The 72,089-nt window shown below is 39.9% G+C and overlaps 1 long non-coding RNA gene across 1 annotated transcript; it reads left to right on the top strand.

Annotated features, from left to right (window-relative positions):
* The first annotated feature begins 32,473 nt into the window (after nt 1-32,473).
* Nucleotides 32,474-38,242, top strand: LOC122457684. Its single transcript, XR_006277355.1, has 3 exons — nt 32,474-32,520; nt 32,886-33,038; nt 37,624-38,242. It is a non-coding gene; the product is annotated as an uncharacterized LOC122457684 (long non-coding RNA).
* The last annotated feature ends 33,847 nt before the right edge of the window (nt 38,243-72,089 follow it).

Below are 72,089 nucleotides of genomic sequence, written 5' to 3'. Positions count from 1 at the left end.
CTTAGCTACTTAAAAAATAACCAATCTAACTGATAGTACAACGTACCAAAATTGATCCATGTCAAGTTAAATATAAGTGGACTTGTTCATTCAATACATAAAAGTAAATCTAGAGTTGGTCATACAGTCACTGTTACTGTAGTGAGTACTCAAGGACATTTCAGAAATCTCTTCTGACATTGTCCAGCTATGCATGCTGTGATTTCACTAGTTCTTCTACTAGTATGTATCAGAAGGGTAGCCGTGTTAATGTGGATCTGAAAAAGTGGCAAAGAATACATGTGTTAATCTATAAGGTGCCACAGGACTCTTTGCTGCTTCTACTATTATGTGTATCCTGAAACACCTGATTAATGTACTACTAGCAACTACTCTACCTATATTTGACCTCCAATATATCGGTCTCTATAAACTGTAAGTTCATTGGACAGAATAGACTCTTGGCAGCCAGTAGAAGATTCTGTCCTATCCTAGGCAAGATTGCTCAGGAAGCCTGGAATACAAAGCACTTAACAGCTCTCTTCTGCTACTGTTTCAAAAAAGAATAGAGTGCATCATAGCAGCTGCTGCCAAAGGTAACAAAGATCTTGAGAGAAAATTGATTTCCTTGTAATTTTGTTTTAAATGGGGATATAAATAACATGCATTAACCTCAAAAATAAATCCTAACAAATATGCCATATTTTCTCAAAAAAATAGTTTGATTTCAGAAAATGAAAAAAAAAAAAACCCTGCCTCCTGTGTGGAGCCATCTATTTCTGTTCAATCACACAAATCCTGTGCCTAGTCTGAGTAATTGGGATGAACAATGGAGATTTCCATGAGGCACTAGGGAAGAATTCTCTCCCCAAGCTACAGAGAACATAGGAACATAGAATGTTCATTTAGATGATCCTCTGCACTTAAGGAACAAATTCTCCTTTATCATGGTTCCATCAACATGCCAACCAACAGGAGAAGTCAAAAAAACTTTTGCTAACTAACTCCAGAGACCTTCACAACTCATAAAAGACATAAAAGTCATACTAGTACATAAAAGTCATATTGGTATACAGCAGTTGTATAATTATCTCTAGTCTTCTTAGTTCGATACAATCTTAAAATCCATGCAGCAAGTGATGGACCTTTCATAACTATAATGGTGCATGCTTTGCTAGATAAAATGATGGTGCTGCAAGCTGCCCGTGTGGAACAGTTTGCAAGATTGAACCATTGTTTATTATGCTTATTATGATGAGATATACCATGGCCCTTTTATATGTATATTTTGATCATTAAAAGTGTTATTACACTATGTCACTAACAATACATCTAGATCTTACACATTTTAAATAATGGGTGATAATAGAGCTATGGTAGTCTATTGATAGGTTCTTGTAATTGAAAAAAAAGTGAAATAAAGTAGTCCGGTAAGGCAAACAGCTAAAATCAAAATGGCTCAGTGTTGGCCCATCTCTGCTCCCCAATTAATTTAATAAAACTTCTATTAACTTCAATGGGACTGTGGTTAGATCAATGTTGAGTGCTTTTGACAATCCCACCCTCAATGTATAACCCTAAACTCTAACTGTTAAAATGTATCCCCTGAGTATTCTCCCTTGTATCTGTTAGATAAATACTACATCATCAACATACATATGATAAACAGTCACGTTCAATAGCTACTTAACTTTATTATCGGAATATACAACTCACTAGTTTCAAAATGTATGTTTCAACTCTGTTTCTTATTTAGAAAGGAAAGAGCAAAGTGATTCTAAATTGGAAATAAACAATACAAATACACTTTTCAGCACAAGTCAGAGGTCAGAAAAATATTGGCTCCTGTTAAGAACCTACTATGTTGTTTTTTAGTGTTGTGAATAGTAAAGTTCTTTTTAGTGTATCAATTTCATACTTGTAACTCACTGTTCTGAGAGCTAAATCACTAATTCTTCTTAAACTATTCAGATCAGATATGTAAACAAAATCTAACAGAGGTAATATTGAGATTAGTGAATGCAGTTTACTGTGTTGTACCATCAATTATTTATATTGGAAGATCTTGGCAGGTATATTTATGGACTGTAAACACAGTCATGTTCAATCATATGATTATTTTATGATGACAAATATGTATGATGTGCAAAAGGCTTAAGGCTTCTTTTGATATCTCAAAATATAACTATTTGACAAATGGATCCTGTAGTGAAACCTGTAGTTCAAATTATCTAACATTTACTATTCTAAACCTTTGGTTTCAGAGTAGCAGCCGTGTTAGTCTGTATTCGCAAAAAGAAAAAGAGTACTTGTGGCACCTTAGAGACTAATTCTAAATCTTGTTTTCAGTTGCTTATAACTTTGCCAAACTTCACCTGTTTGTGCTGACATATTCTATGTTTAGTCTCTGCCTCGACCTAAATTTGCTTAAGTTTCACCCAAAACGTTCCATTTGCTTCTGAGCGTAAGGATGTGGCAAAATGGATACTTTAGCTAACATTAAAATATATGAAATAAGTTTGCATGGACAACCTTAAAATGCTGTCACTTCTTAACTCCTGAGTACTTGATTTTGCAACCTTGATGCTTTTTAAATGTAAAGGGGGTTTTTTTGTAGATAATAATGAATAGAATTTTAAAAGTTTTTCTGATCTCCATCCATGTTAGACACATTGTAATTCTCCACTTTGGCTAGCACATCTTGATTAAAAAGGGACAACAGCCACTGTATATGAGTAAAACACATATTCATATCCAAGTAATTGTAACAGTGTGTGTCAGTACTGTATTGTAAACTACCAAGTAGTATTCCCAACCTTCCTTGGAATCAGAGAATCTAGAGATGGGAAAGTTCTGTTTTGTCATCTGGTTTATCCCCCTCCTACTGTGTTCATTTACTGATGTTTTGTACTTGTAATGATTGGGTTTTCTATGGAGACTGAAACTGAGACATCTGTATATGAAAAAAAAAAGCTTCTACTGCTTGAGCTAAAGGATGAGGCCCATTAGCTCAATGGCAGTAACTGGGTCATACCTCTCACTTTGTGGTCTACTCACTAAAAGAGAACAAAGAGCCCTGATGGGTTGTCATAGGTTACATCCAGTCTAACTTTATATTAACTAAGCAATGGGGGTTAGGTATCTTCTCTATGGAAACTATTCCACATGCTAATAGATTTGACATTCAGAAAATCTTTCCATATGTTGATCCTAAATTGTTCATTCTCTGTTTGTGTTTCATCACTCCTAGTTACATTCACTTTACTTTATAATTTATCTAATTGATGGTTGCAACTTTAAAATATTTGTAGAGTGTTGTCATACCAACTCTCCTTTAGTAATTATTTAGCCAAGTTACATGAATTTAACTATTATAAGTGAGATCTTCTAGCCCCCCGATGATTCTGTTGACCTTCCCCACAATTTTACCAATAATTTCCAGAGAATAAGTTGCCTAGACCTAAATGAAATAGTGCAGGCATGATTGCTTCAGAGCAACAAAACCAGGGACCGTTATCTTCCTGCTCCAGGATGTGCTACCTCTATGTCTCCAGACCAATGCTGCATTGGGCTTATTTCTTGTCATGTCATATTGCAAATTCATGTCTCATTCACTTTCATCATTCCCGAGTTTTAAGATTTGGTATATTCATTGGTATATTTGGTATATTCTATAAAATTCAGTGATGCAGGTGATGAATTAATATGAATTCTAGTGACCAACAGATTTTGACATTTACTTCCATTCTCTGTAAATACAGAACAGAAGCCTAACAGTGTCCTTGACACTGACATAATCAGAATATCTCTACTAACCCTCGTCCTGTAACTTATTTGTCTTTTTCTGATGTAATACTATATGCAATTGATAGCACCCTATATTCTTTTGGTGGCATATGACTAAGTGATAATTACCATTACCAATTACCATCCTCTTTGCCAGAGGATGTTGTGAAGGCCAAGACTATAACAGGTTTAAAAGAAGAACTACATAAGTTCGTGAAGGATAGGTCCATCAATGGCTATTAGCCAGGATGGGGAGGGATGCAAGACCATGCTTTGAAGTGTCCCTAGCCTCTGTTTGCCAGAAGTTGGGAATGGGTGACAGGGGATGGATGATTTGATGATTACCTGTTCTTTTCATTCCCTCTGGGGCACCTGGCATTGGCCATTGTCGAAAGACAGGACAGTGGTCTTTCCAGGACCATTGGTCTTTCCAGGACCATTGGTCTGATCCAGTATGGCCATTCTTATGTTCAATAATGACAACTGCTAGCCTAGCTTCATTGCTAAGATCCTAGCATGTGGTTTGATGAGAATTTTTAGCCCTGAATGCATCACTGAACTAAAGGGATATTGAGGACTGAAAGCAAGTGGCAATATAACAGCAAAATGCTGTAATTTAATCTTTCAAATTTATAAGCAAGGTTGGAATAAAACTTCCCCACTTTTCTTTTAATGCAAGAGTTTGACAACAAATGTCCTACCACTGAAACTGATTATTTTTAAATCAGGTCATTACAAAATGGAATTAGAAAAGGAAACAATATACTATACTCATATGAGTGCCAGAAATATGAATAAGGAAGATCAAGGTAAAGAATCTATCACACTGTTCAGAAGGGTTTAATAGATTTTTCATTCTCTCTTTTAAAATGTGGACTAAATAAAACTTAACTTGCAATGGGAACTGATCATATTACAGCAACTTGGGCATCATGGTGACAAGCACAATAAAGCTGGAAGAACAATATACTAGTTCTGTGTAAATCTGAATAATAAAATGTTCTTGCATTTATGCAGTGCATTTCATTAAGTTAAATCAACAATATTTCACAAACTTTACTAACTACAGTGCATATAGAAAGAGAGAGCAGTCACTTCATTAAATATCAAAATGCAGCCACCTCTAGGAATGTGGCAACTGTTTTGCCACCAGCACAGTTCTTCTCCATTTATTTTACCCTTTTATTATGGCCCCTTTACACTATATACAGGCAATGTATAGGCATTAATGACTACTAAAATAGGGTAGTCAGTGTAAGAAAAAGAAAATCTATTCAGGTACTTCTATGGCACTTATCACCATAGTACTGAGCATGAAATGCACATTACACAGTGACAATCAATGAAAATGTCCAAGTTTTTGTCTGAGACTCTACAGATTTTATTTTCTTCAGTAAGGAACAGATTTCAGTTATTTTCCTGGACGGTCTCTCATAATTCTTGACTCCCTCACTCCAGGCAATGTAACTTTGCAAGAGTCAGTTGTATTTAAAATGAGACTTGTTGGTGAATATGTTCTGGCGTGAAGCATATGCTATAACCTAACTAACATTGAGGGCTGAAGGGACAGCCTCAGTGAGCTATGAAACATTCTTCAGGTCGATCCAATGTTTCAGTTTATGGACAGCTTTTCTGACCTACCAAATGAAAGGAGCTCAACCTCCATTTTTGACTCTGTGCAGATCCACTGGGGCTGCCTTTGCCATGTTATTTATAAAGTAGCTAGGTTCAAGGAGAAGCCTGGGACTGGGACTTTGCTTGTACAGAAACAAGCAGAATATCCCCTGTAACTGCAGCCCGGGAACCCCTGTTTGTGGGAGTTGAATGTTTTTAAATAAGTTTTCATCTTGTTACTAGCCTCTTATAAAGTATATCTAGCTAACACGTTCAGCACCATATTTACTACACATTCAGAAGCCGTCTCCAGGAGTGAAAAAAAGGGGAGCTCATTTAACTGACAGACAGCTGCAGCGGCACAGGAGCTAGCAAACAGAGCTGTAAACAAGGGAGTTTGAGTGGGAGTTTGCAAGGGGAGTTTGGATTGTGGTGCTTGTTTGGGGTTTGCTTTTGCTGGGGGGGTGGTCTTTTTGGTGTGGCTTGTGTTTCCCAGATTAACAGGATTTAGGTGGGAAGGAGATGACAGATACAGAGGAAGCTGTGGGAGTGACTCCTGTAGTGGAAGACACATTGAGGATGACTGGATGTGGAAGCTGTGGTATGTACATGTTCCTGGAGGGGGGAACCGGTAAGAGTTTTTTCTGCATGAAATGTCGTCTGATAGAGCTGATGGAGGAAAAGATCTGTTGCGAATTATACCTGATCGGTCACGCATGGTTCAAGTTTTTAGGCTGAGGCACCAAAAACTAGGTCCAGATCTGCAGAGTTTCCAGTCTGTGTTTAATGTATTACGCTCGAGCGTGGTGCCCCCCCGCTAGTCAGGAGGGGACACCGTATACAGTTTATGCAAAGCTTATATACCATCTGACATCGTGTGCTGCCCTCGTGCATCGGCACCCTTAACCAATGAATTCCATCCTCACCCCATCCTCAGGCACTTTCTGGTGAGTGCTTTCTCGTGTTCTGAGAATGTCAACAACTTTATCATTAAAACGGAACATGCAGTTACACAATGTGCCTCGCATACCACAAAGACAGGAAGGACAACAGTTTCAAGGACTGAAACGATTCCCCAAATGTGCTGCGGTCTGTGCTGAACAGTTTCAAGGCCCGAAACGATTTCCCAAATGTGCTGCGGTCTGTGCTGCACAGACAGTGGCTGGCGCCAAAAGGTGCCAGCTCTGCACATATTAGCTTTTCCCTCAAGAGATCCGAGGTTTGGAGATGCAGGTGGAAAGTCTGGTTGAGTTTAGGAAGGGGTTTGAGCAGATGATGGAGCAAAGATATGAGGTATCTGAAGGGAAAAGCTCAGACTCACAGATGGAAGCAGGGCTGGGGAATTTTGAAGAGAGACTGGGTGAGGAAATGGTCAGTGAAAACAGGTGACTCAAAGAACCAGGCAGAGGAAAAGACGGGCTAGTGAAGGAGAAATAGAGCTTAGGAACAGGTTTGCAGAGTTGGAAAATGAAGAAGGGGCTCAGCAGGTAATTGTTGAAGGTGGAAGGGTAAGGAAGAAGAGAAGAGAGGCTAGTCCTATAGGAAAAGGGGAAGAGTCAAGGGAGACTACACCAAATATGAGCCCCAGGAGGATACAGGATGGGTTGAAGAAGATTATAAGGGAAAATAGGAATGGAAAGAACTTGAAGCCAGAGGGAACAGGGGAGAGACTGGAGAATAGCACCGTCACCAGGAAAAGGCAGGTCTATGTGATCGGGGACTCTTTATTGAGAAGAATAGACAGGCCTGTAACTAGAGCTGATCCTGAGAATAGAAGGGTGTGCTGTCTTCCGGGTGCTAAGATACGGGATGTAGACCTGAGGTTGAAAAGGATCCTAAAGGGAGCGGGAAGGAATCCCCTAATTATCCTTCATGTGGGAACAAATGATACGGCTAGATTCTCGCTGGAAAGTATTAAGGGAGACTATGCTAGGCTGGGGAAGACGCTTAAGGAAATTGAGGCTCAGGTGATCTTTAGCGGGATCCTTCCTGTTCCTAGAGAAGGGCAACAAAGGTGTGACAAGATTATGACTGTCAACAGATGGCTTAGGCAGTGGTGCTATAAGGAGGGCTTTGGGATGTATGGCCACTGGGAGGCATTCATGGTCAGAGGATAGTTCTCTCGGGATGGACTTCATCTGAGTAGGGAAGGAAATAGACTTCTAGGATGGAAGCTGGCACAACTGATTAAGAGAGCTTTAAACTAGGAATTTGAGGGAGATGGTTGGGAGATGTCCAGGTAATCTCCATGCCGGATTTTAGCATTGAGAGGGAAGAAAACGAAGTAAGAAAGGATACAGCTGTGGGTAGGAGAATGTATATAAGGAGGAAGTGCAGTGTGGATACCAGTCTAATAGGTTATACTGGCTGTAGAATGACCATGCCTAATAGGGTACAGAATGTGAGCGAGGCCAAACAGCAAACATTAAGATGTTTGTGCACCAATTCAAGCAGCCTAGGTAACAAAATGGAGGAACTAGAGCTACTGGTGCAGGAAGTGAAACCAGATATTATAGGGATAACAGAAACATGGTGGAATAGTAGTCATGACTGGACTACAGGTATTGAAGGGTATGTGCTCTTTAGGAAAGACAGAAACAAAGGTAAAGGGGGTGGAGTAGCATTGTATATCAATGATGAGGTAGAATGTAAAGAAATAAGAAGCGATGCAATGGATAAGACAGAGTCCGTCTGGGCAAAAACTACATTGGGGAAGAAAACTAGTAAAGCCTCTCCTACGATAGTGCTTGGGGTGTGCTATAGACCTCCGGGATCTAATTTGGATATGGATAGAGCCCTTTTTAATGTCTTTAATAAAGTAAATACTAATGGAAACTGCGTGATCATGGGAGACTTTAATTTCCCAGATATAGACTGGAGGACCAGTGCTAGTAATAATAATAGGGCTCAGATTTTCCTAGATGCAATAGCTGATGGATTCCTTCATCAAGTAGTTGCTGAACCGACTAGAGGGGTTGCCATTTTAGATTTAATTTTGGTGAGTAGCGAGGACCTCATAGAAGAAATGGTTGTAGGGGACAATCTTGGCTCAAGTGATCATGAGCTAATTCAGTTCAAACTAAATGGAAGGATTAACAAAAATAAATCTGCAACTAGGGTTTTTGATTTCAAAAGGGCTGACTTTCAAAAATTAAGGAAATTAGTTAGGGAAGTGGATTGGACTGAAGAACTTATGGATCTAAAGGTAGAAGAGGCCTGGGATTACTTTAAATCAAAGCTGCAGAAGCTATCAGAAGCCTATATCCCAAGAAAGGGGAAAAAATTCATAGGAAGGAGTTGTAGACCAAGCTGGATGAGCAAGCATCTTAGAGAGGTGATTAAGAAGAAGCAGAAAGCATACAGGGAGTGGAAGATGGGAGGGATCAGCAAGGAAAGCTACCTAATTGAGGTCAGAACATGTAGGGATAAAGTGAGAGAGGCTAAAAGTCGAGTAGAGTTGGACCTTGCAAAGGGAATTAAAACCAATAGTAAAAGGTTCTATAGCCATATAAATAAGAAGAAAACTAAGAAAGAAGTGGGGCCGCTTAACACTGAGGATGGAGTGGAGGTTAAAGATAATCTAGGCATGGCCCAATATCTAAACAAATACTTTGCCACAGTCTTTAATAAGGCTAAAGAGGATCTTGGGGATAATGGTAGCATGACAAATGGGAAGGAGGATATAGAGGTAGATATTACCATATCTGAGGTAGAAGCAAAACTGAAACAGCTTAATGGGACTAAATCGGGGGGCCCAGATAATCTTCATCCAAGAATATTAAAGGAATTGGCACCTGAAATTGCAAGCCCATTAGCAAGAATTTTTAATGAATCTGTAAACTCAGGAGTAGTACCGAATGATTGGAGAATTGCTAATATAGTTCCTATTTTTAAGAAAGGAAAAAAAAGTGATCCGGGTAACTACAGGCCAGTTAGTTTGACATCTGTAGTATGCAAGGTCCTGGAAAAAATTTTGAAGGAGAAATTAGTTAAGGACATTGAAGTCAATGGTAAATGGGACAAAATACAACATGGTTTTACAAAAGGTAGATCGTGCCAAACCAACCTAATCTCCTTTTTTGAAAAAGTAAGAGATTTTTTAGATAAAGGAAATGCAGTGGATCTAATTTACCTCGATTTCAGTAGGGAATTTGATACCGTGCCACATGGGGAATTATTAGTTAAATTGGAGAAGATGGGGATCAATATGAACATCAAAAGGTGGATAAGGAATTGGTTAAAGGGGAGACTGCAACAGGTCCTACTGAAAGGCGAACTGTCAGGTTGGAGGGAGGTTACCAGTGGAGTTCCTCAGGGATCGGTTTTGGGACCAATCTTATTTAATCTTTTTATTACTGACCTTGGCACAAAAAAGTGGGAGTGTGCTAATAAAGTTTGCAGATGATACAAAGCTGGGAGGTATTGCCAATTCGGAAAAGGATCCGGATATTATACAAGAGGATCTGGATTACCTTGTAAACTGGAGTAATAGTAATAGGATGAAATTTAATAGTGAGAAGTGTAAGGTTATGCATTTAGGGATTAATAACAAGAATTTTAGTTATAAGTTGGGGACGCATCAATTAGAAGTAACGGAAGAGGAGAAGGACCTTGGAGTATTGGTTGATCATAGGATGACTATGAGCTGCCAATGTGATATGGCTGTGAAAAAAGCTAATGCAGTTTTGGGATGTATCAGGAAAGGCATTTCCAGTAGGGATAAGGAGGTTTTAGTACCGTTATACAAGGCACTGGTGAGACCTCACCTAGAATACTGTGTGCAGTTCTGGTCTCCCATGTTTAAAAAGGATGAATTCAAACTGGAGCAGGTACAGAGAAGGGCTGCTAGGATGATCCGAGGAATGGGAAACTTGTCTTATGAAAGGAGCTTGGCTTGTTTAACCTAACTAAAAGAAGGTTGAGGGGAGATATGATTGCTCTCTATAAATATATCAGAGGGATAAATACAGGAGAGGGAGAGGAATTATTTCAGCTCAGCACCAATGTGGACACAAGAACAAATGGGTATAAACTGGCCACCAGGAAGTTTAGACTTGAAATCAGACGAAGGTTTTTAACCATCAGAGGAGTGAAGTTTTGGAATAGCCTTCCAAGGGAAGCAGTGGGGGCAAAAGATCTATCTGGTTTTAAGATTCTACTCGATAAGTTTATGGAGGAGATGGTATGATGGGATAATGGGATTTTGGTAAGTAATTGATCTTTAAATATTCAGGGTAAATAGGCCAAATCCCCTGAGATGGGATATTAGATGGATGGGATCTGAGTTACCCAGGAAAGAATTTTCTGTAGTATCTGGCTGGTGAATCTTGCCCATATGCTCAGGGTTTAGCTGATTGCCATATTTGGGGTCGGGAAGAAATTTTCCTCCAGGGCAGATTGGAGAGGCTCTGGAGGTTTTTCGCCTTCCTCTGTAGCATGGGGCATGGTTGACTTGAGGGAGGCTTCTCTGCTCCTTGAAGTCTTTGAACCATGATTTAAGGACTTCAATAGCTCAGACATGGGTGAGGTTTTTCATAGGAGTGGGTGGGTGAGATTCTGTGGCCTGCACTGTGCAGGAGGTCAGACTAGATGATCAGAATGGTCCCTTCTGACCTTAGTATCTATGAATCTATGAAACTGTTAGTTGTGCATTCATTGATTAGAATGACCTTGGAAAGAGTGTCAAGAGGAAAGTCAAGGAGGGACTGTAGAAGGTGAAGAAATGTATCAGTAAGGCTGCAAGTTCGTCATGGAGGTTATGGAAATCATGGATTCCATGACTTTCTGGGACCTCATAGACTCCTGCAGTGGCCGCTACAGCTGCTACCTGAGCAGCCCTCATGCAGCCCCTGAGTCAGCCACACCGGCCACTGCTGGAACATTCTCGGGCCACTGTGCCCCCTCCCCCAGCAACAGGAGTTTGGGTGTGGGAGGGGGCTCAGGGCTGGGGCGTGGGAGAAGGGTGAGGGCTCTGGGCAGCGCTTACCTCAGGTGGTGGGGCTCCCCAGAAGCGGCGACATCCCTCGGTTCCTAGCTGGAGGCGTACTGCCTCCGTCTGCAGGCACTGCTCCTACAGCTCCCATTGGCCACAATTCCCAGCCAATGGGAGCTGCAGAGCTGGCACTTGGGGTGGAGGCAGCATGCAGAGCTGTCTGGCTGCGCCTCTGCCTAGGAGCTGAGGGATGTCACTGCTTCCAGGGAAATGCGGAACTGGGTAGGAAGCTTTCCAGAGCCACCAACCTGCCCGCCCCAGCATCATCCGGGAATCCCAGGCCACCCCCCTGAAGCATCCACGCTGCCCTCTGGTCCTCCTCCCCCATCCCTTGCACCCCCCGTGCTACCCCTCACCCCCAAGATTTAGTCAGGTTGTTATAACACAAGTCATGGACAGGTCACAGTCCATGAATTTTTGTTTACTGCCTGCGACATGTCCATTAATTTTACTAAAAATAGCAGTGACTAAAATGTAGTCTTACGTATCACTTCACAGATAATCTAAAAAAAGAAAAGGAGTACTTGTGGCACCTTAGAGACTAACAAATTTATTTGAGCATAAGCTTTTGTGAGCTACAGTTCACTTCATCAGATGCATTTGAAGTGATGAAGTGATCTGTAGCTCATGAAAGCTTATGCTCAAATAAATTTGTTTGTCTCTAAGGTGCCACAAGTACTCCTTTTCTTTTTGCGAATACAGACTATCACAGCTGCTACTCTGAAACAGATAATCTAGTTGATTTTCTGTTTGCTTTTTATTACATTTTCTTTTTTTCATTTCTCTGTCTCTAATAAGCTTCACTGCCTAATGCTTTTCACTAGGAGTGAAATCCTGGCCTCATGAAGGTCAGTTGGAGTTTTGCCATTGATTCAGTAGGGCCAGAATTTCATCCTACGAATTCTTACTATATGATTCCAATGGGGTCATTAACTCCTTAGAACGCTACATATGGTAGACTATATGTTGAACATATTCTCAGTGAGAGAGCAACTAGTATACACAAACCTCAGAAAAGCTGGATGTGCAGCCTAAAAACACTATTAATTGATAGCATTGTATTGGGTTATCAACGAACACCTAATGCTTCTGATAAGGCCAGTCACAACACAAAGGACTGTTGGCCAGCTACTCAAATAGAAGTTACATTTACTTCATTTCACCTCACAGGTCACTGTATTTCACTGAGACATACTGAGAGCTCTGTGTAGAGTTCATGATGTATCAGTTTATTAAATCTATCAAAGTTGTCTGGATTCCTTGGGATGAAAAATGACCAGACACCATGTTTTATTATTTGGTATAGTATGTCTAGTCATCATATCCTTTCAACCAATTTTAAAACTTGGGGCAAGAGGCACAGCCAATGAGCAATAGCTGAAGATGGCTAAACGGTTAGAAAAGTGTAGGAAATAAACTAAGATGTTATTCCTTAAGCAAAAAAAAAAATCCAGGTCATTTAGGCTTGCAAAGCCACAGAGGCTCTTAGTATCTTTGCTGTTGATTTTAAGTAGAAATGTAAGTCTTTATATATAGGCATATAGAAATAGTATTTATTCCAAGCACATTTAGAAATATCCATATTTATGTATTGGGGAAGGCACACTCTGGCTTAAGTTTACCAGACATTAACTCAGCTAATTCAAGGTTTTGGCAGACGCCACTGTCTAAGGATTTAGCATTAGTAACTATATTTATTATGCTATTATCTGTGAAAGCACAATGAATTATACTGTTATCATTTTCAAACTATAGAAAAATTGGCACTGAAAAAATTGAGTTGATAGCCACTTCTTACCTCATCATGGTACTATAGATTTGTTTTCTAGGTATTTGCTAATATCTCTGTTCCATCTGACAATTTCATGAAAGGATATTTGTATGAAATGGTTTCTGATGTTATTTTGAACAATGTTCCTGCACGTCACCTCACCTTTTATTTTCCTGCCAGAAATTCAAAAACTACAAGAAATCGCAGTTCCAAGCATAATCTTGGAAGCCAAGCTCTTTCATTTTAATGGGGAAGCAAGTTTCAGAACACATATTCAGAAACATGCTGAAAGCCTTTTTAATATATCTCTTCATTGTCCTATGATTAAACCCTTCATAATGTCACTGAAAACCAGCAAAACTACTAACTGGAAGAGGATTGTAGGACTGACTTTCCCTGATTTTTTTTATACCCTCTTCTCTCCTCCTAATTGGTGGCCAGCTGTCAAATGGATGAGTATAATACTCACCAAATCTAGAAGTGGGAGTCATGATCACATGGCATGATCACAGGTGAAGCATCTGTCTACATTTCTATATGTTTCAGATGCTAATTGGTATGGTTTATCAGAATCATCATCATCTCAGAAGAGTCCCAAAACAATAGCAATGAGATCAGTTGGAGTCAGAACAAGAATTCAACCTCTGAACATGAGAAATAATGAAGAAAGCTCATTAAAACTGTTTTGTACTGGCATTGGGATCTAGACCTGGGATATGTTTGGAACCAAAAGTGTATCTGGTGGAATTTCTACTCTTCAAAAAGATTGGCCTTCTGCTATGATTTCTCAAGAACAGCAGTTTGTAATGCACTCTTCAAAAAAAGTGATATGGTATTTCAAAGATCTATACAAACCAATAGCAGCTCTATATCCAAGGTCAGAAAAAGGCCAAATAATTGGAAGCAAATCCCTGTCTTGGTGTTCAAATGCCTCACATGTGCCTTTAAATTCAAGTTCTACCCACTTTTCAATGATCACCCCTTAGGCATATCTCTCTGCAAATAGAATTTTGATCACTTTGTGCCAATGCTCCCTGGTCTCAAACTGAAACTTTTGTCTTCAGAGATTTCTGCCATTGTTTCCCTTCGCATAATTTATTGTACCTGCAATTGAACAGTCAGTGAATATCGCTCAAAGGATAATTAAGGGAAGGGCCCATCACCCCCTTTTAAGGTCCTTAAAATGAGACTTGGCGGTATTGAAAGCAACATATTTTACCATCATGGTTGCCACTCGCACCATCATCTAAGTCCCTAGAATCCATTGTAACATCTTGGGACTTCATTGTCCTGATCCTGAAAGTCATCCTGACCTGACGAGGACAGAAAGAGAGACTGTAGAGGACTGCGGAAGACTTTGTTATGGCCTAGCTAGGGAATTTCTGCTTTCTCGAGCCGAGAGGTTATTGTAGGACATAGATAGTTACTGAAGGACACAGGAAAGCAGCTGGGACCGGTCCCCCCCTTTGGGAAGTACCTAATTCTATATTCATGAGCTGTTTTTGTGTAGTGCTTATTAACACTGATTGTCTGCCCCTCCATTGGACTCCGTCCCAGGTAGAGCTCCGGTGTGCTGGGTTCCCTGCCTCTGTGACTGCAACGCTTGGAGTCCCCGTTGCGGGTGGGTCACTAACATTCAGTAAAGCCAATAACTCACAGCTGTGTGTAAGCCTCGTTTTTCTCAGAGTACTCCTGCCAGGCCTGTGGTGCTTCAAGCACCTTGGCCCAGAACATTTGGCGCAGCGAGTAGGGTACTCTGAGAAGCGATGCCACTTTGGCCAAAGGTAGGGGAAGTGGGGAAGCTGTTACTGTCCCTACAGTGCATACCAGGATGGCCCCGACAGAGCGCTGGGGGCCGGTTGCGTGGATTATGGATGGGCGGGCTGCCCCGGCAGACTGGCCAGAGTTTGAACAGGCTGCGGGGGTTAAGCCCGTGCAGCTAGTAGAGGGGTTACAATGGTTATGAGCGAACCAGCGCTCTGGGGCGGAGCGGCGGGCGATGGGGGAGTTAGGGTGCCTCCTGCTGGCCGCTGGCCGGGCCCAGGATGAGGAGGTGCTCCGCTTACAGCGGGCACTGGAAGGGAAGACTCAGGAATGCACGGCACAGGTGGAGGCCTGTGCCATGGCTCAAGAAATTGTCACCTCCCAGGCGGAGCACGCCCAGGAGCTGACACGATGCTGCAAAGGGTTGGTTACCCAGGTAGCGAATAAAAGGTGCCTCAGGCATGGGCGGCAGCTGGTAACCACCGCCCAGGTGCGCACGGTGACCGCTGCCCCCTCCTGGGACCCTGAGACTTGGGATGAGAACATTTGGGACTCCTCATCCTGAGACAAGGGGGAGGAGGAGTCCTCTGCCGTGGCTCTGGTGCACCCGGTCCAGGAGTTACGGGTGCAAGGAGGCATCCTACAACCAGAAGTTGTCCGCACATTTAAAACAAGTGAGTTGCAGGAAATTGTGAAGACATTTCGACAGGAGCCCAGGGAGAGTGTCCTGCAGTGGCTCGTGAGGGTCTGGGACAATGCAGGTAACACGGTTTTGTTGATTTCTTATGAATTTCAAGAGTTGGGCGTCCTATTGCAAGACTCTCAGGTACATGCACAATTGGCAAATTCATCGCGGCCGCAGGCCAGGGGACAAGAAATCGAAAGCCCCTTGTTGTACCGCTGGCTGGCGGCTGCAGTGGAGGCTGCCTACCCCTTGGTGGGGGAATTGGAGGGACAGGCGCGTCCCTGCAAGACCATTCCAGAAGGGGTGCAAGCCCTCCGTCAATTGGGAATGGTCTGGGCCGTCACCACGGGCGGGGAGATGGGGCCGGACAATGTACCGGTGACAAAATCGATTAAAGCCACAGTGTTACGCCTGGCCCTGATGAGTTAAAACCTTCCCTCCTTGAAGTCGTCATGGCAGAGAATGGGCGTGTGGAAGACTTGGCAGCCACCTTTATTCAATTGGAGGCCGCCTTGGCAGGTGCTAGGCCAAGAGCCATACAGGCTGTGAAGGGGCAGCAAGGCGGGGGACAGGAGAAAGGGGAGTTGAGGGTGCCCCGGAAGACCTTGTGGCTAGATCTCTTGCAGGCTGGTGTCTCTCACGAGGAAATCAATGGAAAGCCAACGGCGGACTTATATAAGCGATGGATGCAGCTGCCCCCTACCAAACGTTGTGCCGGAGGAAAAGGGGAGAAGAGTGTGGAGCGAACCAAGCCAGCGGAGCCCTCTGCTCTGCCAGCCAAGTGGAAACTGCCGCGCCCATATTGAGGGTGTGGCAGGTCCTCCATTCCATGTGTTGCGGCAGCCACACACAGGAGGGAGGCGGGGGACCAACGCCCCGATGTACCCCTAGTGATTCGCTGGCCGAGGGGAGGAGTCCAACACGTGTTGGCATTGATAGATATGGACAGCTGGATATTATACAAGGGCCTCCGGACCTGGATAACTGCATAGAAGGCGAAGGGTTGGGAACTCATAGGCCGGCCCCTGTGGGGAGCGGCACTCTGGCAGCAAGTCCTGCGCTATGCCTGATGAGCCCCTCTGGCCGTGCGACAAGTAGACGCCCACATAAAGGCGGGTGGGTCACTAACCTTCAATAAAGCCAATAACTCACAGCTGTGTGTAGGCCTCGTTTTTCTCAGAGTAGTCCTGCTGGACCTGTGGGGCTTCGAGCACCGTGGCCCAGAACAGAGACCCAGATGACATTACTCACCTCCACCCGCTTTACCTAAATGTGAGATTGAGTTCCTGCTCTTATCCACGTCTGGTGCATCCTTTTCTTTTCCTACCTTATTGTTTCTTTCCTATCTCTCTCTTTTTTTGCCTTCTGTTTAGAAAGAGTTTATCTTAGCCAGCCAAGACTACATCTTTCCCAGCCCTGATGTAAGCCTGTTAGCAGAAAGGCAGCAAAAAGCAATGCCCTAAACAGTTTGTTGCTGATACAAGTTTGCCAGGTGTTGGAGTGGCTATTTTTATTATTCTCTAGTTCTTATACAGCACTTTTCATCAGTACATCTCACAGCACTTTGCCAAGAAAGTCTGTGGCCTGATCCCCACTTGACAGATAGGGAAGCTGTTAAGACCCTGTGCTGTGCCTGTTTTTCCAGCAGTGAGGTAGCAAGTAAAAGTCAGCACCAGAGGCAGAAGCAGAATTTTCTCTCTGCCCTGTTCTTTTCTCTTCCCTTCTCCGTGTGTTTTTCCTGTTTTGTCTTTAAAGAAAATGGAATTGGATTTTTACAACAACAATGACAACAGGTCGAACCCCTCTCATCTAACCTTTTTTCTCTTTCCCCCAAAATCTACTGTTATTACCATCTTTAATACCATCGAAAGACTGGCCAACAAGGTTAGTTTGTTTGGTTTTCCTTCTACAGTCTCTCTATGGCCAAAGTGAAAGGGAATAAGGAATATTCTTAAAAAGCTTAAAATTCCCCTCCCTCTCCCCTCTTTTTTTTTGTAATGTTATGAAAAGGTTAATAACATTGCATTTGCCATGGGACTAGGCCGGCCATGGTCTCTGTATTGGAAACTACTAAACCAAGTTTGACTGCTGACAGTGTTGCACTATGACAGGTACATGTTAACACCTTTGACTCTCTTGGCCCATTTACTACATTGAAATTAACACAACAGTATTCATGAAGATGGGTGAATATAATACTTGTCAAATAATTTCTTTGGGAAATGTGGCATAATACGCTGAATTAATTATTCTACACATATTATTCAAGCAGCTCTACTTCTGTCAAAAATCTTGTGTTCCATCCATTCATTACTGTTCCTTTCAGCATGGCAATACCTAGAGATACCAACCTCTGGTTATGATGCACGCTTTACAAACATAGTGAAAACACAGTCTTGCCCCAGCATGCTCACAACTTTACAGTTCAAACAACTTTATCCTACTTTCTAGAGCCACTCTCTTTTTCTTACTGTTAAAAGTAATGACAGGTTTCAGAGTAGCAGCTGTGTTAGTCTGTATTTGCAAAAAGAAAAGGAGTACTTGTGGCATTTTAGATACTAACTAATTTATTAGAGCATAAGCTTTCGTGAGCTACAGCTCACGTAGCTCACGAAAGCTTATGCTCTAATAAATTTGTTAGTCTCTAAAGTGCCACAAGTACTCCTTTTCTTTTTGTTAAAAGTAAGAACATGCAATCACTTTGTTGGCCTTTAAGTAAGTACAAAAATGTGAGATACAATATATTTTTTCCAATCGTCAGTGACTTGTAAGCCAAAATTATTGTTTTTACTGTCTTAATGGCAGGAAGCAACTATTTTAGATACCCATACAAGCCATCACTGCTATTTAGGTCTTTTCCTAATGCAATATATTAAGCTGCACTTGTACACAGAGTGACTATTTGATTCTATACATTACTCTCTGTAGCCCCATATATTGTCTTACTATACTTAAACACTAAGACAATGGTGACATATTATTGGCACTGTCTTGAATGTGTCTGAATAACTTATTTAGTACAATTTTCATGAAAGAGGTTGCATTTTTTCGCAGAATCATACTAGCATTTTCTGTATGTAAAGGTCACTTTCATCTGTGAGCATTTCAGGATCCTGCCCTTCAAAATAAAAATGTTATTTAGGGACTGAACCAAAGCCCACGTAAATCAATGGGAGTCTTTCCATTTACTTTGACAGAAACTGGATCAAGCTTAATGAAAACATTGCCTACAGATAAATATGTATGACTTTTTCAACTTTTAGCATTAAGTAATCAATCACACAAATCCTTATCATGTGAGTAATCCTTACGCAGTCATGTAGCTCCACTAAATTCAATGTGGCTACTTCCCCAGGACTATTCATGTAAGCAGAGTTTTGAAGGATTGTAATTAATTGTAATTAATATATTCTAGTTACAGATGGAAGAAATGTATAATCTACTGTACAGCAACAGCAGATGTATAACAAAACATAATTTCTCTGTTATTTGCATAAATATAGTGTATTCTGAACTAGTCAATGACTACAAGACACAATAACAACATTGCTAACATCAATAGCTTGGGTACATCATCATAATCATACCGGTGACCCAGCACTAGCTACTAATTGCTGTCTAATAAATAATAAGGAAAAATCCAGTTAATAAAAATCAATGACTTGCTTGGTCAGTTCTTGCTGTTTGAAAGGTTTATTTAATCTCTCCCAGAAGGAGGTTTGTGAGACAGACGCAGTGTATTGCAAAATGAGTTACTGACATTACTTTCAACAGACTCATTTTCATTTAAGTTGCTTTTTTCTAACCAAATAATTAGAAGCTGATGTACAAGTGCAAGTAGAGATGGTTGCCTACCTTACACTTGGTCCCATCTGCACAACTTTTTAATAAAATATTTTAATGATCCTCAAAATGGATTAACCATATTTATGGCTTTATAGATTAAGATATTTAATTAATTTTATTGTGTTTGTAAAACAAGGAGAATATGGACTTAGGTCTTGATTCAGGTAAGCACTTAAGCATGTCCTGACAAGCAAGTCTCATGTCTCTGGTGTCTTTTACCTTGTGCCTCAGCCATTTAGCCAGGTCAGATTTGTTCTCACCCCTTTCAGGGTAAACCAGGATTTCTACCCCAGTAGTCCCAGGACTTCATGCCATGTTGACAGACCGGGTCAAAAGTCCTGGGTGAGGCCAAATAATCCTTCTGGTCCCTTCCCATTAGTCTTCCCAGTGAGGCTGCAGGGGAACCCAGTTCCTCTATCTGCCCTGAGTTGCAGCCCAGTCCCCTATGGCATGTTGTTAAAGCTTGCCTAGAAAAACGTCTTGCTTCTTCTCTGGGCTGCTTCCTACATTGTCCCGCCTTCTCCTCAGAAGTCTCATATTCTCAATAGGGGTCTGTCCCAGGGTCAGACCCCTAGTCCCAGTTCTCAAGGTAACAAAGGAAGGAAAGCTAAATTAACAGAAATAAAGAGGACTTACCAGGATCTTCCAGCCATCTCTCTTACCATTCTGTAAGAGAGGTAGCTTGGATCTCTCCTTTGCTCTTTTCTGGTCTCCGGGCTGGGGCCTTCTGAACTGAGCTGCTCCATTTTAAGGATCATCCTCCAAGATTGGCATGCCACAGCAGGTGTAGTGAAGTTGGTGTGCCTCAACTCAAAACTGTTATTTAACTCTTTCTTGTCTGGTGTGAGGTTTGTAGACCCCATCCCAACACTGCTTTTATGTTTATGTGTATATTTCCACTGTTAACTCAACTTTAACCCTTTTATAGGACAGCAGAAACAGTTAGCCTGCAGGTTAAATTAAACCTAAACAGTGTAGCCTGAAAGTACATTGTTTTGAAAGAAAAATTGCCTAGTCCAGAAGTCGTATAAAAGATCAATAACCATTTAACTTTAAGGATATATTATTCCAAACAATCTACAGAAATAAGTTATTTTTATAATTGTACTTGTAATTCAAAATGGGAATCAATTTTTTACTTTAAATTTGCCAATTAATTAATCTATGATATCATGTAGCCAGTTTTGATATTAAAAACAAACAATGCCATTGCTGTTTTCTAAAAAATACTGATTTCTGGAGACTTTTCAGATAGTGACATTTCTTAAATTCTTATTGGGGAGCATTGCAAAGTCTCACTGCTTCTATGACTCATCAAATACTGGATGTGACATTTTTTGAAAAAAAAACAAAACAAAACAAAAAAAGCCATCCCCAAATTGTCCCTTTTTCTCATCAAAATTTTTCCAAAATATTTTTCTACTAGCTCTAGATTCCATTTTGACCCAGACACAAAGCCTGGCTTTAAGTAGTAAACACTGCAGGAAATCTGGAACCCATCCCTTACCCATGGGACTCTGGCTGCAACACACCCTTTTTGTGGTCACCACTCCAGCCAATATATGAAAATAGCACTCATATCCCCTAAAAGGTTTTGGGTGAATGGATCTAGTTAAGTATCTGATTCAAAGTGCACTGAAGTCAGTGGGAGTTTTTCCATTAACTCCAGTGGGCTTTTGACAATCCCAAAGGCCTCTAACTGGCCCACCTTCATCAGGCTCTGATTCCCTCCAGAGTGGGTAAGAGTTCCAGAGTCTTATCTGGGTGTCCACTTACCTTGCACCTATTTCCCTGTGTAGACTTACTGAGGAAACTGTACGAGGGAGGGACTAACCACTGCAATTGGTTGAATATCACCCCACAAGTATCCCTCTTCCCTATGAATCAAAGAGTAGTATTCTTGCATAATGTAACCCAAATTGCAATTGTTACAGTCAATTATTCTTAAAAGGAGCAGGCTGCCATGTTACAGGAAACATTGCAATTTTTCATACCATCTATAAAAAATCACATTGTAAGGGCAAACAATAGTCAAAACAAAAGGAAAAGTAGGAAAGATGGGGAACAGGTCTTATCCTAAATATCATCCTAAATTGGGGGAGTTAGCTTCATTTCTGTCCCTTTCTGATCCCTCAGACTGCACTGAGCTCAGGTCTTCAACTTCTTGTCCTTACCTGATTTGGTATGAAATTTCACAATTCTTTTACCCGTAGACTAGGAGTTTGCTACAGTATCCTGTTATATCAACCACTTATCACTCTGAAGGCCTGACTGGTTTCGAGAACATGTGTTTCCTTCATTCAGAAACTTGTGATCAGTGAAATGGTGACCAAGGGCCAATTTTTTAAAAAAAAGTAGGTGCCTAGAGATACAGGTAGTCACCTATAGAGTTTTCAAAAGCACCTAAATACCTAACTCCTATTGATTTCATTGGAAGTTAGGTGCTTAGGTACCTTTGAAAATCCCCAAGATGCCAATTTGCATTCTTAGGCACCTAAATGACTTAAAAATCTGCCCCCAACAACCATCTTAAAACAAAGCATTTTTATTTACTATTTGGAACAAAGTTTTGGGTTTTTTTTAAGTCTTTTAATAAGAAACTACCTACACACATTTAGTCTCATCTAATTTTATGCTTCACTACAAGCTAAGGACCTGTCTCCCTGCAGAGGAAAAGTTTGAAAGAGGACTACATTAATGCAAACTAGGTACCTTTTAGAGCATGCCAGCAGAGTCTGTATAGGGCAGTTAGAACATAACATATTAAAGTACTTTACAAATTACAACCCCCAGTGAGCTTTGCCAGAATTGTGTAGACAAGCCCTCAGTTAGACAGCCTTTCCTCTTAAGTTACAGGGACAGAACAGAATCAACTTACATTCTTTAAGGAAGACAAGGAGCTCTTTGGACCCAGACATGTCTCATTTTAACTCCCAAAGAGTGCCTCCCCTGTGTCAGGGAAACGAGAGGTTTTGAAAAATAAAAGCACCCTTAATGGCTTGTGCCTTTATTTATCTGTGGGATGGTGTCTTGAAACGGTCTGCTCCCCTATGATAGTCTGACACATCATCTTAGAAGTCAAATGCATGTCACATTTTGGTGTTCATATAAATGAGTAATCCTTCCTCAACATCCCAGCATTTATCACAGCGGTTTAGTACATATTATAGTACAGTAATCTAAAAACATTAAAAGAAAACACACAAAAACAATCAAATTGCATCAGCTGAATAAGCAACTGGATAAGAGCAAGATAGAAAGGTCAGTAGACTAATACATGGTAGGAGATGTTTCACAGAGTAGCAAAATTTTTAAATAGCTTCAGAAAGTAACCGAGGGAGCAACTCTAAAACGTCTACACACGGACATACACACACACACACAAATGTGATTTCAAACATCATTTAAAATGATGTCCAGATTTCACAGCTGAAAACCAGTTTGCCCTTTGGGTCAGTAACCTAGCACTGCATTGTCATTTCTGGTGCTGCCCATCAAATAACAAGTGAACTAGTAAAATATTCAACACATGTATTCTCTTTTCTCCATAGACTGCCTTACTTAAAGGAACACATTGATTTTTGCCAACACATATACAGAAAGACAATCAATCAATGACAGCCCTGCAAGCAAGCGACTAGTAAAATTACCCTTGGTTCCCTGTACTCTATTTCTTAAGGTCATGCATTTATTTTAACATTTTTCCCTTGTGTGTCAGGGGACTGCTGTAACTGAAACCAGCCTTATACGATTTTCATTTTGTATAAACACAATGATATGAAAGAGAAAAATGAAAATACATTTTTAAGGAGCTGTTATGCATGATGGAACTCTTTTGGTTTGTGTTACTTTCAGTTGTTTTGTAAGTTTATTCTTTCCCCACATCTGTCCAATGTAGTTTATACTTTTAAATTAAGTCATATTTAAATTTCTTTTAGCAATCTTTATTGCTGATGATACCAAAATTACACTCAACCAATACAAAATGAATATCCAGGCTCACATGAAATGTGACATGGGAGATTTAAAAATTAAATTTTGAAAGGAGATCTGTCATAGTAAAGCAATGAATTTGAAAATATCATAGGTGTATTACTTGGTATAATCCTATTTATAATGCACTCTAGTACATCATGTTCTCCTTTGCATTTATCATTGGCATTTATTACTCTTGAGGTATTTCGACACAATCTTTAAATCTCCTGTATGAAGGTTAGTATAAAGTTCACTTTTCCATTGTTTTTAAGATGGGGGAAGGGGTATTGGGGAGTATATTTAAAAAAAAATGATACTGGAATTTGAATCTCCTCTACTTTAAAATTCTGTATGGACTTTTATTAGGGCTTGTGAACTTGTTCAACTTGACAAAATGAAGATTGTGCTTGTTTGCCAGCAAAGATGGATCCAGGTCAGAAATGTTCTGGTAACTGTCAGTATTAAGGCACTGATCTATCCACAGGTAGGTAGAGTATCTGATTACCTCAGAATCCTCTCAAGGCTTTTTCATCTGTTTTTACTAATTATGTCACAATAGGAAGAACATCTCCTGAATATGATAATTCCTAGGATAACCTCATTAGGATGAAAAAACAACGAGGAGTCCTTGTGGCACTCTTACAGACTAACAAATTTATTTGGGCATAAGCTTTCATGGGCTAAAACCCACTTCATCAGATGCATGGAGTGAAAAATACAGTAGGCAGGTATAAATACACAGCACATGAAAAGACCGGAGTTGGCTGAGCAAGTGGGGGCTCAGTGCTAACGAGCCAATCCAATTAAGGTGGAAGTGGGCTATTCTCAACTGTTGACAAGAAGGGGTGAATACCAAGGGAGGAAAAATCACTTTTGTAGTTCTAATGAGGCCAACATAATCAAGGTGGCCCATTTCAAATAGTTGACAAGAAGGTGTGAATATCAGTGGGGGAAATTAATTTTTGTAGTGACCCATCCACTTCCAGTCCCAGTGTCAATTATAGAATCATAAAAATGTAGGGCTGTGAGTGATATCAATATATCATCTAGTCCACACCCCTGCATTGAGGCAGGACTAAATATCATCTCGACCATCTCTGACAGGTATTTGTCTAATCTGTCTAAAACATCCAGTGGTGGAGATTCCACATCCTCCCTGGGTAAGTAGTTCTAATGCTTAACTACCCTTACAGTTCGGTAGTTTTTTTCCTTAAATCTTCCTTGCTGAAGTTTAATCCCATTACTTCTTCTCCTAGCCTCAGTGAATAAGATCAATTTATAACTCTTCTCTTTATAACAACCTTTTATGTACTTAAAGACTGTTATCGTATCCCCTTCACTCTTCGCCACACTAAACAATCTCAGGTTTTTCAATCTTTCATGTTTTCTAGACCTTTAATAATTTTTTCCTGCTCTCCTCTGGACTTTATCCAGTTTGTCCACATCTTTCCCAAAGTGTGGGGCCCAGAACTGGACACTGTACTTCAGATGAGTCCCTATCAGTGCTGAATAGAGTGGAAGAATTACCTCTCATAAATTGCTTACAAGGCTCCTTGCTAATACATTCCAGAATGATTTTCTTCTTTGCAACAGTTTTATATTGTTTAATCACATTTAGTTGGTGATCCTGTATAACCCTCAGATGTTTTTCTGAAGTACTCCTTCCTAGGCAGCTATTTCCCATTTTGTGTGTGTGCAAAATTGATTATTCCTTTGTAAGCATAGCACTTTGCATTTGTCCTTATTGAATTTCACTCTATATATTTCAGACCATTTTACAGTTTCTCCAGATCATTTTGAATGTAATCCTGTCCTCTAAAGTGCTTGCAAACCCTCTCATCTTGGTATCATCTGCAAACTTTATAAGTGTACTCTCTCTGTCACTATCCAATTAATTTATGAAGATATTTAATAGAACTGGACCTTGGACAGATCCCTGCAGGATTCCACTTGATAGGCAATTCCAGCTTGACTGTGAATCATTGATCATTCTTTCTCAGTATGAATTTCCAACCAGTTGTGCACCCACCTTATAGTAGATTCATCTGGGCTATATTTCTCCAGTTTGTTTCTGAGACGGTCATATCAGACGCCTCAGTAAAGTCAAGATATATCACATCTACTTTTCCCCCCATATCCACAAGGCTAGTTACCTTATCAAAGAAGGATATTAGGTTGGTTTGACGTGATTTGTCCTTGACAAATCCATGTTAATGGTGTGACATTCTATACCTTGGGGGAGTGTTTTGTAACCCTCATATTCCTCATTTTCATATAATCATGATCTTACATATAAAGCATGCCTTGTAAGGTATCATAAGAAAAGTTATGATCTGCTGAAAGTCATTTCTCTATCATATATATTTATTATTAATGCATAATAAGTTATGAAAATTGTGTTGTATGGTGGTCACTAAAACGTACTGTAAGTTGGGGAATCATCCAGATATTAGCTGCCCAGAGGCAACAGCAAGGAAAGTAACCAATGCCTGGGTGAGGTGTCAAACAGCCCATCAACAGCCATTATCCAGCAAGGGAGCTACAATGCAATGTCTGCATGATGCCCCACCAGGGGAATTGCTCAACCTTGCTTGGAGAGACTCAGCAATGCCCCCCAGACATGCCTGGACTTGTGCTCCCCAAGAATATAGACTGAGGGTATAAAACAGACAGAGTGGACACATACTGGACCCTTCTCCTGCCCCCCCCACCTTTGCTGCAAGAGATTGAGAAGAAGACAAGACTCCAACAGAGGAGATTGGCCAGGTTTAAGAAAGAAACCTGTATATTAAGGACTGCAATATCCAGTGGGGTGAGAAAAACTGCTTAATCTAGATGTTGCCCAGACTAATAGTGTTGAGAGTTTAGACTGTGTGCTTATATTTCCTTTTCTTAACCACTCTGAATTTTTGCCTATCACTTATAATCACTTAAAATCTATCTTTGTAGTTCATAAATCTGTTTGTTTATTCTACCTAAAGCAGTGTGTTTGGTTTGAAGCATGTCAGAGTCTCCCCTTGGGATAACAAGCCTGGTACATATCAATTTCTTTGTTAAATTGACAAACTCGTATAAGCTTGCCAAGTCCAGCAGGCATAACTGGAAGATGGAGGTTCCTATGGTTGTGTATGGGGCCAGAGATGTTGGCTAGTGTCATTCAGTTGCACAATCCAAACAGCAGCTTACATGTTAGAGGATGTGCATGAACAGCCCAGGAATGGGATTTCTCACAGCAGAGCAGGGTAAGGCTGGCTCCCAGATTCAAGGATTGGAGTGACCTAGCAGATCACCGATCTAGATAACACCAGGGGAACATCACAAATGGTTATCACCTTATGTCATAAATATAAAGGGAAGGATTAACACCTTTAAATCCCTCCTGGCCAAAGGAAAAACACTTTGACCTGTAAAGGGTTAAGAAGCTAAGACAACCTCGCTGGCACCTGACCAAAATGACCAATGAGGAGACAAGATACTTTCAAAGCTGGAAGGGGGGGAACAAAGGGTTCTCTCTGTCTATGTTGCTTTTGCCGGGACCAGAGCAGGAAAGCAGGTCAGAACTCCTGTAAAAAGCCAGTAAGCAATCTAGTTAGATATGCATTAGATTCTGTTTTGTTTAAATGGCTGATAAAATAAGTTGTGCTGAATGGAATGTATATTCCTGTTTTTGTGTCTTTTTGTAACTTAAGATTTAGCCTAGAGGGATTCTCTATGTTTTGAACCTGATTACCCTGTAAGGTATTTACCATCCTGATTTTACAGAGTTGATTCTTTTACTTTTTCTTTAATTGAAATTCTTCTTTTAAGAACCTGATTGTTTTTTCATTGTTCTTATGATCCAAAGGTTTGGGTCTGTGTTCACCTATGCAAATTGGTGAGGATTTTTATCAAGCTTTCCCCAGGAAAGGGGGTGTAGGGCTTGGGGGGATTTTTGGGGGAAAGACGTTTCCAAGTGGGTGCTTTCCCTGTTATATTTGTTAGACGCTTGGTGATGGCAGCAATAAAGTCCAGGGACAAAAGATAAAATAGTTTGTACCTTGGGGTAGTTTTAACCTAAGCTGGTAAAAATAAGCTTAGGGGGTTTTTCATGCAGGTCCCCACATCTGTATCCTAGAGTTCAGAGTGGGGAAGGAACCTTGACACCTTACTATCACCTTTTTTTATATTCTAGGGGCATACACATTGATTGTTTGATTATGTGTTCCATTACCTTTCTGGGTATAGAAGTTAAACCGACAAGTCTATAATTCCCCTTTTTATAAGTAAGTACTACATTTGCCCTTTTCTAGTGCTCTGGGATCTCTCTCCTATCCTCTGCAAGTTCTCCAAGATAATTGGTAATAGCTCTGACATTTCTTCAGCCCGTTCCTTAAGTATTTTTTTTCTAGGATCTGTTTCGCCAGGCCCTGCCAAGTTGAAGGCACCTAACTGTCTAAGAGCTTGTCTACACTACTGCGTGGGGTCGATCTGAGATACGCAACTTCAGCTACATGAATACCATAGCTTAAATAGACGTACTTAGATCTACTTACCGCGGTATCTTCACTGCGGTAAGTTGTCAGCTGACACTCTCCTATCAACTCCGCTTGCACTTCTCATTCTGGTGGAGTACCGGAGTTGACAGGAGAGCGCTCAGCAGTCGATTTATCGCACATATACTAGATGCGATAAATCAACCCCTGCTGGATCGATCACTGCCCACCGATCCAGCAGGTAGGGTAGACAAACCCTAAGTAATTCTTAACTTGTGCCTTCCCTATTTTAGCCTCATTTTCTACCCCATTTATATTGATGTTCATTATGCTAATCGTCCAATTACTGGTAACCTTTTTGGTGACGACTGAAACAAACAAGGTATTTAACACAACAGACCTTGCTGAATTTTCTTTTATTGTCCTTTCTAACTCATTGATATAGAGATAAGATTATAGATTATATAAGACTAAGATGAGAAATAGCATTAAATGTTCAGACCCATTTCTTCTCAAGACATGGTTTAGTTCTAGAATAAAATCAATATTATTATTTTTGGAATGAGATATTTTGCAAAGGGTAACATATTACTGTAATACATACTCTAGCCCCAAACTAATATACAATTCATGCAATAAAAGGGACTTGATGTTAATCTATATGAGGTCCCCAAGGTGCTTTATTAAAAAGAGACATTAGTATTACTCACAAGAGAAAGCCCTGCAACTACAAAAAAAAAAAGGCAAGTGAATGAAATTGCAGAATGCAGGTACAGATACAGGGTCTATGGGTGGTACTTCAGGATCCAGCAGACAAACTGCATATGGCACACAAGAAATAAGACAAAAACTTGAACTGATATCTTTAGCAACAGGAAATATCACTTGGCTTCCGGCAAGAATTGTACATTATGTGAGGCTAGCACTTAACTAAAACAAAAATCAGCTATGCAAGAAGAAATAATCACAGCATTTGTTAAACAGTTTATTGGCAGTGATTAGATGAGAAAAATTTTTGATGAGAAAAATTCTCTTCAGTGTATGTGAGCTTAAAATACTGTAGCAAGAAGCTAATCCTGTGTCAACTGAAGTTTATGACAAACTTCCCATTGACTGAAAAAGTGAAGGATCAGGCCTCCAATACATAACTTTTTATTTTCCTCTTTGTAATAATACTGCATTGGATACTTATCTTTGTTAAATAACTATGAATATAACTATATATGATTCTATAGACATGTAGAACCATTATCTACATTTATATAGATAATGTTTCAGAATTAAAAACAAGGCACAATGCTATTTTAAAACTTAATGCCATCCAAGATTTCTTGAACACTATTTCTCAAAAACTTATTACTGCATGGACCTATCCCGAATGAGAAGTCTTTTGCCCTGGACCTTGTCAACTAAACATGGTGAAAATACAGAACACTTAATTATCGACTGACAAAGTCACAAAGCTATTATAGAATTCTTCTCTAGGAACAATGCACAGAACACAGACAAAAGTAGTATCTTAATTATAACTTTGTCACATATGAGATACTAGAGTGTAGGAAAGAATTTGCAATACTTCAGGAAAGGAGGAAGATATCTCCCTTGTGAGATCAAGAATATATTACAATCTCAGCCCAATCACACAGAACAAAAGCAAATGATTAAAATGAGTCGAAAAGACCTTGATAGTAAAGGAAATACCACTACATTTCTATATTCAGCCAAATACTGGTATTACTGATAAGAAGCACTATTATATTTATACACCAGCCCCAGTAAATGGTGATCATATTATAAATTAAACTATTTTGGGTGAGACTCTATGCCACTTATGCTATATGCTTTATTCATCCATTCAAGAGGTACTCTCACTGGTAAAGCAATCCATACAATATATCATGGAGTTGACTACATAATACACTCTAAATCATTGTAAGCCTGCAATGCAGGCATTTTTGTGTGCTCTCATCTATTTGGAGCATTGTGTTTCCTATATAATTAGAAAAAGAAATGACAATAATGTAAAAAGGGCACACATTTTCTTTCACTGACTTCTTAAATATCATTGCCTACTTCTTCACAACTGATGTACAGTGAATGTATTTGAACACCTGCTCATATAAAATATTTCAAGATGCACAGCTCTTTCTGGCATTCATTCATGTTGACCACATTTGAGATAGAGAATCTTAAAAATCAGAAACAAATAAAGGTCTATTAGATCATCTAGGCTGGTGCACATATTCTAGTGATGGACTCGTGTGAGATATTGTATTCTCATGACAATCCAGGATTATTCCTTAGAGTACATTTTGAGTGCTTGGTCCAGTACATTTCAGTTTTAAATGTTTAAATAATTGCAGGAAGCCTTAAAGATACCGCTGAATGGTTTATATATCCTTAGGAAAACGTTCCCCCATTCTTTGTGATGGTGTTCTATTCAATAAGGGGAAAATTCACTCTGGCATGGAGGGCACGCACAAGATCTTCTACACTATTTATGTACTACAGTAGATTGTATGCAGCTGGGGCTGCCAATGACAGACACACTGGGAAGTCTCTGCACACGTATAGGAAGTGGAAGGGGTTCTGAAGGCTGGAAGTTTTCAATGTGGTAAGCCAGCTGAAGCGCCACAGAATAATGCGTTACCATTATTATTACTTGAACACCAATAGTGAGTAAGGCATTTTGCAAATAAATAAGGAGGCATGGACTTTATTCCAGAAAAATAACAAAGTCAATGGAATTAAAATAGAGAGTTTTTCATGAGGAAGAATACCCATGCTCAAATTTTCTATAAAAGAGTTACCTACCTAAGGTGTTATTTGATACAGCATTATTTGGTCAAGCTGACAAAAATGAGTACAATTGCAAATTATTTTGACTCTTTCTAGTCCAAGTGGCAATGTGATTTTTTTCTAATTTGTGTTGACCCAGAAAATACCAACAGTTAAGAGTCTTCTGTCCCTCAGTGAAGATTTGTTGTGACTTCATAGGACAAACCTACTTTGAAGTGTCTATTTTACATTATCTGTCTGCTGCTGATATAACCAGTACTCCTTCTACCTTGTGTTCCCCATTATAAAGACAATATATTGCACATAGTGTCCTTTTCTCCTGCCAATTTGCTTAAATTTTAAATCATGACAGCTTAATTGAGCAGAAAAGATTACTTCCTATTTAACATGTTCATGAGTGCAAAACTATATTTATTAAAATGTTAGGTAATAGATATATATGTTTCAGTCTCTTTAAAAGCATTTTTATATCTAATGAAAACATGACCCAACGCAGGTATGACTTTGAAAATGCTTATTTTGTCATATCCTGTTATCAGTGAAGGAAACCCATGAAGAAATTTTACTTTTGTTCATCATGCCATGCTATATGCATCATTATCTTGAATGACTGAAAAACTACACACTATTTTTTTTTCATTTTTTACTTCAATGGCTAACCACTAGGGCTAAGTCCACTAGTCACCAACCAAGTATTCAAAAACATAAAAAATTGCTGTACCTTAAAAGATAATGTGGTTTAGTTAAAAATGAGCACCTTTAAACCTGTTTTTAAATATCCACATATCAAGTTCTTTCTTCTTTACATATAAATTATTAGTTTGAAATGACTAATGGTTCAAAGCTAATGATTGTATGCCACTCATTTAGCAGTGCCAATTACTTTTCTACAGCTAGTCTGAAAATTTTGATCAAAACTGAATGTGGATTAAAAAGGTAAACAATTTTTTTTTTGAAATATTCATGATTTCTCCTCCCCCCCAACAAAAAAACAACCCACCACCTATAAAATTCCAGGGCAGATACTGAAATTCAATTTGAAATTCATTTTCTGCAAATGTGTGCTTGTTGACTTACCTGGTAAAGTTTATTGCTCAAGTCAGTCACAAAAAGCAAACTCAAAAGAAGTGTACAAATGGTTGAAGCATGTTCACTTAACATTCAGATGAATATTCAATGGTTGGTAGTTTGTTTCCATTTTTGTAACCAATTCAATTCACAGGATATGAATAACATAAGGCCTCTTGAGAAGTAAAGATTAGGAAGGGTTTACAACTGAGGCAAATGCAGTGTGCAGTAATTCATTATATTGAATGTATAAATTCATTATAAATCACATTATAAATAATTATATTAACCTCATTGATTTTCTCTGGTAGACAGAGCTATGATTTGTAGACTTGATTGTGCTTGTGATTTTTTTCTTTTATGTTTGTAGGGTATTTGTGTAATTAGTTAATGTGAATAACTTAGACTACATTTTTAAATATGAAAATATTTTAAGTTATTCATAAATAATACAATAAATAAATGTCTCAAGCAATGCTGCGTTCTTGGTGCATGTTAAAGAAATAGATGAGCAGAATTATACTGGTTCTTTATTAATGAACTATAAGCCCTTCTCCCCCCCGCCGCCCCCAAAAATAAAACAACAACCCACAATGAATTGTACCAATGATGTAAGGGTTGTATCCCAGTTTATTAATAAGGTACCTGGGAGATTAGGAAGCTGGTGAAGCCAACATATGAATTCTTACCCTATCTTTTTTTTTAATGGCAAGCTGATGCAGTGTCTCAATGAGTTTGCAACCAACTAACTGAATCAATTTCAAGAGAGGTATGACTTACTGTCATTCATTTTAATGGAATGTTAATACTGAAGCATAATTATGACTACTTCACTGAGGATTATCACTCTAGAAATGTCCACCTAATGCTTCTGCTGTCTTGGCTCAGCTTCCCAGTGCAAGTAGCAAAAAGGGTTGATTCACAGAGTAGCATTATGCAGAATCCTGTCAGATGCTGCAACATTCTTTTGTGTAAATCTTCTTATGTGAATCCAGCTCAGGTCAGCTGTGACAGAAAGTTGTCATTATCTGATCTCTGTTCACTGGTGTAAGTGGCATGAGTTGATGATCTCTTTGTGGATAGATGTCCATTGTCAGAAAACCTATCATTTAGCAATTTTCTCTCTTTTGTTAGCAGTTGAAACAAAGCAGCTGAAAACTGAATCAAATAAGAACAAACATTTTGTTAGTGCAAGCTTCTTCACGCTGCTGACCTGCCTTCCTTCCCATCACCAGTTTGCCTCAGTCATAACCTCATTAAGGACATACCACTTCTAGGGATGAGAAGGTACTTCTTAACCTCTTTGTAACTAAGAATACATGGTTCAATTATGATGAAAACATTGGTTTGATCATTGGTTGGTATAAATATTGTTTTATACTATTGCAATGGTATGTATTTCATGTAACATGCTTGATAATAACATGAAAGGACTCCATGCTTATGAAAATTCATTGACTCTTTACTAAGAGAACAATTTACTAAGATGCCACGGCTACAGCTAGCTTTCTAGCCATGTGCACATGGACTCACTTTCTGGTGCTTCATCCAAATTCTTCCTTCTTGAAACCTGTGCTACTCCCTCCAAGTTCCATGCGCGTTGCTACAATGTGTGACCATTTATTAATTATAAATTAGAAGTATGACATATTTCAGAGTAGCAGCCATGTTAGTCTGTATTCGCAAAAAGAAAAGGAGTACTTGTGGCACCTTAGAGACTAACAAATTTGAGCATAAGCTTTCATCCGATGAAGTGAGCTGTAGCTCATGAAAGCTTATGCTCAAATAAATTTGTTAGTCTCTAAGGTGCCACAAGTACTCCTTTTCTTTTTAAGTATGACATATAAACTTTTAACCATCATTCTAGAAATTATTTTCCTGCTGCATACAAACCAAAGGTTGATATATTCTCAAATAAACCACTCCCTTTGAGGGAACAGGAAATATCTTTTACTGGCACTCAATGAGAGGCTAGGACCTAACCCTATAGTCCTTACTCAGACATAAATTCCATTAAATGTAATGGTAGATATTCCTGAATAAGGACTACAAGTCTATCACCATAATAAAGCTTTGCTTAGTATGTATTAAGTATCACATTGAGAACCAACACAATTGAATCTGTATTTACATTAGAAAACTTTTATCTTAACATCCCTTTCTTTTCACTGTGAACAGGCCTCCTATTTTTATCAAAATATATCTGAGTCTCAGCTGCTTTGATAACATTGCTAAGTTGGCTGCTGTGTTCAAATGCTGGAAGTTGAGGAAATTAATCCTGTGGCATCTTTTGCCTAAAGTAACCCAAAATTTTGATTAGAATAACTAGTCAGAGAGAGGTCTTATCTTGAGATCCCATAGATGATGTATATCTGTTAAGGGTAGGGCATTTCAAAGGGTAAAGAGGTGGGCTGGATTGGAGACAGTGTTGTGAGAGTAAGGAGAGATGGATTTAAACATTTGACTCTTTACTAAGAGAACAATTTACTAAGATGCCACATGTCAGAGCAAAGGATAAGAATACTGAGTCTCACCTGGAGGCTGGGAACACAATGTCCCTGAAAATCCTGGTGTTCCAGGAGGCAGTGGAAGGTGATTTGCTCTGAGCTATCCAAATCTCTTGCTTATTTTTTTCACATGTTTATAAGTATAACTAGGTAGAGTAAGTCATTAAACATGATACTAATTTATTGGGCATTTCAATATAAAACAGCAGTGTGCTGCTGAGAACAACCTAATGTACCGCTCGCAGTGCTGAAGTCCTCAATTAAAATGCTAATTAACACATTTCTTTGTAAGAAACAACGTGATTTGGTTATAATCCCATTTCCTGTTTTCCTTTCAGCAATATGGATTTACAAACCAGGGAAACAACAGTGCATCACAGTTGCTTGAGAAATGTTTTTGTTTTGCTCTCTTCGTAGAGAGATCTGATATATAGTACAAGAAAACGTTAACCAGAGAACTGGATGAAGCACTGTCTCAGAATTGCACAATATGTTCTGGATAATCTGAAAGAAAAGGGTCTCAGATTGAATCCCAACACCTAGCACAGAGTCAGAACTGTTGGCCAAATGGCAGGGCCCCTATGAAGTTATATAGCAGGGAGGCCCAGTAGATTATGAAATTAGAAACCCTGATAAAAGAAAGACTAAATAGATCTACCTTGTGAACCTCTTGAAGTTATGGAAAAGACCAAGAGGGATTATTTATAGCCTTTCACCCTCCAGATTTGAAACTGGGCACACAAATACTCAACATTTTGACCACTGGGACCATATGTGTTAGGGAGAATCTCTTCGCCAATTAGAAGACCCCAAGTCCAATATCTGGAAGCTGTATTCTCTACAGTCTTTTCAGCTCTGCCAGGGTGAATACACTTGGCTTCCCACAATACACAAATGGAACCAGGACAACAAATCAGAGAAATGCTTTGACCTCTTTCCAGGAAAATAAGGGAGATTTTAAAGCAAGAGCTCCAGACCATGCTGTAGCCCAGAGTGATTGAAGTGTCACATAGTGAGTCACAACTGGGGAAGCCCAATTGTCTTAGTGCCCAAACAACATGGTACAACTTACTTCTGCATAGACTTCAGGAAAATCAATGCTATCTGAAAATGTAATGCATATCCCATACCCTATGTATACGAATACCCCACTGGGTGAGGCTCATATATTACCACTTAGGCCTTACAAAGGGGTATTGAAAAATCCCTCTCATTTCAGTCTCTCATTAAAAAAAAAATTGCCTTTGCACCTTCTTTTGGGCTATATCATTTCAAAACCTTGGCATTTTGGCCTTCATAGGCTCCAGGGACTTTTTCAGTGGCTTATGGACAAGTTCCTTAAACCTCACAATGGTATTGCTGTACTTACCTATACAACAACATTATTTATAACGAAAATCAGGAAGACCACATGAAGTAGGTAGTGGCTGTCCTCCAGTACCTAAAGGAGGCTGAATTAATGACAAAGTCTACAAAATGTCATAAAGGCAAGGAAGAAAGAAAGTACTTGGGGTGTAAATTATGGAAGAGACAAGTATGACTCTATGTAGATAAGATCCAGGACTTGCAAGCATAGTCTACTTCAACCTCTAAGAAGCAGGAAGACTATTTGTGGGGATGATGGGCTATAACTGCCAATTTGTACCTGGGTTCTCATCCATTGTGGCCCTTCTCTCAGATCTTCTTAAAGAAAGCAGTCCTAGAAAGGTCTGCTAGTCAGAGGCCTGCAAGAAAGGCCTTCCAGACCCTTAAGGGTCACCTTGGTAGGGAACCTATTTTACACACATGGACTTCATCAAACAGTTCATCTTCCAGATGAATGCTGCAGAAGTCAAGTTAGGGGCTTTCTTGTCCAAGGAGATGAACGGGGAAGAGCATACCATTATCTATCTGAGCAGGAAACTATTTTCCTGAGTGAGGGCCTACTTAGTTAGGTGCATGGAGGTGCTCTGCTACTACCTTACTGGGACAATGTTTATCCTGGTTTCTGACCATGTCCCTAATTAGATGGATGAACATCATGAAGGACAACAGTTCATGAGATGGTACTAGGGTTGCCAACCCTCCTGGTTTTTCCGGGAGTCTCCCAGAGGCTACTGAAGCCAAACCGGGAGATTTTAGGCGGCTCCCTACCTGTCATGGCCCCGTGCTGCTCCCGGAAGTGTCCAGCGCATCCCTGAAGCCCCTGGGGGGTGAGGGGAATGTGAGGGGTCTCCACATGCTGCCTGTGCCCAGAGCACCAACTCCGCAGCTCCCATTGGCTGGGAACTGCAGTCAATGGGAACAGCCGGGGCGGTGCCTGCAGGAAGGGGCAGTGCGTGGAATCCCCTCCCCCCACCTCACCCGGGGCTGCAGAGATGTTCTGGCCACTTCTGGGAATACTGCCTGGAGGGGGAAGCATGCAGAGCTCCCTAGCCTTTCTTATCTTGGGTGGCTCCTGGTCTGCAATGCAGCAGGACTAAGGCAAGCTCCACCCCCACAGTTCATGGCCAATGGAAGCTTCAGAGTCAGCACTCAGGGCACGGGCAACACGGGGAGATGACAACCCCTCCCCTGCCCCTGGGGCCACAGAGATGTGCTGGCCACTTTGGGAAATGGTGTGAGGACAAGACAGGCAGGGAGCCTGCCTTAGCCCTGTCGCACCACAGACCAGGAGCCGCCCAAGATAAGTGCCACTTGGTTGGAGCCTGCACCCCTCACTCCCTCCCGCATCCCAACCGCCTACCCCTACCCCAGCCCTGAGCCCCCACCCGTAACCTGCACCAAGCACCCCCTCCTGCAGCCCAACCCCCTCTCCCAGCCATGAGTCCCCTCCAGCACTCAAACTCCCTCCCAGAGCCTGCATCCCTCACCTCCTCTCACACCCCAATCCCATGCCCCAGCCTTAAGCCCATTCCTGGAGCCTGCACTCCCTTCCGCACCCCAACCCATGCCCCCAGCCCTAAGCCCCCTCCAGCACCCAAACTTCCTCCCAGAGTTTGCAACCCACACCCCTTCCTGCACCCCTAACCCCCTGCCCCAGGCTTAGCCCAGAGCCCCCTCCCATACTCTGAACCCCTTGGCCCCAGCCCAGAGCCCTCACTCCTTCCTGTGACCCACCCCCCTGCTCCAGCCCAATGAAAGTGAGTGAGGGTGGGACAGAGCAAGCAATGGAGGGAGGGGGGATGTAGTGAGTGGTAGGGGGCCCCAGAGAATGGGCAGGGCTTGGGTAAGGGGGCAGAAGAGGGGGGGGGGGTTGGGTTTGTGTGATTAGACAGTTGGCAACCCTAGATGGTACCTGTCCCTACAACTTTTCTTGTTCCAAGTTCAACATAAGGAAAGAAATACTCATCTCAATGCCATTTTTTTCTCTTTCCCCCTTCCAGGATGGATGGGAGCACATGAGGGAAACCAGCACCCCAAGCCCGTCCAGAATGGGAGGGAGTGTGATGAGGCATACAAACCCCATAGTGGCAAGAAGGTGGTTAATGAGAGAATATGGACTCATTTGGGTCCACCCCGCTACACATGTAGCAGATGTCAAGAAGGGAGTTTAAAAGAGACGACCTACCTCAGTTTGGGACTGAGCAGGAAGGAGAGCAGAGCTCTGCTTTTCTCTTTCTGACGGCAGACTGGTTTCAGGCAAGAGTCTGGAACAATCCTCTCAGTGGATATAATGACTAGGCCCAGGAAGACTGACTAAAAGGGCTGGCTGTATGAAGATAAGCCCTGAGTAGCAGAGTGGGGTCCTACTGAAGATTTTGGGTCTATAGTATTTTTGGGGAGACTTTAATATTGCAGAAGGGGGGAACTTGAATCATGTTCTGGCCTGAGGGCCAAGTCACAGGTGGATCTCTGAAAGACAAGACCAGCTGTCACCCAGCTGCACCAGATGGGGAGACAGCTACTATACCATGCCTAGCCACGAGGAGACATTCCAGTGGTAAGTCTACTATTTCATAGTACTGTACACTTTAGAGAAATTATGATGAATATCTACAAGGATAGGCCAAATTCATCCTTTGGCCCTATATGTTTAATTATTAGAGCCAATCTTAAAGTGAAGTATTTATTCTTCAGAAAAATTTAAATGGGAAAATATAACTGAGAGTATTGTTTATCTTTTGTTTTAGAGCATGGGGTTCCAATCTTTGGCCAGTGCCATGAGAGAACTGCAAGTCTTCTCAGTGTGGGTTGGGAGGACTGTGAACCAAATGTCCAGCTGTGTGCTACCAATGCTGAAGAACCACTGATCATCAAACAAAGAAACAAAGAAACAAAAAACAATGGATCCTCTCTGGCTCTATGACTGGCCCCAAGAGACTGGGAGTTGTCAGTGGCTGTAGCAACTAGAGAGGCTGGCAGTATCAGTAGAGTAGGGAAAATGCCAGACTCCTGTCCCCACTCCAGAAGCTATCCTAGGCTGGGGGTGGAAGCAGGGGAGCAGAGATTGTTGGGTTACTCCTTCTGAGCCACCTCCAGAGCTTTTTTTCATACCCTCATCAGAGACCCAACACCTGAGATTATTCTCTGCTCCCACAGGGCCACAATGGCACCAAGGTATCCTGCTCTCCACATCATCCCTCGATTTTCAGGCAAGTGTGGTGAAGAAGGGAAGCCACCAGCACACCTACCAGTCATTCTGATTTGTCTGGGAAAATCCAGAATTTTCAAAATCTGTCTCTGAAAACTATATATATTCTTGGTGCATGCAAGTGGTTCAGTGTAAAGTATGACTTACTTTCTATGTACATTGTCTACACACAAAAATCTAGATAACAGCACTAGGCCTGATTCCAATCTCAATTATGCCAGTTTTACATAGTGTAGCTCAACTGACTGCAAGGGAGTTATGTCCCGATCTACAGGTGTCTGAGTGCAGAATTGGGTCCAATACATCATTTAGCATAAGGTACTACAATATAGATTTCTTAAACTCTTAATTAGAATAAACATCTAACAAATTTCTCAGGTGCTTTGTCATTAATTTCCTTGTATCTCCAGCATTTGAATTCCTAGTAGTTATGATTTAAAGAGGAGACCATCCTTCAATAGGGGGTTTCCTCTTCATGGCTCTCTCATTTTTTACAGTATTTTTTCCAGTGTTATCTAGCATGGCTCAGGTACTTTGTTATTATTCAAGAGAAAGGTAGTTCATCTTTGTGGCCTTTAAAGTAACTTTTAAAGCATTTAAAATAACTTGGAAGGGACACACTTCCTTGTTTCCTTGTTTCAGGTTTAATGTCTTTGTCCCAGCAGAACATACCATAAATCTAGTGAGATATCAAGAGAAGTAAAGAAACAGAAAGAGAAAGAGTGAAAAGGAGAGATAATTGTTTGAGTAAAAGTAAAATAGACTACTAGCCTCTGGCAAAGTCTTTCAAATATAGAACACAACTGATGGCTTCAAAAAAGATAAGATAGTAAAAAGAGATTGATTTAAATCTCACAGGCTTTGGGGTGACAGTAATTATTGGATATTGAGCCACAATAGAGAGACATCTGAACAAATGTGTGAGATGCAACAGTATTAAGTAGAGCTGAGAGTAATTGATTTTTTGAGTTTCATGGCCAAACCAAAAAATCAAGGGTGGGGGGGTGGAATTTGTTTTAGATTGACCCAACTTGATATTTTTTCCCCATTTTTTCTTGTTAAAATGAAACAAACAAATCGCGTCAGGTCAAACAAAATACATCTTGACATTTGGCTGTACAGTGGGGTTGCACAGGATACACATTCGAGGAGAATTTTACCCCAGCAAATTAATATAATAAAAATATTGGGCCTGCAAAACTCAGGTCACCAGCAGACACCAAATCCTTGCTCACTGTTTACTTAGGCAAATGTCCAGAAAAATTAATTGATGTTTTCTTTAGAAGGAACTGAATAAAAGCTTAGTGCATAGGTTCACCATTTGGCCTAATAATATTTAGCATTTATACTGAACTTTACATATTCAAACACACCTTGCCAAGATTAGCTAATTACTGCAATTTTTAGTTTTAAAAGCTTTAAATCCCTTGCTTTTAACATTTTTTTCAAGCCTTTTTTCAAGAGGTAACAATTTCCTTTATTATTTTTATACTTTCTTTCTGTACAATGTTTTAAATTGTTGGCTGTAATTCTTTCTAGACTATTGCAGTTTATCAGAGATCACATTTCAGAAAAAAAAATAAAACTACTGGTACTCTGAAAAGCTCCACCCAATGATGATGGACTCCAAAATGACCAATGGCCCCCTAGGCTCCTGTGTGCTTGGCTCATCCTCAGTGCAGTTTGGACACCGCACCTGGGCATCTCTGCACTTATCTCCTGTTTGGTGAGACTCAGATGCTGGGTTCAACCTATGCTTATGACACATGGACTCTGCCCATCTTCACTGGGCTAAGTTGATCTATGGATTCTGCTGGTTTTTAGTCCTCCTTGGTGAGCCTTGGACTGTCCCCCTGGTTTCCACTGGTTTCAGGTCATCCTTGGTGGGTCTGGATGCCCACTGACCTATGTGGGATTCTTTGCTCGCCCCTAGATGGGGCTGTCCATTCAATTGCTCTTCCTGTGTTGATGGAGACATATTTATTGCTGCTCCTGTTCTCCGCCCAGAGTGGAAATATGTTTTAGTGTTGTTTGCTAGGCAGTCAAAAACACAAATAAATATTGTTTGCTAACTAATGCCTGGTTGATGACTTTGTGGCAACTGGTGCCTGTGGGACCTGCCAAATTGCAGCAGACTTAGTGAACACAAGGAAGCACCATTATGTGGCAGCTATTGTCAATGAAATCACAATGGTGCTCACTATTATTTCTCTCTTCTGGCTTAGAGCAAAATCAAAATGGAGGCCAACCCAAAAATGAAGGTATCAGATTGAAAAATTAATACAAGGCAGCCCAGTCTGAGTTTGAGTGAATATATTTTATGAGCTGATTATCAGTAATAGACAAACTAGTTTGGTTAAAAATAAAAACGAACCCAAGCTTCCTGACAACCACCAAACATGGAGTGAATCTCCTATTATCTATTTAGCAATTAATGGATAACATATTTTCCATACTATTTGTCTTTCATGTGTTTCTTTCTGTTTCCAGCTGGAACTGGAAGGAGAAGTGCCAAAAAATGTTAGAGGGGGCTATTCCTGTGAGATTTCTGTCCCCCATTTTCGGAAACTCAAGGGGGTCATTCTCTTATATCACGTATCCTCAAGAACCTGGAGTATTTCCAGTGACAACCACCAAACTCCAGAATAACACTGTTGTGAGACCAGAATGTTCCTCAGGTTTTGATGCTTTAGGTGATATTTATTTAAGCATTTAAACTTTGGGTACTAATCTGAGCCTCAAACCTTTTTTAGGTCCACTGACGATTAGAAGAGCTGTGATGTACTGTATCAATGCAATTACATTTTCTGCCTCATTTCCATTAGTGGAGCAGCCCGATATGTCAAGTCTATGTGTTGAATTAATGTCAGCTCTATGTTCTTTTTTTAATATTTTCTTTGTATTTAAATATGGGATAAACAAATTGTTACGCTGTTGGAAACTGCCTCTATAGTGTATGAACACTATTAGAAATGGACATGATTACCTCTCAGATTATATGGATCAGTGATGCTTATTATTTCTCTAAATTAAACAAGGAAAAAAACCATTGTGCATTACCCTGAAAGTAATTTCTGCTTTAACTCACCATATTAACTATTATTACTGATTCAATGAACAGTGATCAGAAAATAGCATAACACCACCCTAAATTCTCTTTGTCTATACACAGCTATAGACTTAGCTGTCTTTGGCTGCTTACCTTACCAGATTTCTTTGCACTGCCTTATAATAAGAAGCCTAGATCCTTATTCATTTTGATGCTGGAAGTGATTTTAACATTTTGTTGCAGTCACAGATGATGGTTTTGTTTTCTGACTTTGCTAAATATTAACTCAGCTTTACTAGTAAGGAGAGGAAGAACAAGGGAAACCTCATTGAGATTTGTGAAAAATGGCATCACTACTTAGCCAGTGATAGAATTGCTGTCATGCTGTGGGTGAGTCTCTTCCTTTTCGCTGGATAGTGCTACCACCTGTATCTGATAAGTTGATCAGTCAACAAGTCAGTTATTGCTTGTCTTTGCAAACAATAAGAACCCACTCATGTAGCTCTTCTCAGTCAAAACTCTCATTGATTTCAAATATGACCTTAGGGGGCAGCTTTGCTTGAGTAATGACTGGAGAGATGGTCATTCCTATAAGTTCATGCCACTGCTTTATTTGAGAAGAAGGAAATACTGTGGTCTTGCAGTGCAAATGTCTTGATCATGTTGTAAAGGCAACTGCAGAAACCTACTATTTTGAAAAAAATATTGATCTGTTGCTGTGTCAACAATATTACCCTGCTAGTGTGTATTTGGTAGCCCAGTGCCTAACACAGGTTTCTTCGACCTGCAGAAAATTGTCAGGGTTTTCCAAAATAGAGGCATCAATGCCCTTTATTAAATCCACTGTCACTTCAAACTTGAGTAGCCAGCCTGCATAAATTTCAACAACTCTGTAGACATGTGCTAGCTGCCCTGCTTTGTAGCTGCAAATTAAACTGTAAAGAGGTTCCCAATGAACACACTGCAAAAAAACAAACAAACAAAAAAAAACAACCCAGTGTGCTGGCTTGTTCCTATGCTCTATAATCTTTCACAAATGAACTGTTGCCTTCCACTGTTAGAACAATTGGGACATGACACAGGCAGGACTCTTCATTACTATAAGTCAGTGGTAAACAACTTATTGAGCTTCTTCTTCTTTTTTTTTTAAAGGGCAAACATGATGAAGGTTTATTGTTCTCCTGGTGACCCTGTGAAGAAACAGAAAGAGGTTTCTCAAGGAAGATTTTCCATAGGTTTTGACATCATTATTTTCCCTGATGAAATATAGAAGGATCAAAATATTTCAAACAGCCAATTCACTCCATCTACTCTTTTCTTTTTAGTTTGAAAACAAACTGGTCTTTTGCTTATGATCTCATCACAGTCACTGCATGAATAACAGCATATGACAGTCTCCAAACTGGACATGGTAGTCAAGCACAGCAACTTCAGTAATTATCAGAGTTTGCTATAGCACAGTCAAAACTTTCTACAAGCTGGCTAGCCATGTTTTTTTAAAAATTCTGTGTGAGAAATTCTCAACCTATCTCCCCATTCTGCTGCAGAAACAGCCTCTGTGTCTTGTCACAAACCCCAACCCAACTCTTCTTCACAGCTGTAAATTTTCAGTTTGGGGATGACTTTTAACATAAAGTAAATACATCCAGAGACTGTGATGGTTGTAGCTTCTATATTAAAACGTACAGTAAAAATTACACCAAATACACACAGCATAGGTGCTGCCTGTGTTGTCTGGGAGTTTTGCACCTAAATACCTTTGAGGATCTGGGTCTCAGTTCCTGTGGGAGAATACTGCTGGGTATTACTATGGGGAGCATGTTCTACTTCTGTGGGTGCTGCCGAGTGAGGGTGTGTGAACTGATGCAACAACACCCCATTTGGTCAGATGAAGTGATGCAGAGTCCATTAGCTCAGGCAGTGTGGTTAGTCATCTCCTCTTGCCTGAATCTCTATGGTAGTCCCATTCTGGGCTAAAAAGGGTTTTAGCCTCAGTCCCACGAGGGTGTAGTTTCCCCTTATACTTGGCAGGATGAATTGGTCATGGTCCTGAGGTGGGTCCCTTTGGTTCTTAAGTCTTAGGAATTAGTAGGGGAACCCAGGCCCACACACACCCTGGGATTTCAGCTCAGGACTCTTAAACCAGACTAAATCAAGCCTGACCAACTCCTCTTGCTGTGCCTGAGCTCCTTCCTATCTCCCTTGTTTCTGTAGGCTTCTTCAGCCTGTAGATCTGGCCATCCCTCCCCTATCACATGCTCTCTGCATTGCTTCTCAACAGTTTGCTGGCAGGCCTTTCCTTCTCCATCTTACTTGCTCCTCTGGCAGCAACACCACCCGTCAGCATCACCGCTCTTTTATTCTCCCAGCTGCTGTGAAACTGCGTATCAGCACGAGTGGGTAATTGTTGCATTACCTCCTTGGTCACCCCGCCAGCATGGGGTCTATGCACCCCCAAGACCGGGTACTATAACGAGGGTTGTTGGGAGAAGTTCTTCCCTTAACTACCCCTCCCTTCCCACCTCATGCTGAGTGCTTGAAGAAAGAAAAAGCAGTTTCAGGATGGTGTAGAGTCAGCTAAGATCTGTGAGCAGCAGGATCCACAGAGTTCAAGCAGTTGTGTCACAGCTGATGCCACATCTTCCCTCAGCTGTGCCATCCACAGACCATAGTGAAGGGAACACAGCAATAGCAACTGGCCTTGACAGCAAACTTATTTTCCTTACTCCCTCTCTCCGACTTCTCTGGGCCCCTAACAGCCAGCTGCAAAGAAGCAGGCTGATTTGTTTTATTTTTCTTAGTAGGAGGATTTTTGCTGCAACCACAGACATTCCTTCCTTCTTATGGTCAGTCACAAGCCAAGAACCAGGATTCTGTGCTAGTAATTCACCCTTCACTTGACCCTAATGTGATGGTGTGTGAGTGTATTCTGTCATGAAGGGCAATATTGCCTAGTGGTCAGCTCACCCTGCCACCTGGCATGGCCCTTTAAAGGTTCACAAGGGTCCAACAGATATAGAGAGTGACCTACATGCCCTGGGAGAGGATGGTGCCTGGGGAAGGAATCCTGATGTGGTGCCTTTTAAGGGCCAGAAGGCTTGTGGAGAGAGCAAAGCTCCCCTCTCACTAGGAAGGAGTTGGGAGAAGAGAACCAATATAAAGGATGCCTCCTCCCTCACAGAAGGGCAGATGCTGAAGGAGAAGGCTGACCAGCTGGCAACCAGTATAAAAGACTAATTAGAAAGAGTGGAGAGGGTGGGCCTGGATTCCCCTACCACTGTTCCAGACAAAGAGGGGAAGCATACATGCCAAGAATATAGGAAGCCAAGAATGGCAAGTACCAGATAGAGGCCAGCAGATGGTCTTGAAGGCCGTTAGATTTTGAGTTTCCTATTTTCTGGGCTTTTCTGTTAACACTGGAAATGGGAATGGACTCAGCAGTGATCTAGTTGGAGGGCTAGACCATGAACATTGACAGAGCATTGTGGCACCATGAAAACTAAAGGGAGTGCTAGACTTAGAAAACCCCTGCTACTCTGCACGTGGACTCTTGGAGGCACTCTGGAGGTTGAGAAGCATGAATACAGATGATATATCAGTTAAATATGTATTTACCTTCACACACATTCTAATATATAGACCTAACAAAATAAGAGTGTATTATGGGGGATTTGGAAAGTAATTCAACACTGTTACTTCAAATTTTCTGTTTGAAATTACTAATTCTAAACTAAAATCACTGGAACTGAGAACTGAGTTGATGAGGTGTAAAGTTCTGTTTATCATATTATCATTGTTAATGCTCAGTGGAAGGAATTAAAGTGATGGTTTACACCTTCTCTACCCATAGGGCGACCAGTCAGCAAGTGTGAAAAATCAGGACAGTGGTTGGGGGGGTTAATAGATTCCTATACAAGACATATCCCCAAATATCAGGACCCTATAAAATCAGGACATCTGGTCACCCAATCTACCCTTCAGATGGGAAATTGCTTTGTAACTGGAGGACCCAAGGAATCAGTCGGAGGAGCAGGGACACTGGAATTTCTGACTAGTACAGTCAAGCAACAGTTATGTCAAGTGCACTGTGACAAATAGATCATAGAATCATAGAATATCAGGGTTGGAAGGGACCTCAGGAGGTCATCTAGTCCAACCCCCTGCTCAAAGCAAGACATAACTCCAACTAAATCATCCCAGCCAGGGTTTTGTCAAGCCTGACCTTAAAAACCTCTAAGGAAGGAAATTCCACTACCTTGCTAGGTAACCCTTCCTGTGCTTCTAACATCAGGAATTAGAGGTGTGTGGATTTGTTTTCCCCTTTAGGACAATACATGTACAAAAATAACTGACGGTCACTGGGAGAGTTAGTAAGAACCATCCCAGGCAAGACACCAGCCAAAAGGATACAGGCCAGCATGCCATCATACCAACAAGTATTCCAGGGCCTTTTGCAGGGAGATGGTTTAGTTGCAGTACCTTGAGTCAGGTATAATATCAGGTCTCACAGAAAAGTAAGAAGAGAAAGAGATGTGGAAGACTTAAAATCAGAAAAAGTAATGCACTGGTAGGTTGGTCTGATACAGAAATGGACAGATCTTCAGCTGATGTAAATAAGGGTCGCTTCACTGACCTCGGAGTTCATCCAGTTATAGCAGCTGAGGATCTGGTCCAAAAGACATAATTATGAAAGTTTGTATGTTATAGTATAATATATAAAATTATGCCTATTTAGTTAGAAAACACAATGCTATTGAATTCTCAGTAAAATAATATCTGTTAAAGAAATGTTGCAATTACTTAGGGAATGGCAGGGGTTAAAAATGGAGGAAGGATTTTACAACTCTCATATTCACAAAAAATATTTTAAATAATTTCATTTTACAGAGAGCATTCAGCAGTGTACATCAGTAATTAAGCATTACAGTTAGTCTTTCTCTATCCTAACCAGTAGGCCCAGAAAGGTGCGCTGCTGCTTTTGACTATCTTCTTCACTTATCTGGATTGATGCCTCAGTAGCAGTTCAGTAGCTCCTCTCCTGAGTCCCTGCTCCTTGCAGATTAACTGAAGAGAAGAATTAATTTGTGCCCTTGGCCTGTTCTGCTGATTTGCCACTGATAAAAGGAAGGTGTTGCTGCACAGGTCAGTGGTATTCTGATCCCATTCAGCAGAACCACAGTGGTCTCTGCTCCTTATCCCCAGAATGCCACACATGAGGCTGGGTTAAGGTAAGACATTGCCCTACATTATTGTTTTAAACAACTTGGTGCCAGGGAGAGCAAGTCTTTCCCATATACGCTCTTTTCTGCTTCGCACTCAGCTAAACAGTGTAGAAATTGCAGACACCAAAGCCATATCTTCTTAAAAGCTGCCAAATTTTTTCACAAACCATCAACATTTCAACATTCTCCCATCCTTACTTCTTTGCCTCATAGGCTATTTTAATCAGGCTTTTTAGGTCTAAGAATGAATTTGTTTATGATTTAAGAATCATGAAATATGGAAGCACAGATGCTAGATTATTTACACAGACAATTCCAGACTGATGCCGTCACTTGGGATGAAGGAATGTCACTCACATCAGTTCACTGTTCATTCTGTTATTGTTTTTTCTCTGAATGTTTGTGTCATGTTATATAATTTCATTCTTCTTGGACAGTTTTCAGCTAAGAAGCAGAGATTAAGATGCTCTGTTTGCTTTCTGTGACACAATAAAAGGTGCATAAATAAAGGTCATAAGTTTTTTTCTGACAGATTTCAGCAGTCTAGGGACTTGATCTGATGAGTGCTTTTTCTTCTCCATTATTTTTATGGGAGTTGAGAATACTTAGAGTCTTGCCCTATCTGTCCCTAGTATTGCTAATCTGCTGCTATATACATATAATTAACTAATAATAATAATGCATGCTATTTTACTTGTACCTATTTTCATTAGTATTCTAGTTTCCTCAAAAATATGAAAAACATTTTAAAAATAATAATATTGATACGGAATTTATATTCTGGTAAGAGTTCTTCACACCTCTCAACTAAGCTAAATGCATGGCACTTCCCAACTCCATAAAGCACTTGATCAACAGAAAACATGAGTTCTACCTATTCCACTAAATGCATATCCCAAGATAAAGGGAAGGAGGGAATGAATAGAACAAGGGAGTGAGTAACTGCTCTTAAAAGGGATCTGGACCACAGGGAGGGAGTGATTATTTCCAAACCAATTTACCCATCCCCATTTAATACAATTAGCTCCATCTCCGTCCAGTGCTTTTGCTATCATGCTATACCCTATATTTTAGTTATCTTAGCACTGCGGGGAAGCACTTATTTCTTTCATTAGCAGTGTCTTTTTCCATTGGACATGACATAATTGTTTCTAGAGCGTTCTGAAAATAACTTGACATTTTAGTTCACTGATGATGTGTGCACAACTCTGTAAGAATATATCCTGGGCACTTTACCTATGCATGTAGGCCCATTTAGTCAATGGTGATCAGGATTTCACCTAAATTGAGGTGTGAAGAACTCTTGTCACCAGCCGATAAATATGCCTTACCCTGCATAATGCATAAGCACAATGTATCCTGGAGCTTCACAGTGAGCATGCCTGATTCTACTCTCCTTTCTAGGCTGACACAGGAAGCTGTGATTCAAAAGAATTTGATTAATTTTCTATCCCCTACTGGTTACTTCAGTATTTCCCAGTTAAGTTTGGGAATTGTACTGAAAATGCTGAAATGGCATTTTTCAATATTGTATATTTGACAACACATGATTCAGGAAGTACCAAAAGTCCCATGAGGCAGCTTGGCCATAGGAGATTATATCAGAAGTTCTGATGCTTGCCTGAATCAAAACTGTATTCAGAACTTCTTGAAATTTTCTTATTACTAACTATAAACTTCATTGATGAAGGTGATGATACCACTATGCCATCCAGCAATAGGCTATTTAGGAATGTTTTGTGTCATTAAGGGTTCATCTACATTTGATCTGGAAGATATGATTCCCAGCTCACATAGACATACCTATGCTAAGTCTTGAGCAAGCACCTCACAATAGCAATTTGTCCACAGTGGCACAGGTGATGGTTTGGGCTAGCTGCCCAAGTATATACCCAATGAGTCAGGCAGCATTTGTACTTAGGGTACATAGCCCAAGCGACCATCCATGCTGCCTTGGACATACTGCTATTTTTAAGCAAGCTGGGCATCACACCTTGCAGCTCAAATATAAATGCATTCTCACAGAGATATTTTCACTAATTAGTTTAAGTAGTATAAGACAGAGACTTGAGCAAATGTAGAATCATTGTAGAAAACAAAGAATGTCATGAAATTATACCTTTTTTTTCTTCTCAAGGTCTTACAAGATGCTATTGATGTGTTAATTCAGCTCCAGTACATGCAAGAATGTGCTCTCATCTATGAATAATGCATTAGTATAAAATTATTCTGAAATTATTTAATATGAGCTGGAGTAAAGAGAATTCTAGGTGGCTGGTAATATTGTCCTTTTATAATAGCTGTTGGTGAAGCCTCTATTCCAATAAAATTTCATAATACCTTTTTTTGGTAAAAAGAAACAGAAATTATTTTGGAAAGAACAATGTATTACAGATTTTATTTTTTGTTTTAATTCTCAGAAAACCTATTTTGTATCTTTAAGGAAAAATCATGTTGCTATTGCTTGCCTTTTCAGATTTGAAATGAACATTAATCCAGGTAAAAGGGTAATATTTTATGATGTTTTCCTAACTATCTAGAAGATCTTTATTAGTGATGTAAAAACAATGGCACCACTGATATGAAGATGGCTAGATCCTGATCTATCTGAAATCTTCTTGGTGCCAGTACAGTGGTGCAAAATAGTCTTAAAGCTGCTTTAATTGGCCATCTAACTTTGCTCAACTATAAGAATAATATTAAAGTCTATATCACTTTAATTCCTATTATAACTTGTAAAATAATAATCTTCTTTCTGTCTTCCTTGTGCTTCATTCCTCTTATACCCCTTGTGTTTGTAATCTGTATCATCAAGTCACATTTTAGACTAGGACCTGTTGAAAAACCCACAAGAGAAGACCAGCAGGGGGAAGAAAAACTGCAAGGTTCATCTCATTGAGTTTCCTCCAGACTGTTGTTTTGGAAGGGCTGAGTTTGAAGGAACCAGTGACAGTTTTGGAGTACATCAGATCCATCCTTCATTCTCTACACTGGCTTCCCACAAATCAAGTTCAAGGTTTCAGTCCTTATCTTCAAAGAACTACAGGGCCTGGGCCCAGGGTATTTTAAAGCTCCAGAATGAAGACTGGGGTTGATAATTTTACTCCTGTACCAAAATGAGACTCTCAGCAATAAGACTAAAGCTTGTATGTGCAGGAGAGAGCTTTCTCCAGGGTGATCTGAGACTGTGGATTGAACTCCCCCAAGAATTAAGGACCATCACAAACTTCATCCCTTTCTGCTTCAATTGAATCACACATTTCTTTGACTTTGCCTTCTCTAATATAAACACATAACAGCAGGGGTGTGTGTATGTCTTTCTGTGTGTGCGTGTGTGCATGTGTATAATTTAAAAAGACACACCCTATCACAACAAGGCATTTCACTGCATATGCTACTCCCTCTGGGGAGAGGATGAGAGAACAAACAACATGTGACAGTTGCGTAGTCACATGGTTAATACACTATTGGAAGATGCTCAGATACTGGGGAGGTACTGATGAGTGTGGTATAAAAACTTATATACCATTAAATGTATCGAATCTCTGATTTACACATATTACCTTGCCAGCTGTTTTCCACAGAATATGCAATCACCAAAGGTGATCAGAAGTGCAGAATGCTATCCCTGCAGCATTGTTCCCCTTCCCTCAGCTCAGCAGACTCCCTCCATCAGATTCAGAATGGGGAAAAGATGGCTCACTGAGCTGACACCTTTCCCAGGCCAAATCCTTTGATGTTTTGTTGGGTAAATTAATGCTAATCCTATAAATTCTAATTTAATGATGTCCCCCTCGACCCCAGATTGTCTGGGTCCCGTGACTGGCAGGATAATCCTTGTCTTAAAAGTGCCTGCAAATGTCATGTTGATGTGGGGCATAAGGAGCTAGAAACCAAAGCTGTGGCACAGTATTTCCACCTGGAGAATGATACGACACAATCTAATGAAGCACTTACAGTGAAAAAGAGAAGCTAAGGAAAAAGGAAGGATAAATCAGCAAACTTAACACATGGAGTAAACCAAAGAACATGAGAAAAATATAAAACAAAAAGAAGAGATCATATGTAACTTAGCCAACAGATGATCAAATGTCTAGTACAATTTAACAACACATTAGGTAAAATGAGAATGTTAGATCAACTTCAATGAAAAGTTGCATGAATCCTGAAACTCTCTCAGAACAACAAAAGGACTACCGTCTAAACAAAGGTAAAATTGACACATCAGCAGTTGAAGTAAAATAATGTCTTTCAAATTTACAGCAAGAGGAACAACTGTGGTGTCTCTAAAATAACCCAAAAGGCTAAAAATCGGCAGGATCACAAATCAACTTTGGCTGATAAAGAGCTGAGTGAATTTTCTGAAGTGATTCAAACATGTTTTGGAATCATACAATAAATCATGTTAAAATAATAACATGCTCACAGCTTGGTATACCATAAAACAATATTAATCATTATTTACAGTTGCTGATGTGATTATTTGTTGTTTCAGAGGTATAGAATATTGATTGGAACTAGGGTATTATTTTCTCCTTTTTACCCTTTATTAATCGAATGTAACTAAATTTTTATATGAAAAGTGGTTTTGACTCAGAAACCCCAAAACTTTCCAGTTCAACAATGTTAAAGTAGGACATTTCAACAATTTCAAAACTTTTTTTTCCAAAAAAGTATTCAAGTCAAGAAATTAGTCAAACCTGAAACTATTTGTGAACTGTTTTGGTTTTGACAAATTGCCAATTTTTTTTGAATGAAAACAAACAAACAAACAAACAAACAGTTAATCAAAAAAATTACTGAGCAGCTCTAGTTTTAAGTGATTGGAGGTGATCTCCTGACACTTGGTTGCTTAGTTTGATTTGAAGACTGTTGATGAATTTTAGACATCTGAGAATGCACTCACAAAATACAGCTAAATATGTTTGCAGTTATCTGCATCTACATAATGGTACCAATTTAATGGTAGGTTTGTTATGTGTGTGGCTCTGCTACCAAAGCAATTTAATTTTACACTAGTACTTTGTGTTTATACATTGTTCAAATCCATATTACTATCATACTATAGCTATCAACTTTTCTTTTTCAAATAGGAAGACTTTTGTATCTTGAAATAACCAAACTCTGTGCTCTTGCCACTGAAGCCCTCAGTGGTGTAGTGGTAGGGAACATGAATTCTTGGCATTGGTTCCTTGAGCAACATATTGTAAAATTCAGAGAAAAATATTGTCCTAATTGCCCTTTATGCCAGTAAACATTTAATACAGGCTGGAGATTTATAAAATGCAAAGCCTCTAAAGAAAGCTACCAAAACTTTTGGCCTTGAGTTATATTAGACATAAGTTCAATAACTGCCATTTTACAAGATCTATATTTTAGTTTCCATAGGCAAGTACAGCATTGGTAGAAGCAGTGCTTTTCCAGGAAGGATGCCAACTCTAAATATATTAGTGCACTATTGATGTCACTCATACAGCTGCATGCTACTAATATCCTCCTGATATGTTATTGGTACTGCACTTTACATTTTAATAAAATGAGTGATTAACATATAGCAGCAGTGTGATGCTTGGAAAAGTATCTTGTGAAAAGCAGTTCAGGAACATAAATAACTAAATAGCAGATTACCCAAAGTAGCAGAAAATACAATGCACTGTCCTCGGAATAAGATGAAATGCAAAGTTTCAGAGTAGCAGCCGTGTTAGTCTATATCCACAAAAAGAAAAGGAGGACTTGTGGCACCTTAGAGACTAACAGATTTATTTGAGCATAAGCTTTCGTGAGCTACAGCTCACTTCATCAGATGCATGATCAATAGAGTTTTCATATCCTACAAATAATAAAAAAATGGCATAGGTCATGCATGAACAATCTACCTGGAGTCCAATGCATTTGAAGAAATAGTTTGAATTATTTAACTGAACTTTTAGGCACTTTTAGATTCTATCTATCCTACTGAAATTAACCATTAAAACTATTTAAATTATAGATTACTTGATTTTGGTGTTGGGGGCTAAACTTGTATTTAATTAGCATTTTTGGGAAAGTGTTAAAAATGGTGATGATTAGGGACAAATTGTCATATTTCTGATGATAACACATGGCAATATCCAGTGCTCATTGTAGCCAATGGGATCCATTACATATAGACTTTCTGTTGATGAAAAACCATCTTCTTAGCATCATTACTCAGAATTAGTTGAGTTTGGTTTGTCAGTCTGTAACAGAGAATTATTCCATATTTGCTTCCTTCCTTGGGATCAAATTATTCAGTACATTGCATTTGTTCCACATGTCTTGCAATGCCAGGTTTTGATCTAGCCATGAAGATCTTTCAGACAATAAAAATATAATTATAAGATGAACCAATTATTTACTCTCCTGTGAATGCCCACTGGCATAGGATAAACTATCTCTCCTCAGAGATCCAACCAATTCACTACACCCAACACTCTGTTGTGATGGTATTTATCCACAAGGTATTGTGTGGGGTTTTATGTGCAGCTTATCACTCTGATTTTTACCTTTAACCCTTTTTACTTGGTATCACTTATTCCATGGTCTTTTGTTAATCAATTTGTTTTGCTTTAATTATAATTCATCAGTGCTGGTAAGTTCTGTAAAGTGTGTGCTTTTAGAAAGCTGACAAGTTGGAGTGTTTTATTTTCTCTGTAGAGGCAGCAAACTTAATACTTTCTCTGTGAGACTCCAGTGAAAGGGCCTGGTTCCTGCAGTAGGATGATTTTCTTGAAAATGTGGGTCTGGAAGAGTACAGAGATCAGTCTGCAAGGAGTAACCACGCTGGATGAGGCATGTGGGCTGCTGATAGATCCGACAGCCTCTGGGCCAAAGCTGCACAGCCACCAGATACCTAGAATTACAAAACAGATGGTGACCAAACCCCTTATCGGCCTGGATGAACCTCAAAATGTCACACCTCCATTACTGTACTTTACACAACACACTGTGACGTGGCATATATGTACTCAAAAATATCATTTCAATATTGGGGAGCCTCTGTGTACTTGAATGATGAGGAGCTCATTTTCAAATTCTAATATGTTTTGCATCATTAATGTTGAAACAATGTTATTTAGTAGTTTTAAGTGCTTTTGAAATGATAAAGTATAACACTGAAAATACACAATTTGTCAGCTACTAACATTTTTATCTTAGATTCTTTCATCCTATCTTAGTATCTGTAGTATTCTCGACAGCATTACATCTAATTTTCACTAAAATCAGATATCCATTACTTGATACAACATTTTGGAGCCCCTTTTTGAGCAGTACAACCAAACATTGCATTCTTTTAGGGAGCTAACAAAATTTATAACCATCCAACAGACTACATAGTTACAACTATTAAAGTGGCAACACTTAGTTTTGCTTTACTGTGGTTTTAGTACAGAATTTCTAATGGCATCCATCAAAATTTTTATAGATTTCTCAAAGCCATTTATTAGTAGGTTTCGCAGAAATCAATTTATTTTTTTAAATAATTTTGACAGATAGTAATGTTTATTTAAAACTTTTTTTCATTCTTTATTGATTCAAATGATTCAGTTATGTAAAATCATTGTGTCAGGGTTCCTTCCCCACTCTGAACTCTAGGGTACAGATGTGGGGACCCACATGAAAGATCCCCTAAGCTTATTCTTACCAGCTTAGGTTAAAAACTTCCCCAAGGTACAAACTTTGCCTTGTCCTTGAACAGTATGCTGCCACCACCAAGTATTTTAAACAAAGAACAGGGAAAGATACCACTTGGAGACGTCTTCCCCCAAAATATCCCCCAAGCCCTACACACCCCCTTTCCCTGGGGAGGCTTGAGAATAATATCCTAACCAATTGGTTACAAAATCGTCAAAGACCCAAACCCCTGGATCTTGGAACAAAGGAAAAATCAGTCAGGTTCTTAAAAGAAGAATTTTATTTAAAAAAAGAAAGGTAAAAATCATCTCTGTAAAATCAGGATGGAAAATACTTTACAGGGTATTCAGATTCAAATCACAGAGGATCCCCCTCTGGGCAAAACCTTAAAGTTACAGAAAACAGGAATAAACCTCCCTGTTAACACAGGGAAAATTCACATAAAACAAAAGATAAACTAATCCACATTGCCCGACTTACCTATACTGTTTGCAATATTGGAGACTTGGATTAGGATGGGTTGGAGAAGATAGATTTCTTTCTGGCCTCTCTCAGTTCCAAGAGAGAACAAAAATGTAAACAAAGAGCACAAACAAAATCTCCCCCCCCCCCAAGATTTGAAAGTATCTTGTCCCCTTATTGGTCCTTTGGATCAGGTGCCAGCCAGGTTAGCTGAGCTTCTTAACTCTTTTCAGACAACGGATGTTGCCTCTGGCCAGGAGGGATTTTACAGCACTGTATACAGAAAGGTGGTTACCTTCCCTTTATATTTATGACACAAGGGAATTAAGCAATTTGTTTTATCATTTATCATTTAAAAGTTCACAGCAGTTTGACTGGGTGAGGGGATCAGAGAGTAATTATTTAATGAGGCTGAGATTCAAAAAGTTAAAGACTTGTAACTAAAAGACAAGTTAAAAGATAAGTTGTCAACTTCACATGTGAAAATATACTAAGTAAATATCCACAAATCATGCTCTAACTTCTCAATCAGCACTTTTCTTACTTAGTCTGTCTGTAAATTTTAGTTATTCTTGGTTGAAACATTTATTTGTTGGTTTGTGAAATTGACATTTACCAATAAAAATCAAATCCTTTTAAGCCTATTTATTAGCAAGGTTATATCATCTAAATACTTTTTTTTTGCATATTCTCCTCTCCACCCACATCAAGTCCTTTTGATCCTGGTTTTATTGTTGTTTCAGTATCTAAAGTTCAAGGGAAGTACAAATATAAAAAAGAACCATTTAAACAATAAATGTATAAACAGTTTCAACAAGCATGGTTTAGCCCCCATTGTAGACTGTATATAGAACTGAGCTAAAAACCTTTTTAAAAAATGTGTGCTAAATGAGGACTGTTTTCATGTTTCATAGTTTAGTCATTTTTAATTATCTTTGTGGAAAATGTAACTTTTTATTTTTAAGATGACTAGATTTCCCCCCCCCCCCAAGATTCATGTAATTATTTTTTCTCAATTTTTAATAAAATATTCTTTTGGATATTTACAATGGAAAATGATCTGCTCCAAAGGGGAATTTTTAGAGAAAATTCTGACCATGTGAAAACAAGGAGTTAGAGTTTGAACCGTTTTGTAACCTGAACTATAGCTTGTGCTATAATGTTACTATAATAAAACTCAACATGTTACATTTCTGTCTGGAGAAAACAAAATATTGTTTTAGTAGTTAAAAAAAAAAGAAGACCCAAAGGCATTGAAAGAAGAACTTCCTTCAGTGAAGGAGAAACATGGAGTTAAAGGCAATCTATGTACAGTATGCCACATGAGTGAACTGCAGAATGGGAAAATGTTCAGTGGGAAATATTTACTAGTAGAAGGTGGTGTGCTGGCAGTGCTAAGGTTCCCTAAAACTATATATGTCAAACTGATTTGGCATTAGAAAGTGAACTGTGTTCAGGCACAAGAAATCTAAGTGTAATGAGGGAAATGTTAACACGAAGTGACTTTACTTGCTATTATTGATGATAGTAGTGACTACCAGTATTATGTACTGCAGTTCAGACTAACACAAAATTGGGTGACAAGGTGAAAGTAACTCTTAAAAAAGCCTTGTGGCTGAGACTTCCTTCAGTGGCCCAGGTGCCTGTTGAATAGAACTTTCCATCCAGCTCTGTACAGTAACACCAACTTTCATAGGGACCAAAATTAATAACAAAAAGAAAATTTCTAATATCTCCTCCCCCTTTGTTGACCATACTTTGTAATCTAAATCAAAATGTCTGTCTATAGTAAAAGGTCTTTTTGCCAGTTCAGTGCCACACTGAATTCATGTCTGCAAATGTATTACAGTGATTTCATGCTATAGTAATAGCATGAAATGTTTCAAAGCTATACTTCCACTTTCAGGTGCTAAAAACTGTGTTGGTGAAACTTTGTTATATAAAAGTCACAACTCTAAGGCATTTTTCCCCTCAAAACTAGAAAATAATTATTTGGATACTTACAGATATTGCCACTGCAAAAACAGAAGTTACTGATTTCACATTTTGTATTGCCTTCCTATCAGTTCTTAATAATTATGATTTAATCTTACCATAATATTTACATTGATTCTTTCATCAACACATATTCCCTATTTTGCATAAATATGCAATCCTCAGGGTGTGTGGGGGGGATTGTGAATTTGCTAAACCCTTTAGAAGCCATAATCTACAATCATTATTCATGCAAAATTAGGGTCTGACTCTGGGCCAGATTATAATACCCTCATTCACATTGGGTAGTACCTTTTCTCTCCAAGTAGTCTGTGATGGAGTAACCTTTCCCCTGCAGACTCACCCCAGTCACATGACATGACTTGTAAAATTTGAGGATGTAGGCAGACCTAGGAAATAAAAGAGCAGAGGAAGAAGTCCTGGGACTAAGTAAAATTTGGGAGAAAGTTAGTCAGTTACTGGGTTTTTAAGGGCCCAGGAAAAGGAGCTTTGCAGAGGGGGTGGTTAAGGTTCCTATCTCACCCAACCATTTAGGGATGAGCTAGGACAAGGGGGCTAGCATATATGATACCTCCTTACTCATAACAGATCAGACACCAGCAGAAGAAGGTTGTCTGATAGAGTTGAAGATTAATTGGGGAAGAGGGGCAGATGAAGGAGAAGCTGGCTAAGGGCCTACAACAGCTGATCTAAATTATAACCCAGCTCCAAAGAGCTGGGGACTCCTGGTTTAAGAAGGGACAGAAGGGCTAGCTAAATTACAACCCAGCTCTAAGGATGAGAACTAGCGACTCCATTCTTGAGAGAGTGACCATTTGAAGTACATCCTGAGCTCCAGGAAAAGGAGGATCATTGGAATGGGGGCAAGAAAGCTGCCCAAAAACTCTTATATGGACCCAGAGCAGGTAATGAACTGGGATGACTAATGAAGTGTTACACTTTGTAGAAAGTTGGTATGCCAACAACTGGCCACCTCAGAAGGTAGACACTCAAAACTATTTCATGTCACATGGTCCAGTTTTGGCCAAATAAATTTGTTAGAAATTCAAGGGTTTGTGTACAGATACTATTTGATAGGCACATAACAATAAAAGTAACTCGGTCTCATAAACATTTCCTTGTAGCATCTCAACATTTTAATGATATGAAGTGGGAGTAGCTCATCTGGGACTCAGTTGTGCATATAAGATACTGACCTCTGTTAAGAAGCATCATGGAGTCACACTGCTCTTTTATGAGTCTCCATGACTCTTCTTCATGGCTTGCAGCTATCTATGCCCTGTATGTTGTTTCCATTCTGCAGGCTGGTGTACAGACAGGGAAAGACCACTGTCCTGACTTCTTCCTGACCCCCTCCATTCTTTTTGTTGTGTATGACACTGCACCCCATATTCTTCACAGAGATATTATTATATGATTATGGCAGAATTATGATGCATTTTGTACAAGACGGGTGATGTAAGGTGTCACTGGAAAAGTTATGATTTGCTGAATATGATTATCCTATTTGTGTGCATGCATCATTTTTGTATATGAGTTATGAATATTAATTATGTATCTGTATTTCACATGTAGTTACATCTGGGTGACACCCAATAGGCAAAATGTTTCCAGTCTGAATAGCTGGTTGTGAAAGGCCCATTCAGGGTAATGGGCCATTAGGGAAAAGAATAGGCCTCAGGAAAAGCGTATCCTCCACCTGGAAAACCTTCCTGTGGATGTTTCGAACAGCCTGTAAGCAATGGCTGCTATGACTCTGCAAGGTCATGTGACCAGCCCACATACTCTGGACTCCATTTTGGGGGCCTGTGTTTTTTACACTAGCTGGTCTGGGAACTGAGTTTGGAAGAAAGAGTTCCCGCCATATGCTACAGCTATATAAGCCAGGGAGTGACATGATTGGTTGTTCTTCACTCCCCCCACAACTCAACACCTAAGGGAAGCTCTAAGGAAAAAGGACTTGCAACAGGGTTGGGGATCCCAAACTTCAAAGCAAGTGCAGCTTGTGCCTTAAGAATCTAAAAGCCTGCTGGTATCATCAGCCATGGTGAGAATTTGTTAATTCATTTCCTATCTTTCTAATATTTTAGGTTTAGTCTGCCGTTTTGTTTATTAACTAGGTAATCTGCTTTGATCTGTTTGCTGTTACTTATAATCTCTTAAAATCTATCTTTTGTAGATAATAAAGTTGCTTATATTTTAATAGGGTTGTCAAGTGATTACAAAATTACACAATTAAAAAAATGGCATTAATCAGGCAATTAGTTGGACTGTTAAACAATAATAGAATACCATTTATAAATACTTTGGATATTTTCTACATTTTAAAATGTATTGATTTCAATTACAACACACAATACAAAGTTTAAAGTGCTCAGTTTATATTTATTTTTATTACAAATCTTTACACTGTAAAAGCCAAAAGAAATAGTATTTTTCAATTCACATAACACAAGTACTGTACCCCTCTTTATCATGCAAGTTGAACTTATAAACATAGAAGTGTGTGTTTAAAAAAAACACCTGCATTTAAAAACAAAACAATGTACATCTTTTGAGCCTATAAGTCCACTCATTCCTACTTCTCGTTCAGCTAATCGCCCAGACAAACAAGTTTGTTTACATTTGCAGGAGACAATGCTCCTGCTTATTGTTTACAATATCACCTGAAAGTGAGAACAGGTGTTGTAGCCAGCGTCGCAAGATATTTATGTGCCAGATGTGCTAAAGATTCATATGTCCTTTCATGCTTCAACCACCAGTATTTCCTGTACATGTAAATAAACTTGTTTCTCTTAGTGATTGTCTGAACAAGAAGTAGGACTGGATGGACTTGTAAAACTTTAGAGCCTACATTGTTTTGGTTTTGAGTTCAGTTATGTAACAAAAAAAATCTACATTTGTAATTTGCACTTTCATTATAAAGAGATTGCACTATGGTACTTGTATGAGGTGAATTGAAATATACAATTTCTTTTATCATTTTTACAGTGCAAATATTTGTAATAAAAATAATATAAACTAAGCACTGTACACTTTGTATTCTGTGTTGTAACTGAAATCAAATATTTAAAAATGTAGAAAAAACATCCAAAAATATTTTAATTTTTAATTAGTATTCTACTGTTTAACAGTGCGATTAAAAATGATTAATCGCGATTTTTTAAATTGCTATTAATTTTTTTGAGTTAATCACGTGAGTTAACTGCGATTAATTGACAGCCCTAATTTTAACTTAAACCAGTGTAACTTTAAGTGAAGTGTCTGGGGAAAAAAAATCTCAGCTTGGTTACCAGAAGTGTTCATATTCCTTTCCACATTGAGGGAGGAGCAGACATATTAATGAGTTTACACTGTACAGATCCCTGTGCAGTGCAAGATGATATAATTTTGGGTTTATACTCCAGACAGGGTGGTGTTCCTGGGAAGCTGAGAAACTGTCTGGGGTCTGCTGTTTGTACTTGGGTGACTTAGGTAAAGCATTCTGGTACCTCATTTTGGCTGTGTGGCACAACCTGCTATCGTGTTGGGTGATAACAGGGCCTTGGTAAGGCTGGTTGCGTCTCCAACCAAGGAAGCAATGTAAGCAGGGCCAGTCCAACTGAATGATTAGAGGGGTGCAGTGGGCTCACACAGCTCCCAGACTGTTCCCCAGGGGTAACAACCCATCACATTGTGATGTATGTGTGAGGGTGCATAGATGAGGTAGTCCCTTTGCTGCCTCTAAGAACAGATACTGCAAATTGGATTGGTCCTTACAAGTGGCATGCAAGTCAGGCAGAGGCTTCCTGCTCATTTTATCCATTCTGTGCACCAGCTTAAGGACCTATTACAATCTGGCCTTTACTTTGCTGCTAAGTGCAAATATCTCTTATGGGTGAGGAAACTGAAGCATTTGTTTCTTACTTATAAATGTAAATTTTAAGGAACAGTGCGATAAAAGAAAGAAATTAATGCTATCTAAAAATCTCTGTTGGTACTTTTAATTCTTCAGAATATTTACAACTATGGAAAGAAATATAGTAGCTCTGTTCATCAGCTCACTTACTTTTGCTAACTCCTCTGTTTCACTGAAGATGAGGATGGAAGGTCCAGTGCTTAGGGAGTAACCTTGGAACCCAGGAGACCTGTCAATTCCCTGATCTGCCACAGGTTTCCTGTGTGACCTTGGGCAAATCACTTAGGCCTGGATCCACAAAAGGTATGTAAAGTCCTAAATTCCATTGAAACCAGTGGAAATTAGAAGCGTAAATGCCTTTGTCTCTCTGGCCCAGATCCACAAAGGGACTTTGACGTTGCAATGCATAACTTTTAGGCACCTAGAAAATCACTGGAATCCACAAATCTTGAGTCAGGTGCCTAGGCTTCCTGTAGAATGCTAGGTGGCTGAGAATGTGATGAACAAAAACCAGCATGGTAGGCTGGGAGTTGCTTAAACTAGCCAATCGGAGATGCTAATGAGAGGGGTGTGTCCTAGACCCAGGGTTCAGAAAGGTGCCGAACACTACTTCTAATTCACAGCCAGGTACACCCTGGCCATTTTTTGAGGAGTTAGGTGTGTTCTCAACACTTACCACATCAGGCTCTGCAGGTGAGATAGGCAGAGAGAAGTATATCTTCACCTGCTTTGATGATTGAGTAGGAGTAGAGAGGTTATTTTATTCAGTATATTTGGCATAGCTGCTGGAATACTATGTCCAGTTCTGGTCCACACATTTAAAAAGGATGTTGATAAATTAGAGAGGATTCAGAGAAGAGCCACAAGATTGAGTTCCTTGATTCCATCGAGTTTAATAAAGAGAAGGTTCAGGGTGACTTGATTATAGATTATATCTACACTGAGAACAAATATTTAATAATGGAATCTTGAATCTAGCAGAGCAAGTATAACATGATCCAATTGCTGGAAGTTGAAGCTCTGCAAATTCAGCCTGGAAATAAGGCATGCATTTTTAATAGTGAGGATAATTAACCATTGGAACCACTTACTGCGGGTCTTGGGGGATTCCTTATCACTCACAATTGTTCTGGAGAAGTTCTATGGCCTGTGTTATACAGGAGATCAGACTAGAAGAGGAAGGATGGTCTGGTGGTTAGGGCACTAGCCTAGCATTTGAGAGACCTAGGTTTGTGTCCCTGCTCTGCTATACATTTACTGGGGGGGGGGGGGAATAGCTCAGTGGTTTGAGCATTGGCCTGCTAAACCCAGGGTTGTGAATTCAATACTTGAGGGGACCATTTAGGGATCTGGGCCAAAAATTGGGGATTGGCCCTGCTTTGAACAGGGGGTGGACTAGATGACCTCCTGAGGTCCCTTCCAACTCTGATATTCTATGAATCATTGAAATGATCACAATGGTCCTTTCTGGCCTTGGAATCTATGAATCGTGCTGGGGTTTAGATGTGAGATAGGCATCTGGGTGCCTTCCTGAGACATCAGCATGCATTCCCAGAGGCAGAAATTTAGACACCTAAAGAACTTTTACAGCAAATGTTTAGGGACCAAGTGCATTGAGGCACCTACAGAGTTAGGTGACAGCTGATTACAGTGGTTCCTAAAACTGGGACTTAATGCCCAAGAGCTTTAGGCACCTAAGTCCCTTTGTAGATCTAGCCTTCTGTGACGGTAAAATGGGGATAGCAACATTTCCCTATGTCTCAGAATAAATGCAGAAGGGATTGTGAGACCCTCAGATATGACAGGAATGGTGTGCATATGTGAACCTGAGACAACTGAGAGGACTGATATCTGTTTTTAGTCATGCTTTATAGATATAATACAAAATGGGTAAGGACCAGATTCTGATACCTTTATTCATGCTCCACAAGTAGTCCCACTAAAGCACAAATAGTTCCACTTAAGTTGAAAAGGGTCTGTCAGAAATGCATTCTTTGTGTTTGGGGGAACATAGTGACTGCTCCCTCCCTACAATGAAGTTAATGAGACACCAGGTGCTGTAAAGTGCTGCTCCATGTGAATAAGGGTATCAGCAGCTGAATCTAAATATATAAAGCTATTCTACAAAAAAATAAAGCATGTTTGTTTTTTCACCCTATCAATGCATGTAACAGGAGTTAACTTCAGTCAATTGTGTATGCATCTTGGCCTTAGGAAAGTTTTGAAGGGAATATCTACACTGCAATTTAAAAACCTGCAGCTGGCCCATGCCTACTGACTCAGGCTCATCGGGCTCAGGCTGCAGCACTGTTTAGTTGCAGTGCAGATGTCCAGGGTAGGGCTGCAGCTTGAGCTCTGGGACCCTCCCACCTCTCAGTCCTACTGCCCAGGCTCCAGACTGAGCCTGGAATTTCTACATTGCAATTAAACAGCTCCATAGCCTGAGCCCCACAAGCCTGAATTGACTGCCATGGGCCAGCCATAGACTGACCATATTTCTGAAAGAGAAAATGGGACACCCCCAGCCGCTCGCCCAAGCCCACTCCCCCACGAGACTGTTGCCTGTGACTAAAACCCTCTGGGAGACCCCTCTCAGGAGGCTGTTGGCCCATCGCTGGAACCCTGCAGGGGCTCCCAGAGGAGGCTGTCGACCAGTTGCTGGAAGCCTGTGGGGGTCCCCTCAGAAGAGTGTCAGCCTGTTGCTGGAAGCCTGCTTACCCCCCATCCCTGCTGGAATTCTGTCTCCCCTGCTGTGGGGGTTGGGCTGACATCTCCACATGCCTTCCCAAATGTTCCTCCACATTGCACCCCACTTTTTTAACAGAAATGGGCATTGATCCCATTTGCTCTTGCCAACTGATCAAGTCAGCAAGAGCAAACGGGACAAATGCCTCCTTTTGGAAAAAAATGTCAGGAGGGCAGGGACAGGGCTCAAAAGAGATCCTGTCCTCACCAAAACAGAGTGTATGGTCACCCTAGCCAGCCAATGGTGTCTAATTGCAGTGTAGACATACCATAAGTATGTATGTGCGTGTTCTAGTTTCCTACTCACAATTGGTAACTTTCAATGGAGTTCCAGTTAGATATTTATGCTATATATTTCATTTGTTTGCTACTGAAAAATAACCCCAAACACTTAAGCCATATACAGCATTTCAATCCTTCACAGATACATGTACATACATGTTTCACTATTAAACATTTGAGCTTTCAGTGGTACTCTGTAGTTTGCTATTATTCTGTGTTAAACAGCTATTAAATCAGTGTTACACATATTATAAAAGTTCTGCCATGAAAGAGCATAACAAAGCTTAGCAGTTTGAGAAAGGGGAATGAAATGAGCAAGGGCATTGTTCTTTCACATATAGAAAGAAAAGATTTAATTGCACAATTCGCTATTATGGATGTCTCTCATAGGTATCTTGAAGACACTTTGGTATGAATGTCTGCTGAAAAACCCTTATGTAGAGCAAAGAGTGATAGATATATTTTAGGTTTCAGAGTTTCCACTGAATGCATCCGATGAAGGGAGCTGTAGCTCACGAAAGCTTATGCCCAAATAAATTTGTTAGTCTCTAAGGTGCCACAAGTACTCCTTTTCTTATATATATATATATATATATATATATATATATTAATGAGTTAAAGGAAAAGAAAAAAATAAGAGCAGAAAATGTAAAGAGGCAGCAAAGATCTTCACAATGAAGAGGCACTTTTGTGATTTCTAGAGATGGTGTTGCCCCTGTATTCCAACTTCCTTTGATGAAAAAAGCTGCAGCACTGGCCAGTTGCACAGGATGCAAGTTTGGGCCAACATCCATATAACATTTCAGATGGAAGGAGCAAATCCACCTCATACATTAATGCTTTCATGGGGAAATAGCTGCTATGGACTTTGACACAGCAAAGGGGTGGCTTAGGAAGATTTTATAGTATTTGCTTCATGAGTATGTTCTCCACAGGATATTTTAATGCTAATAAGTTATTCTTGGACTTTCCCCATCCCAGTCATGGACAGCTTGAACTCCACCTAGTTATAATTAGAAAATAGTCTGTAAAAAAACTATAAAGCTCCTTCACAAACCCATTCTTTGACCTTTACTTACATTTACAGCTGTGTAACTCCATTGACTGCAGCAGAATTCCTCTGGTTTATGCTGAGATAAGTGAGGGGGGTGGGGGAAATCAGGCCTCTTATATTTTTAAGACATTTTTCATTCATTTAACAGAATTTAATCATTATTAATTAACTCAATACAATGGTCCAAAAGCAAAAATTACAGAAAAGCACAGCTTTCTATGGGAAAGGTAGTAGGATCTCATCAGTACTGCCTTGTAAACTATTTGTAACCTAACCTAAAGGGAAGCAAAAATCACTTAGTTTTGAGTACTGTGACAAAAACTAAGACCCAGACAAAGTTGTTTGAAATCTTAGATACTGATTGCTAACCTCCAGAGTGAATTCGGGCCAAATTATTATAATTTTTCATAACAATCCTAAAATGAAGTGAATTTTCCCTGTTTGGGTTGAATGTTGAAAATGTTTGAGGTAGTTGAGTAGTATTTATCATGCAAGTAGTCCCACTGACTTTGAGAAATTTGTCAACATAAGAATGGCAGAATTGGGCTCTAAAGGGAGTTACCCTTACCCATGTGGAATTTCCCTGTGCCAAATCTAGTTATATAAGGTTGGTTAGAGGGTGGAAACTCTGATGGAGTTGACTGCAAACCGATGCCTTAAATGTAACACACAAATACTAGGATGAACTTATGAGAAGAAGTCACCAAGCTATGTACAGATCTGCTCATGAACTCCACAGGACTGCAATACAGGTCAACCAAAGATCACATAAACCCTCACTTTTATATTCTTTAATTGGTTGTTAATATAACAACATAGTGACATTGACCAGTAGGTATTCATAAGCAGCTAATGTCTATAGGAGATGTGACAATATCATGCATTCTTGCATGTCTTCTTTTAAATAATTAAAAAAACCCTATGTTCTAGAAACACCTACCATGCTTATCTGTGAAGTACATTCAGTATGCTGCAGAACACAGAGGGAGGGAGCAGCAAGAAGTATTTGCATGCATGAAAATTAACACCACCACCATTTTTTAAATGTGAAACTGCATCAGTATATGTGTTTGCAACATGCTCACATATAGGACCAGATCCTCATCTGGTATAAATGGGCACTTAGTACACTGGAGGTAGGCCAATTTACACCAGCTGAGGATCTGACCATAGACTCTCTCTATTTGTTATTAACCGTGTTGGTAAATATAGTTAATAAAATTCCAGTAGGTATAGGAATATAATATTTTCATTTTATCAAATGGTATTAGCCTAAACCAAAAAGACACGCTCTAGGATATATAGTCCTGACTTGAAATGGGATAAAACCCAAAACTAGCCTTCCATCCCCACAGCAGTGTTTGGTCAGAGAACTGTGCTTTGCAATGGAAGGTCATACCTTAACCACCTTCATGGTTTTGACCACACATGGAACAATGCTGTGCTTCTATTAGTTATTCAAGATCCTATTAGTTCTTCTTGACTTCAGGCAGAGTTAACAGTGTCCCAGTGAAGTAATTATATTCCCACCATGCTGTAAGAGCAAGAGTGACTGACTGAAGAGAGACAAAGCTACCAGTGCTGATCCTTGCTCTCACTAACACAGCAGGAGTGGGGATGAAAGGCACCTAACATCACAGGAGCCACACAGTCAAGAATAAGAGTTGCCAGTAAATCCACTTTTCCCTTAGGAATAAAAGAACAGCACTGTGTACCCATGAGGAAAGAAGTGGCAGGGAGTGGGATGAGAGAAGCCCCCAGAACTCTTAGACTGAGCCTGTGGATGGGGGGGGGACCAGAAAAAGCTATCTAGTCCCACAGACGTCCAGATAACTTACACATTCTAGGGGCTAAGCATATAAGCAGTGAATTATAAAACCATTAAGTACATGGTATTTGAGGGACATTGTTGAAGAAATAGGATTAAAAGATAAGATGGTCATGGAATATACTTTACCCACTATGGGATAATCATAATCCCCAAGAAATGTTTAGGGATAACTGTTCCAAAGTATGGAGGAATAAGGAGATACTTTTCTCCAAAGAAATGCCATATTCATGTGTATGTATTGACTTTTTTAAAGCTCCACTTTTTCCTCAAAAGTGATTTGTTTTTGCTGCAGAAATATTTTACATATCAATAAACAGGTATTGATGAAAACACTGAACTGGAAAAATATATTAAATGGCAAATATGTTACATTTTTATATTTTACAATATTATGAATTGAAACAAAAAAACTGTAATATGGGAGTTCAGTCCTTGAGGGGACCATTTAGGGATCTGGGGCAAAAGTTGGGGATTGGTCCCGCTTTGAGCAGGGAGTTGGACTAGATGATCTCCTGAGGTCCCGTGCAACCCTGATAGTCTATGATTCTGTGATGAAAAAGACATGCATAATTAGTAAAGACACTTAGCCCCACCACCCCAAAAATATGAAGAATATTAAGAATTGATCATTCATTATAGTAGCTGTTACAAGATGGGCAATAAAGAATGCATAATGTAGATTGTAACATTATTTTGCCTTGTTCAGATTATACTCTAACCCAGTCTGAATATAGAGATTTCATTAAAATAATAATAATAATTTAAAAAAACATTAGAGACATGCAGAGCATGAGGAACAGGTGTGGGCAATGCCCTAACATGTTTTTAATTCCTAGTACAGAATATCCCAAGCCATGTCTAAATGCTTAGAGTGAAACCTGGGCCCACTGAAGTCAATGGGAATTTTGCTGTCGCTGTTGCTAGCGTGGGAAGAGGTCAGAGGGGTGCCTATGGAATACTGCCATCTGATTATGGCCCTGAATGTGGTGAGCTGAGATTACTGCCAACTGTCTTATTTTACATATGAACTGCACACAAAGCTAGTTATGCTCATACTACCTTCCCCATCCACTTTATGTCTCGTCTTTTACATTATAAACTCTTGGAGAGTGTGACCACATTTTGTTATACATCTGTACAGTGCCTAGGATACTGGTGCCCTGATTTGGCAGAGGCCCTTAGGCTCATCCTTACTAACAATAATTAATAATAAGTCAATAGACATTCCCTACCCCACTTGGGCTGAATTCCAATCTACGGTTAAAGAAAGTAGAGTGGAAGCAGCCAGGGACACTCTCTCCACTTCCAGCCTCAGCAATGAGAGATCTTATCTCTATTCCACCCACCCTCCAGGTCACCCTCATGAGCAGGAAAGCAGCAGGAGCATCCAGGGGTATAAAGAATTCACCACCTGCCACAGAAGCATGAGGAAAAGCTTTCAGCACTCCTCTACCACTAGGCTCTTCCCCAGGCAGAGTAGCAACACAAGAGAGAACAGCTTTATATCTATTTGCCCTTGTTTGTTTGTTTTTCCCCCTTTTCCCCTTTGTCTTCTCTGGATCTCCTTCCTTAGCACATGATAAAATTGGAGATAGTAGAAGTAGCAATGGAGTAAGCATTAAGGGATGGTTAGAAAGCTTTATCCAATTTGAAGCCTAAACTTGTTGATGGCTATTGGTCCTGGTGCCAACATCAGCCCTTAATTTATATAATTAATCTTCATCCTAGTATTTATCCCTCTGATGTATTTATAGAGAGCAAACATCTCCCTTTCTCCTTCTTTTGTTAGGTGAAATAAGCCAAGCTTCTTAAGTCTCTGTTCTCTAATCATCCTAGTAGTGAGTCTCTACACATGTTCCAGTTTGCATTTATCTTTCTTAGACACGGGAGACCAGAATTCTACACAGTATTCCAGATCACTGCCCTGTCATACACCAAAGATGAGCTCTTCATTTCACTGTCAAATTCCATCAAATGAGTGAAATTTGCAGAGAGAAGAATTTCAGGGCTAGGAAGGCAGGTACTGTAAGAACCAGTCTGCATTCAACTCGTAGGACTGGATTGTGGCACTTAGCCAAAGCCCTGAGAAAGTGCCAGTGTTGGATTCCTGACAAAAGCATAGATATGCTTTCTCTGGTTGCATGGTTCATGTTCTCTAGGCTTTTTGGAAGCCATCTAAGAGAAGAACAAGCATTTATAAGTGAAAAAACATTCTGCAATGCAGTTCAAATAATCCTGGGTGGATCCCTTTACTTATCCCACAGAAAGTTGCTTGGCTACCTTCTTCCCTTGTCTGAGTCTAACTTAAAGACTAAATCCATCCTGGGACATTTGACAGCTATTTCAGCTGTCATGCATTAGTCAAGGGTAGGCCAAAGTGCTTGAGGGGCTTGATACATTATAAAAGTCTGTGTCATACGATAAAGCAGGTATCTTTTCCAATCTGCTCTAAGGTACACATATGATGTAGATGCAAAAACTTTTGCTTGCTATTTTGATTTATTATTAAAGAAATTATTAATAATATAACAAATTCCAAATCAAGACTACCCCCAGGTTTGGCTTCTCCTAGGTTTTCTACTTCTGGATCATCTCTCCAGAAGAGACCCACTCCCACTTGCCTTGTATCAAGTAGGGTAACACAACCGCTGCTCACTCCTTTCCCTGCAAGACCACTGAATTCCCTCCTTGACCTGTCAGTTCTTCTTGCTACCTTCTCTTCTTATTATTTCTAGTGACTTTGCACATTTGTTTTGCAGTCACCCTTTATGGACCTAATAATTGAATATTGCAAGACCTCCATAAAACCATGAGAGACTGTACTGCAACAGTCTGGGAAGGGCTTCTGTTGTGGCTGGAATGCCCCTGATGGTAGCTGTGTACTGAACTGTTCCTGCCTAAAGAGCTTAAAACTACTGATTTTTGAGAGCTGAGGAGACTGTGCTCTAGGCTATATCTATATGGTTACAGTTGGGGTGCTGTAGGTGAGAACTCTGTGGAGGATGTGTAACTACAGCTATCACAAAGCTAGGAAGAGCTCTAGCAAACCCTGAAATCAGTAACCAAGAGCTTACCCTGTTTCTCAAGCTTGTTCCGTCCTGTTGCCATGTAATTTTTAAATTCTGATAATCAGTCAGTATAGTTGCTATAATTTATTTAAAGAAGGAAAGGAATATTCACCAGGTATGCAAATAAGGACATTGAGCTATTTGCATAAAATCTCCAAAAGTTTGATCAAATGAAGCAACAGGTATGCATCAAAAGCCATTTTCTTTTAACAGTTAGTTCAGCTCACAGAACAAGAGAACTTCAGGCTCCCAAGAGACTGATCTACTGTGTGCCAAATTTTACAAAGACAAGCTGATGCTCTGTAGTCCCTCAAGATTCTTCTCCACAGTGCTGACAGAATTTCACCTTTGTGGTGTGTCAACATTTCTACTAGGCCCACAAGCCCATCTCAGTCACGGGGCTTTCCTACACCCTCAACATTAAAAAGCCTTTGGAGTTCCCTGTGAAGTGAACAAAAGCCCTTAGAAAAGTCAACCTAATTTCTTTCTTCATTTGTCATTAATTCCCTGGACAATGCCACTAAGAGGATAGTGTCTGATCGTATCTAATGTAGCTGTGACCTGGCTGGCCTGAAGCTGAATAAAAGTGTCAAGGTGCATTTGACATGAGCAAAGTGGCCCTATACGAGCAACCTCCTCTGCCTGTCTCAGACATGACATGGCTCTTAGAATGTTCTTGACACTTACATTTACAAAACACTATTGCCAGAATTTGGCCTTTAGGGAGGAATTTCAGTTTGCTTCCTAATATTGCAAATAATGTTTCTGAAGCAGTACAGCTGACACTCTCTCCCACAGCCAAATGTTTTGCTGCTTTTGATTTGGTCAGATTTTGTAAGGATTTCTCACTGGCAGCATCCAATAGGAGGGAGGAAGGTATATGAATTATGTATTCAGCTGGAAAGGAACACACCTATGTATGTCTCTTGTTAACATTTTGATATTGGCCTAGTTCTTCCTGCATGTAGCAGTTGTCATGGTTATATTTTTTTTTTCTCTTTCAACATCCCTTGAGTTACTAACTCTCCAGACGTGAAAATCCTGCAGAGATAGTCTCTTTAGGGAAGATAAAATTACTTACCTTACCTGCTTTTTTAAACATTCTGAGAAGATGCTTACATATCCACTCACCTCTTCAGTGGTTGTGTTTTATCTTTCATTTATCTTCCTTTCCAATTGGGAATTTTTAAAACATTTGGGGTTTTTGCTTTGCTAAGTTTACTTCCCTCTGAATTCTGAGCCTGACTGGAAAGTGCCAGTGGAATTAATTAGAAGCTTGGCTCAAGGTCCCAGTACTGCACTGAGAGGCCCAATGGTTTGGGGGGTTCCACTTGTTTTACCCTATGGGGTCAGACCCAAGAGTGAGAATCCTGGAAGATGGCATCTTTAGAAAAATAGATTTACAGCTAAAGTAATTTTCACTTTCCTTTTCCTAAGTGACTCCCGTGTCTTTATTTCACCTTACTACGCAGCTAGACCATTGTGCAGAGTTGTTATTATTCCCTTTGTCAAACCTCATTCCATCTCCCTATGTGCTGAATCCAAACAGTTCTTTTTCCCTTTTATTTTACATTGTATTGTCTCTTGTCATGTCACCTACACTGTGCCAACACTAATAATCCATGCTGACATTATCTGTATCCTCTAAACATTTTATATATCTCTATTAAAGTCGAACATCTCACATTATGTCCCTCAAGCAATATCAGTAAAAGTTGTGGAACCTGTCCTTGCAGCTTATAGCTTTCCAACTTGAGATCAGACTTGATACCTTCAACAGCCCAGTTCAAGTATTGTGCCACATGAAAATGATTTACCAGAACCCATCACGGTATTGTGAGAGAGGTCTATTCATGAATTTGTGTTTTTCCTTGTTAATTAATCCAGGCTTTAAGTGCTGTGTTACCCTCCCTAAAGTAGCTTATTCTTGGTCACTCAGCACTGGAGACTTAGCTTCTCTCATCTTTTAAATAGTTCATTATCCAATAGAAATCTGTAA

This window comes from Dermochelys coriacea, chromosome 1, assembly GCF_009764565.3.
Source record: "Dermochelys coriacea isolate rDerCor1 chromosome 1, rDerCor1.pri.v4, whole genome shotgun sequence".
NCBI classification, from domain to species: Eukaryota; Metazoa; Chordata; order Testudines; family Dermochelyidae; genus Dermochelys; species Dermochelys coriacea.
This window is presented reverse-complemented; position numbering and strand designations above follow the sequence as displayed.